Genomic DNA, 72,089 nt, shown 5'->3' on the forward strand with positions numbered 1-72,089 from the left:
TTGGGGTTTTTTTTAACTGTCTTTTCTGCAATAACTTTTTACAAATGTGAATACTCCTTTGGTTGCTTCCTGCAGCTGGCTATGAAAATATCAAAAGCAGCCTTCACCAAAGCCTCTTACCAAAAATAAAGATGTGTCACCTTTGCAACCTCTCTGTTCTTAAATCAGTTATTCTGTCACAGAAGGAGTTATTTCCCCTTTTCTCTGAAAAGAGGTATGGGAAATATTTTTCCTAGAATGAGCATAAATTCCAATTAAAATGTGCATTTTGATTTGTGCATATTTTGCATATGATAATGGAAACTATGAAAATAACAGCAAGAACTCACAACTAGTTCTGAACTTTCATATTCTGTTCAGGAATATCTCAAAGTAATGCCTGCAAACATATTTTTAAAGAAAAACTTTGAAAAAATGGACAGCCCTACTTCATGGAAAAAAATCTCTGTAATTTATGAGAAGTCATGAAGTCAGGCTAAAATCAAATCTAACTCTCTATATTTGTCATCTTCCAGTCTATTGCATCTATTGCTTTCTGATGGTACTAGTTAACGCTCTCTTTTACTATGACATCCTTCAGTCATAGGTACACATACTCCTTCACAGCTGCCCAACTTTTAAATCTTTTGAGGTGACTACTTCCTATACTATAAGGTAATGTCACTGTCCTTCATCAGTCCAAAATGAAAGCCACCATTGCTAGTTCAATAGATTGGTGCCATTTGAGTCCTCCTTGTCTTAGCCATAAATAGTTACCTTGCATATCAAATAGGTCAAGGGAACATGCAGTTTTCCTCCTAATTCAACTGTATTCCCTTTAACAGAAATGCTTACTTCTTCCAGATACACTCTCTACATCTAGATTAAGATCCTGGAATGAAAGCAAATGAAAACTGGCCTTTTATTTTTCTACAGACTTTGGTGAATTTCCCCCTACCTGTTACATTTTATTGAAATATAACTGCTGTCCTACACACTCAGGCAGGAGTAGTAGGTTCTTAATTAGTCCACTTACAAATACAAGTTATTTTATATAGATGGTATAAAAGTTTAGTGATGGTCACATGCAGGAGTAGGTTGCACAAAAACACACTGATGGCACCATGCTAGGCAACTGTTCAAAGAGAAAGTGCCAGAATTCACAAACTTGATGGAGGTCCTGTTACAATCTGTTAAACGTCACAGCTGTAATAGATTAATCTAAAACACTTGATTTCATTGGTCTGATTTTTAATACTGTACTTGAGGTTACAAATAAAATATAACTTTGATATTTAATTTATAAAGTTTTCACATTTCCATGTAAAAAGAGCTTTGTGGAGACAACAGTTTTTTCTTTAACTTCAATAAGATTCTAATTTTATAAGAGTAGAGAAATGTGTAAACACAAACATTCATCATTTTCTTTTGTAAATTTGTTGATACAAATACAATTTGCTATAAACATTTTGTTTGGTTTTGCTACACACAATTCTATGCTGGCATCACATACTACTTGATTAATCTTTCAGAGAGCGAAATTTATGCATTTTGCATTCTAACCCCCACTTTGTCCATTGCCAGCAGTGGACTTCATGTTCAGAGAATCAGACTCACAGTGTCAGCAATCTAAAATTAAACTTCAGTACAAGATTATAAACAATCACAAATGAATGCATCATTTTCATATCATAATCACCAGATGCTTCAAGGCCGTGATCCAAGCCAACCAAAATTGATGACAGTTTTCCCACTGACTGAGCTGGAATTCACCTACAGTTCCCAGTCATTACAGATTCTCGTTTTAGTTTTGCAATTTTATCAGTGTGGAGTTAAAAAGTGCGTAGCATCACAGCTTCAGCGTAAGAAGTAAAGCCTCTAAGTCTTTCTGGGCCTCTTTGTCCTGAAAGAAACAGACAATCATGCATCAACTTGGATAGGATAAATCCCTTCATTTGCCTAATACATGCCTACCCACATTTCTTCACTAACAGAAGACATAACACACAACTGTAACAGCCACAGAACGTACAAGATTGCACAGTAAGTCAATTTATCAGTGACTGCAAAAATAAAGTTTGAAGTGAAAACAAGAGCCAGATGGCAGTCCTCCCTTTACAGTTCTGTTAGAGCACTTAAAATGTTAGCCACAAGGAGCCCTCTCAGCAGACCAGTAAGCTTTTCAGTTTAGGCTGTAACTTTTATTGGTGTACTCTGCATGAAGCATGCCTTGCTTTCTACTTTATGTAATCTTGCAGCCCAACTGTGTGCAGTTTTTCTAAAGGTATTTCCATGATGATTACTCATTAGTTATCATGCAATTAGCAAGAAAATATTGGGAAATGTAATTTAATGACATAGGTTAGATTATGGTTTCAGTGCACACAGCCATAGCTACCTGTAACAACCACCACGGACTAACCACACCCTTGGTATCTTCCATACTGGTGTTTGTGGGCTCTGCCTATGCTCATGGCAGAGTGGAGCCAGTGGAGGAGCAAGAGGCAAGTAACCTGCTATGCTTAGAGCCAACACTATGTTATACCTTCTAGGACACAAGGGAAAGGCTCCTTTTAGGCCAGTGTGTAAATGCATAGTTTGCACAGGGCTTTAAAGCAAACCCAGTCCACAGACACTTTTGCAGGTAACCAGTGATGGAATTTTTGGCTGTCCCATGTATAATCTGTTCAGAAAGGGGTATATGCATGTAAATGTGTAATCACAGTACTAAAACTTCATTAGTCTACTTCTTTTTGAAATGTCACCTGGATATAATCCACTTACTTTACTTGCCATGACTAAACTTCGATTTTGCAAAATGCACCTTGGTTTAAAATTACATTTCTAAAAAAAGTCAGCACCTCATACCTCCAGGCTGGTATGGGTTCAAACGCCCAATACATGCACCCATGTTTACTCAGCAATGCAGGTCAGAAGCACTTGCACGTCACCAATGTTGTGCAAGTATTTCTAGTGTCAGAGACCAGTATTTCTTTCCCAGATAACACCACAGGCAATTCTGGAAGAAAATACTGTAGACAGTGAAGTAATCACTGAATTTCATGATCACTTCATTATCCAATCAACCAAAAAGCTGGAACAAAATACAGGACATTTTAAAATACATTTTACGGGTGAAGAAATTTCTGCTTCTCTTTATTTTGGTTAGTTGTCTGTAATGTCATGGAGGAATAGAGAAGAATATTGAGATGATAGAAACCATATGCCAGACATGTCAAACTACATTGTGTTATTGGTCTGGATGAAGGCATTAATACATTAGCTGGACACTTCTTTTGGAGTTGCTGCCTTGCTCCCACTGGCAACAACAGGCTAAACTATCTGCCTAATCATTTATCAGAGGCCTTAAAAAGCACACTCTGCAGAGCCAGTAAGCTCTTGCCAAAATACTTGAACAGAAGGAAATGTCACACTGAATTCAGCACCCTTTAAACTCCATGACACTACAGGCTGCCTGGAGCACCACTCTGTAGCTTTCAATAAAAATTGGGGAACTCAAAATTTGTATCAATATGTTGATTAATTCAGGGAAAATACACTCTTCTTGTATTGACTGCAGTCACTTTGTGAAGATCATGGTAAACTTTGTGAAACAAAAAAGTAAAAGGCCAGATACTGTGCCATGCTATTAAGGAAGCTTTAATGAGTTGCAAAGGACAAAAAAATATTGGGCAATCTTCCCTGACTCTTCCTCCGGGTTTAGGCAAAAAGAATGAAACAAACCCATGATTATTTTAAGAGCTAGTTAGAGAAGAAACTGCAAATGTGTAGTGTCCTACCTCTGGGATACCAATTCTGACAAGACTGTATCAGTAAAAGGAGGAATTATTATCGTTGCAAACTACTTAAGAAGACTCATTCACTGAGTCAGCAGCTTCCAGTCAATAGTAAAAACTCAGATGGCAAAAGCATTGAAAAAATTCAGTAATAGCATTAAAATCAAAGCTCAGAATGGTCAATGACGGGAAATATTATGTCATCTTTGGACAGACCAAGACGTGTGTCATACTAAAAGGAGAGAGAAGCCATAACTCTGGTCAGTATACCAGTCTCCAGTTTTAAGGATGCAAACTTCATTAATGCCCAAAAGCTTGACTGTTAATGGGAAGATAAAGCCATAAATGCTGTATTGGGTCAACTCTATTTCTCACTTAGAAAGCCCCAGGGCTTTCTGAAAATGAACAACGAGCTGGGGTTTGGTTTGGTTTTTTTTTTTTTTTGTTTGTGGGTTGTTTTTTGTTTGTTTGCTTGCTTCAGATGGGCAGGCTTTGATAATCCCTTTAGAGTACATCAGGGAAAAGAAATAAGAGGTGCATGAATGCAATAGATTTGTGTCAGTTCCATTTGCTCACCCCGAGGCTTAGTTCAGTGCCAACTGAATGCACAGCCATTTTCAACCTTGACTTTCTACTGTCAAGGCTGACATGTATTAAACACATCTTATCTCATTTTCAGAGCTGAATATGAGTTTAAAATGTTCTGCAAACAGCTACACAAAAGGTATCCAGATTACAGGGTCAGTGACGGTATTTTCCCCTCTTCCTATTTAGTTGCTTTTCTTTTATGTTTCATCCACAAGACATATGCACAGGAAGCAAAGACCTGGGAGGTCAGGGACTAAATAAGAGAAGAGGGGGAGTTGAAAACAAGAGCAAGATGGAAAAGAGAGGTGGTGGGGAAGTGGGAATGTTGGCTTAATTGGAGGTAGGCCACATTTTGACAGTTAATTTCTGCTGAAAAAAAAAATCTGACACACATAAATGTGCATGTAAAAATTAAATAGCAGTTAAAGCAGAGGCAGAAAGATAATGATTTTACCTTCCATTTCTGCTAATTACTTCCTTATGCGCTAAGCCTACTCAACCCAGGCACTGCACATGTGTGCACTTGTTGACAAAGTCCCAACTGTCAACAGAGAATGATACACCCCCATGACCACATGGTTACACCAGCCAACTATAACATAATTGTGTGCAACCACTGCCAAATCCCAAGCTGACATGTATCTTGTAGGGTTTCCTTGAAGTCAGCAGGGCTGCATGGTATATTAAATGAGCTGGGCTGCAAGGGTGGTCTAAAGCTGTATTCTGATATGCAGTAACAGCAATGAGGTGTTGGGTCACTCCTGCTTTTGGGTACAGCTGTGTCATTCCTTCACAGCTCCAGAAGGAATCCTGGACTGTAACAGAAGAGACTCTCAACTAGGCACAAGGATCATTAATTAGAGACTAATAGCTCTTGTGGACAATATAAATCATATGAAGCTATATGCTATCCCTTCTCAGGTTCATGACAGACTCTCACAGATGATGTGACTGTAGCAGATGTCGATTTACATACAACTGCATAATACTGTGTTACCCTTAGATATTTCAATAAAGCAATGCAATCAGCCACTTACCATAGAATCATAGAATGGTATCAACTGGAAAAGACCTCTAATATCATCAAGTACAAACATTTTCTAACTCTGCCAAGTCTGGTGCTAAACCATATTCTTTATGTGTCTTCTAAACACCTCAAGGGATGGTGATTCAATCACTTCCCTGGAGAGCCCATTCCATTGTTTCAGAATGCTTTCAGTGTAAAAGTTTCTTCTGACGTTCAATCTAAACCTCCCCTGGTGCAACCTGAGGACATTTCCTCTCATCACAGAATACATCCAGTTGGAAGAGACCTCAAGGATCATCCAGTCCAACCCTTGACCCAGCACTGAAGGGTCAACACTAAACCATTTTCCTAAGCACCAGGTCCACATGCTGCTTGAACACCTCCAGGAATGGTGACTACATCACTGCCTATTCCAATGTTTGATAACCCTTTCAGTGAAGAAATATTGCCTAAAATCTATACCACAGCTTGAAACCATTTGCTCTAGTCCTGTTGCTTGACACCAAGAAGAGGCTGACTACCTCCTCATTCCAACCTCCCTCCAGGCAGTTCTAGAGCGCAATAAGGTCTCCCTTCAGTCTCCTCTTCTCCAGACTGAACCACCCCAGCTTCTTCAGACACTCCTTGTAGGTCATGTTCCAGATGCTTCACCAGCTTTGCTGCCCTTCTCTGGACCCACTCCAGGACCTCAATGTCTTTCTTGTACCAAGGGACCCAAAACTGAACACAATACTCAAGGTGTGGCCTTACCAGTGCTGAGGGGACAATCACTTCCCTTGTCCTGTTTGTCACACTATTGCTGATACAGACGAGGATGCTGTTTGGCTTCTTGGCCACCTGGGCACACTGCTGGCTCATGTTCAACCAGCTATTGATCAACACCCCCAGGTCTTTCTCTGCTGGTCAGCTTTCCAGCCACACTTACAACCTTCTACACGACTGCTGTATGTCCCAAGTTAGGGCATTTTATGTTCTTCAAGATTTTAAGTACCTTCCTCAGGGAATGAACCATGACTTCTCAAGGCTTTTAACATCAAGGCAAGCACAGCTTTAAAATATGTAGTCGACAACAGTTCCACAATTTCTGAATATATTTCAGGTGAAGAAAAAACCCCACCCTTTCACACCCAGAAGACACTGAATAAACAGTTCAGCTAGTTTGAGGACTGCTGTTGAAAAACTACAAAATGGCAGAATTAATTTTGGAGTGATTGTCATGTAAAATTTTTATCCACTAGCTCTGTAATAACTTTAAAGACTACATGCCACCTGTAATCTTGTTTCCTTTTACTGTTGTACACAACATGGAGCTTTTGGGGTTCAGGACGTTCCTCTGTTCAGCTGTCACCATCATAACAAGACCTGCAGCCCTTCTTTCTGTGCAGTCATCACTAAAATGGCTTGAACAAAATCAATCTCAGTTACAGCCCCTTCAGAAAGATGCCTATCAAGGTTTTCCTTCACCCTGTATATTGACCCTGAGGCAACATATTTCAAACATCTGGAAGCTTGAATTCCTGTGGCCACTACAAAAATATGAAACCAACTGTGAACCTCTTCAATCTGTAATATACTACCACCTCTGTGAATGTGGGGATTGAAGGAAAAAATTAATCACTTTTGAGCCTGAATCCCAGCTTTCTGATAAAGAAAGAGTCACGCTCATTAAAACAAAACCTTGGGAGGCGGTAGGGTAGAGAGCAGACATGATAAAGGACATCTGTTGGTGACTGGTGTGGTGCAAATGTTTGAAATGCTTGACCAATGACCATTTAGATAAGTTTTGTGTAGCTGAAGTGGAAAAGTACTGCTAGAAACAGGCTTGCTTTCAACTTCTGCTAAGAGTATATAAGCTTTGTGTGTTCTTGCAATAAACAGATAATTTCTGAGCTATCTACAGGTGTTGTCAAGTCAATGTCAATATCTTGGGGGTCTGTGCCCTTAATATGCCACATGTGAACACTTCTCCCACTCTGCAAGCCAGAGGAGGAGATCACAGAATCACAGAAATGTTCAGGTTGGAAAAGACCTTTGGGATTACTAAGTCCAACTGATAACTCTATTTGACAAGGTTCACCCTTAAACCATATGCCCAAGCATCACATCCAAATGACCTTTAAAACTCATCCAGGGTTGGTCACTCAACCACCTCCCTGGGCAGCCCACTCCAATGCCTGACCACTCTTTCCACGAAAAATTTTTCCCTAATGTCCAGCCTAAACCTACCCAGTTGCAGCTTGAGGCCATTTCCTCTTGTTCTGTCACTAATTACCTGTGAGAACAGACCAGCACCAGCCTCTCCACAATGTCCTTTCAAGTCTCCCCTCAGCCTCCTCTTTTTTAAACTAAACAGTCCCAGATTCTTCAGTTGCTCTTCATAAGATTTATTCTCCAGGACCTTCAATCAGTTTCACTGCCCTCGTCTGCACTTGCTCCAGCACCTCCACATCTCTCTTGTATTGAGATGCCCAAAACTGAACACAATACTCAAGGTGTGGCCTCACCAGAGCTGAGTACAAGGGGACAATCACCTCCCTACTCCTGCTGGACACAGCATTTCTGATACAAGCCAGGATGCCATTGGCTTTCTTGGCCACCTGGGCACACTGCTTGCTCATATTCCACTGCTTGTCGATTAGAACCCCCCAGGTCTCTTTCTGCCAGACAGCTTTCCAGCCACACTGCCCCAAGCCTGTAGTGTTGCTTGGGGTTGTTGTGACACAAGTGCAGGACCTTGTTGAAGCCCATCCCATTAACATTGGCCCATTGATCCAATCTAGCCAAGTCCCTCTGTAGAGCCTCCCTACCCTGGTGCAGATCAACACTCCCACCTAACGTGGTGTCATCTGTGAACTTACTGATGACACATCCTATGTCTTCATCAAGGTCATCAATAAAGATGTTAAACAGGAGTGGTCCCAACACTGAGCCCTGAGGAACACCACTTGTGGCCATCTGCCATCTGGATTTAACTCCATTGACCACCACTGTTTGGGCCTGTTCACCCAGCCAGTGCTTTATCCAGCAGAGTGTGTGCTCATCCAAGTCATGAGCAGCCAGTTTGTCCACAAGAATTCTGTGGGGAACAGCGTCAAAGGCTTTTTAAAAGTCTACGTAGACAGTATCCACAGCCTTTCCCTCATCCAATAATTGGGTCATCTTTTCATCGGAGATCAGGTTCATCAGGCAGGATGAACACTCCATGCTTTGAGGAATCATCTGTTATCAGTCTTCCTGCACTAGGAACTGTGCTAAAACTGTGTTACCTTTGATACAATGTTGAAATGAATATGTTGTGATAAACTAATCCATTTAATCTTAAACATAATAAGCTCAATATTTATCAGGATAGATTCATCCTTATGTAGGAAACTACTACACTATAAAAAATATCTTCACCATTTTTTGGAATTGTTTTTGGAGGGAGAGTAAGAATAAGCAGACAATGCAAACAAACCTTTTGGCAAAAACTTCAAAAACATGCAAGACCAAATCAGTCTGATCACTAAGATACAGAAAAATAGGTGGTCTCAAATTCTTTTAGCAGCTCTTCTACAAATGTCTCACTTTTGCCAGCATTTTACAGTTTGAAATCTGATCTCATTCTTTAGAATGAGTTTTCAAAAGGCCTGTTCCATAAGCTTGCAGCACTCATATTCAGTGTAAACAGAATCACTAATTAAGGAAAAGTTTTGTGAAGCATATTCAAAAGACACTTTAATTTTGAGTTGGTGGTAGCTATTAGGAAATTCTTGTTTAACTCCACAAACAGTATTAGTGGGAAAACAATAGCCTAGAATTCAAAATTAACACAAATCTGAATACTTCCATTATTTTGTAATTGAAACACCATGGACTTTCCATGGCATTTGGAGAGCAAATGTGCATAAAATCTAAAGGATGTAATATCCTCCGAAATTGACATTTTGCATTGAGCTGAGAAAGAAAATGTTCTGTTTGAGAAAACAAAAACACTTTTTAAAGGTTAACTTTTTTTCTCCTCAAAATCTTACTTAGGACAGATTACCAGAGCGGCTTCAAATGAAATGTGTTGGAAATACTCCCACAAGGTCTACTATTTATGTCCAGTGTATGGTGGCTGGAGCAGGCATTTCTTGGAAAGCCCGTTGCAGGAAAATCAAGATATATAAATGGTCTGTTGTAACAGGAACAATTGATGGTTGTTAAGTTTATACTCAGCCTTCTTTTCCATTCCTCTGTAACTCCCATTCTTTTCCTTCCAGAAAACATTGAAAATATGAATTAATGACCAGGGAGATCCAATTATGGTGACATAAAAAAGAAGTAAGAAAATCTTACAGGCATTTCTCCTCAGCAGTTGCATTCTTGTGTAAAAATTCAAATATTGCTCCTGCCCATTATTAGATTTGCCTCCCCCTCCACATATGCCATTTTTCAGAGTTTCAAATGCCACTAAGGCTGAAGGCAGAGTCTTTAACTAAAGTCTCTATTTCCTGTCATTCTACACCTGTAACAAATGAATGCCATAAAGATGTATCTCTGTAACATCTAAATCTCTCTCACTTGTTAATTTCGAGTCTGAACTGCCTTCACTTGTAATTGCTGGGAAGAAGGGAGTGGTTTTGAAATTATGGTTTCTTTTTGAAAAATAATTTTGTAAAATACATTCTCAGCTTCAGGGAAATTATCATCTGTATTTTAAGTACGACTTCCAGGAACTCTCAGTGTAAATTCATTTACTTCTAATTTTTCCTGCTTTGCTGCCTTCAGCTCTTCCAAGACTACATTTTTTGTAATGTAACTCCTGCTTTTTAGATTCATTTTCCACGAATATCAGAGACCAGAACTTTGAAATGTTAATCTCTGCTAGTCTGTTAATCCCTTTTTGGTGATCTCACTGCTCCTACAAGCATGGAGTTCATTCTCACGCCCGTGCTCATCTCCAGATACAAGAAAAATTTTCTTTACTAATTTACTTATAATTCTACACTGAGACATTAATTTTCTACAAGTTCCAATCACAGTTTTCCCCTGAAATTTAAAAAAAGTAATTTTCCATCACAGTAGTACACCACATCTGGTTTCGACAGCCCTTCATGTAGTCACACTCACCAAAGCTTTGAGCACACTACAAAGTAGTGAGTTTCAGTAAGGGTAATGCTACATCTACTAGATAAACAGAGCTGTTATGCACTTTACAATAACTCACAGCAGCCTTGAACATTCACTGAAGAAGTGAATTTTTCCCAGGACTCTGAGATTATCCACCTGGATAGCAACCAGAGAAAAGCAGGACAATTTAATGTTCCATGCACCTCCAGCAGTGAAGTACCACTCTACAGCATGACAGTATTTATGGCCAAGGAAGGACCATATGATTCAATGGAGTTTTTTGTTTAGAGAGATTAAACAGAAAGGTCTCTAAAGTAGTACTGCAACATTAGTTTGGTTTTCCAGATGTAATTTGCACCAAACCTCCTGTATTTCCTTTCAAAAAAACAAACCAAAACCCAACAAAACAAAAAAAACCCACCAAAACAATGACAACAACAACAAAAAGACTAATTGGTAAAAAACATGCCAAACTTTTTACAAACTGGTATTAGGACTTACAGGAGTCAAATCAGAACTTCTCTCTCCTTTTATGATTTCTTAGGTATCCGTTTTTAGGTTCATGATAGGGTTAAAACTGGACATTTCATTTTTTTTTTCTTTAACAAGCATTATCTCTGTTTGGAAGCCCCTCTACCCCTTGAATTAAAAACATACTCCTTAAGTGCTAGAATATGAACAGAAAGAATACTTGGATATGATACAACATTCAGACAAAAATCATCTCACTTAATTTGAAATGTTACATGAAATGAACCCCAGACAAAGTATCAAAGAAATGTCCTGAGTTAGACCAGCTGAGAATTTGACCTGAGGATTAAAATGAGCTATAGGCTGTTTTACTAATGCTGAGTACCTCTGGTTCCCACTGAAGTCACTGGAAACTGTGGATGCTCAGAAGCAATAAAAAATAAATCATTGTCTACTATTATTTTTCATACTTATGCTGCAGAATGATTTGTATCATGAAATACTATGTATTTCCTCAGTATGGCACCTTTCCAGCAGTTTGGTCTCTTGGTCTGCTCTTGATTTTATGCCTTTATGCATACACGTGTTTCTCAGCAGAAGCCAACATTTAAAAACAATAAAGGAATTTCCCTGCCTGATGGGAGAAAAGTCACATGAGAAACTTTGATTATACTTGGGAATGATGGCTTTTGCCTGACTGTGACAACATACTACCCGCTGACAACCTCAAGATCCTGTGCTGTAGCAAACTCAGACTTCAGCTGTCTTCCTGTGTTTTCTTTTTCAGACCATGAACCCTGTCTTTTCAGGGCTGTAGTCAATTCAGGCACTTCACCAGCATGCATTTATTACTGTCTCCCCAATGCCTCTCTAGTCTGTTTATTGCAGTCTTTTCCCTCTCTTAAACTAACCTGACTAAACATTACTCTTAGGTACAGTTCCAAGCCCTGAACCACTTCAGTTCCAACAGGTTGCCCTCAAAAATCAGTAACACTCTTTCTCTAACACAATAACCAAAACAATATGTAATATTTTAATTCAGATGGGAGCTGAGGCAACAGTTAGCATAAGCATAGTTTGTGTTCCAGATCTCCATTCTACAGTAACTCTTTTCAGCATGTAGTTGGTTTTACCTTGGGCTGACTGCCTTTTTCTTTTTTTTAATTGAATTACACACTATTGCCCCAATGCCATATTTTCCTGGACTTTTTTTTTTTAATACTTAGCTCAAAAAAACATCACAAGTAAACAAGACAAAGCAGGTGAATCTGTGATATCTATAGAACTAGTCAAAACAGAAGAGGGCATAACTTCTTGTCCTCTTCAAAGGGACACTGAAAATTTGGGGGGCCCATTTGCTGCACTTTTTTGTTCACAAACCAGTATCATTCTTACTCTCACCACCTGCCGGATTGCCAGAATATACCAACCCACCCATCAGACTGCTCCAAAATTCTGCTTTCATCTCAGTGTCCCCACTCTTTTTCAAGTCTGCTGGTACTTCAGAAATGTGAAGGGGACCATGGATTATGCCACTCCAGGTGGTCCAGCATACACTGAAGTCCAGTTGGTGTTTAGACTGGTTACACTGAACTTTAGAGGCAGGATTCCCCGCTCATTAACTGCATAGTCTAGAAGTCAAATGTATCAGGTACACATCTTATACACACATTTTACATCTAGCCTCTCAGCCATCAGGGGACAGAGAGCCAGGATGGAGCATATGGTTAAATATCTCTCTCTCCACCAAGAGACAGCAACTATCTCTCAGTAATTACCTTTGGTCACCAAAATTTAGTCCAGCTATTGTTAGCAAAGGTGAACCCCAGTCTATGCCATCTCTATGGTTTTTCAAGGAGTCTTTTTGAATATATGAGTGACTTCCACTTTACGAAACACAGGCAGTCTTCTGCCCACCAGAAGTTTCTGTGATGTTTGTTTGCAAATTTTACCATATAGCTTAAGAGTTCATAGCAAGATTATATGGCCTGTAGTGATCCGAATACAGGAAAATTAAAAAGTTCCCCAGTATAGTCAGTGCAGATATATACTAAACAGGCTGAGTTCAGTTCAATTGTGCAGTCTCTCCCTTGCATCGTTGGCACTACCAAATAACGGGTAATTTATAATAGTCTTTCCTATGTTCTGTAATAGGCAAGCTGAAGGTACATTTCAACAGTAAGTAAAGAATAAAGCTGAGTTAAGAGATTATTAATGTCGTATCTGTATCTATATATATTTGAAGAAACACTTAGCTTAAGCAATGACTGCTTAATTTATGATTGGTGCATACTATAACTCGGGCCAAAAATAAAGGCCACCCAGGAGCAGCTGATGATGAGGCATGCAGCAGTCTTTCTTCTCAGCAGGAACACTTGACATAAATATGTTAGTGCTCCACACACAATATTTATTGTCAATCAAGTTACAGAGCTATTTAACGTTTGGGGTTTTTTTTCCTTGACTTCAAAGAATGGGATATTAGTCTCTGGAATCACCTCTCTCTCTCCCTACCACATCTGCTGTGCTCAAAGGGGGTCCCTTCGGCTGACAAAGCTCAGGTTTTAACTTGTCACTAGGATGGTAAGACATTTCCAGTCATAGGTTGGTAATTATGGAACTTGCTTTTACACAAGATCAGACAGCGTGAACCTTCTTGCCACAACTTGGTTTATGTTTAAGAAATTAAGTAACTTAAAATCTCTCAAGTATCTCTAGAAATGTTGTATCCACATACTAAAAAGACTCAAAAGGACCTAAAAAGGAGTATAATATCTCTTGGAATAAACTACATTCCAGCAGATGTAACTGGAAGAACTGTACTTCCTTAACTGTACTGTGGTTGAAGACAAAGACAATTCTGAGTAACTCATCTACTTCTGCTATGGCTACTTCATTGCCCTGGAGGCCTTGACAAGAATCATCAATCAGAGACTTTCAGGAGGAGAGACAGAGACTGGAGGACAAAAATTCAGAATGCTTTCAACTGAGAAAAGGTAGGTCTGTGGCAAAATTTCAGCACACCTGAAGTGATACACTCAACTGTTCATGCTTAAGACAGTCTAATGAAATGGAATGAATTACAAAGAGTGCAGTTCAAATTCTGACAGCCTCTCTGACACTGATGAGTCCCTGACAGTTCCACAAACAAAATTTTTTCAAGGCTATTGATGCAGACAACTGTAATGAGCCAGCCCAGCGTAAAGGAAGAAGAAAACATCTGCATTCAAAAGGAAAAAGTGAAACTTTATGTTATTACTGATAGTGCAATAACGGGTGCCAAAGACAAGACAGCAGTCACAAGAGAACAAGTTCTTACTCTCAACACCCACCTCATTAGTAACTGAGAGAATTGACAGTGCAGAATCACAGTACTTCAGTGCATTGTTTTTCTGGCCAAGATCTTTATAGCACTGAGAAGAAAAAGACATTTTGTTTCCAATCAGACCAGTGTAAGAATACCAGAGTCTACAAATTGTTAATTTTAAAATAACTTGATTACCTTTGCCAAATAAACATAATTGCATTTGGAATACCCTGGATGCATTTCTTCTGCCTGATAATAAAAAAAAAAAGAAAGAAAAGAGATATAAAACTTGAATAATGAGAGTTATGTGTTCTGCATAACATTTTTAGTAATGCACTAAGCTTCCTCAAACATCAGACTGAGTTGTCCCCTACTGTATGCACCACAATCTGTTTAGCACATTAGAAAAATTATTTTTAAATAAATAAATCAAAACCCCAATAAAACTCAAAACTAAACCAGGCACATGAAGTACCGAACACAAAAGTGCTCTGTACTGCTTGCTCTCCTTTCTCCCCAAGTACTTGGTAAAGATATCAGTTGAATCCACAGAATATTGGTTTCATTCACTTACATAGTGAGTTGGAAGATACTGCTTTCTTTAGATTACTAATATTTATTTCCTCATCAAAGAAATAACAAGCCACTGATCATTTGCAGTTCATGCAACAGATAATGAACTGTATTAATCAACTTTATAATTATTTTTCTTTTACAGACTGGTATCTTCTGGCTCTGAGTTCACAATTCAGGTCACTAAAGAAGTTGAAGGATTGTCTTTCTATTAAAACATATTAAGGATATAGAAGCTTGAAAGATGAACAAAAACCTTACTAGTTACTTACTAACCAAGAAGCAGTTTTAATCAATAAAAAGCTTTTGGGAGAGAAAAATTACATCAGTGAAATTTATAGTAGTTGTAATCCTTGGACTGAAACAATGTTGCTTTCACCACAATTGTGTATTATCAAACATTTGAAAATGAAATCCTAATAGTTGTATTTTAGACAGCAATTTATATTGCAGAAGATGACTTAAAACCACAGTTAGTCTGCAGCCCACCACAAAATGTCCTGAGGCTAAAGTGAACATGTCAAAGTATTTCTACCACCTTTCAATTCTGACCTTAAAGAAAAAATGTCTTAAACTGGGATGACAGTAATGTATTGTACTATCCAAAATGCAGGAGATAATTCCATCTTTAAACAGAGTCAGATCACAAAAAACAAGCGCTTTTGATAGGAAAGAAAATATGTTTGTCCAATTCCTTTGAAAAACTGTCTGAAAAGAATTGTAATAATGGAATTTTATGTCTTGTATAAACTCTTTACCTGACTGAATTCTTTTCAGCTCCAGAAGTAGAAATTACTCATATAAAAGACACTGAAAGAAAGGCTTGTTCTATTTATGTGGTTTTCTTCTCATAACTTTGCACTTGAGTGTCCAGATGAGGGACCTATATGAGAGTTTTCTTTTCTGCTTCACTACCTTGTTTCAGCCACAGCCAAGCTCCATGTGGCCTTTCACACAACTGCCACCCCTGCTTACACTTGCAGGATGGGAAGGAGAAATTGGGAGCAAAATGCAAAACCCCATAGGTTGAGATAAGGAGAATTTAATAGAACAAAACACAGAATGAAAGGATGACTGGAATAAGAACTATATATATATTATATTATATATGTGTGTGTCAAACAAGTACTATAAAATATGACACACTCAACCCAGTTGACACTTTTTCTCATGCTAGACAATTGCTGCCCTGTGCTATCCCCCTACTTTAATAGTGGGCATGTTTATGGCATGGATTATAGCTGGCTTAGTTGGCTAGCCTGGCACAGCCCTCCCAGCTTCTTGCGAAGAAAAGTAATGCTATGCTAGCTGAACCCAGGACAGCCCATCTCCACAAACGGGAAAGACTTCTACTGAAATTCAATGAATAAAGCTTTGGATCAGGAAAAGGGAAGTGACACAATATTGAAGTTTCCTTGCATCTGTTAATCCTCCTGCAGAAACAGGCAAATCATGTATTATTGTTAAGGTTAATTTGTTTCAGTGACATATATGTATATCCATCTCACATTAAATCCAGTAACTATTAACCATGGCAAGACATTGAAAAACTCCCTGAAACTATGGAAACAGAAGGAAGGTGCTAGCCACTCATTCCTCCATACTAATTTTAAGATAGAAAAGAAAATACATTTGAATACAGACCTCTGTCATATTTAGGAAAGTCCTGGATTTATGGCTACTGAACATGACCTGTTGAGCACACATTTTAACAACAGTCACATAGCAGCTGGTGAACAATCCTACAGGAAAACCTTTGGCTAGGATTTACCTTAAGGAAATTCTGCAATGCTTCTTCTACTGTTGAAGTTGGTGGAGTCCCAAAGAGAGCAGCAGCTACTTTCTTTTCAATCCAAGACAATTGAGCTACCTATAATTAAAACATAAAAATATAAAGTCTTTAGGGTTCTTCTCAGTTTTGGAGTAAATACTCTCCTGTACCACTGAACTACTTAAGTAGGTTGCTGTTTTGCGAAAGAACCTGTAAAGGAGTGTTTTATACTATCAGTTTGTCAGCTCAAAGCACAGCCTTCTGGATTTTAAATTCTGTTTATAGAAAAATGTACGCTTTGAGAAACACATGACAAAACACCAACATCATTGCTATGAGATTATTCCAGTGAACCAAGGTTAAAGTTTCCTAAAATCTTGCCATTTTTTAAAACCTAAGATTAGAAATAGTGCTTTAAACCCCTAAACTTTTTCACAAGGCAGCTTAGCCTGATAGTCCATGTACTTTTCAACATCATGAAAAGCTGTTGCTACAGTCAAAATGTGAATGCTTTTGGTACTTGTAAAACAAGCTCATTTACTACACAGAAGCTGGTGACATCCACTGTTTAGAAAGAGGCTTCATTTTTTCCTCCTCAAACCTGACAAATATAACTTGCCACAGAACGTACACGATTTCTTCCCTTATGTATACTGACATTTGACAGAAGCTGCTTTGGTTATTGCCATACGGTATTTGGCTCCATTTCCTAATCTGGTGAAACACACCTCACACCACTAATGAAAGACGGAGCTGCTAAAAAATGCAATGTGAGACTGGAGCCTGTTTAACTGGAGAAGCGAAGCTACCTCACTCCAGACATCTGTGAAGTCAGAACTTCATTCTTTTATATCAGCATCTGAAGCACAGCACTGACAGATCCTGTCATTGAATACAGCTGACTTTAAAAATTGTAAAAAACAAAATTCTGTGTTTTCCTAGTAATTTCTGGCCTGATCTGTGCAGAGACAACATAGAGAAAGGATATACACAAGTGAAGAAGAGCCTCTCACTGGAGACCTGGAGGTGAAACATGAATCACACAGGTGCTTGTGACAACCCTTCTTTTTCAGAAGGAGCTGGAGTTCAAAAAACAGAGTTGATCCTTGAACTCAAGCCTGTCTTACTGCTGTAAAAATGAAAATACTTTTGGATAGCTTTAAGTTATTCCCACCTCATTCCCTGGCTTCCCTGTCTCTTCAGGGCTGTTTCTGCCCACCACAACCCCTCCAGCTAAATCCAGCAATTACCCAGTAAACGTCAGTAATTATGGTAAAATACATCCACAATACACTATCCAGAGATAACTCTCTCTTTTGAACAGACATCAAGCTCAATGTATTTCTTGTTGCAAACTGTTCTAAAAATACCATTGCAAAGATTGAAAGTACAGGCCAGGACATAGCAGAAAAATGCACAGGACCACGTTTTCTTATCCTGTCCCAGTCACTCTAGGAGCAACATTGCTTGGAGACAGAAGACATCCTGGTCAAGTCTTGATGGTTTGGCAGGGTCCAATGCCTTATTTGATTTGATAAATGCTGTTCATAAGTCTTTGGTACAAACCCAATTAATTATTACACTTTAGATAGAACCAATATTAAGAAAATAAAGGCATATTTCATTCTGTCTACAACACATATCCCACTCTTAACCCTCTTCTACAGGAATAAAGAAGTTTTTACAAAAGCTCTCCAGCAATCCCAGAGTTCTTATTCAACAGGATGCTTCTCCTCTCTGCACTGTAGTGCTTTCACACTATTTTACAAACTGCAGCAAGCTGGTTAAAACTTCATATTGTATGTATGTATACAATTCCTTCACGCACTTCATTTCCCTAGCTACTCCATAGTTTCTAAGACATGTTCTGCAAGAGATACTAAAAGGATTTTTGCAAATGTATTGTTTTCTTGACATCAGTCTACTGATGTTCTCTACTCTTTTGGAAGAGGAAGGAACTTTGTATATTTGTAGGTCCATCACATCAAGATAGAGCTAGCTTACTAAAGCAAGGAAGAGAGGGAGGGAAAAAAAATGTATATGTTTACACCCTTCTCTGAAAGACCATCCAACACCCTGGGATGCACATGCAGTGAAAAGGTAAAATTCCCACACGCTTCCTGTTACGCAATAGTGAAGAAACGGAATTGCAGTTTTTCCATGTGGAGCCATCATTACCTATCAAAAAACAAGTTCTTCCTGGCAGTCATTTTATTTTCTTACAAGATTTAATTAGAACGGATTTACTGAGGTTTTAGTTCTTATTTTGTCTGGCTTGGGTGTTGTTTTGCACTATTCAAACTTTGAAAAGCACAAACATATATGCACTTGGCTGTTTTTCTATCAAAAGCCCCACCAACCTAAAACAATGTTTTAATGTGAAATACGTATTTGCACAACAGTGAGTTTTCTTTAAATGTGTGCTGGCTCCAGCATTATAGTTTGTGACTACTACACAGATAGTCTGGGAGATCTGTGATGTTTTGAGCAGTCAGATTTATACGCCACTGGCTTGATGGATTCACTGCAGCTAACTCTAGCCATCCAGAAAAAAAGTGCCTAGTTTAAATGATTTTTTCAGGTTCCCTCCATGGTCAGTACAGAAAGAGGCATTTCCATTAAACAATTCCTCTTCACCTACGTTATCCTGGGATGAACATTTCTCTGTCTTCTTTCTTTCCTTCAACTACAAAAGACACATAGCAAATTATATCTTGCAGAGGGATTAAAAAAAAGTGAGCTTAACTACACCCCACCTGAGTCAGTCTGCACCTCTCTATGACTAAGGTGAGATAAATGGGAAAAAACCCCAGACCTGTTTTATGCAAGAAACAAAACTGAATCCTGGAGCAGTAATGATGAACTGTAAATTATACCCTTCCCTTGATGACACAAAAGCAGAGTCTTTAATTTGAAATAACTTTATTAGAGAAAATCTTATGCCATCTTCAGTGAAATGGAAACATTGTTCCTACTATACCGACTAACTTAATTAAGCATTCTCTGTGTGTGAGCCAGCACAGGCAACAGAAACTCTGGTGAAGCATGCTCTATGTAGTGGAAATTTGACTTTCACAGTCAAGGCTCTTCCAAATAGTGCAAAGCATATCTGGAGGTCTATATAAAATCAAGTACAAAGAGACTGTTAACTGTCGTCAACTTCAGTGGGACCATGATTTCATTTAATCCATCTTCCAAGAATGGTATAGGACAGCAGAAAAGTAATAAGAAAAACAGCTACTGCAGCAAGTAATAGCTACAAGAAGATTAAAGAATGAAGATTGTCTGTACCCTGCAGATGGTATCCAAACCTTAAGTGAGTTTTGATTTTTTTAGGTCTCCCAAACCCTGACATCAGTTCTCACCAGCAGCTGAAAATTCATAAGAGCATTGCAAGGAACACTGTGTTTCCACAGAATATCAAGATCAAACATACTGGGTCACTCAAGGAACATCGCTCCCCAACTGCCAAACATGAGAGCTAGTCCCACTTGCTCAAGAGCAAAAAGCAGGGGACTGAGGGATCACCAGTCAACTCCTGAACTTCCCTAGGGCTGGAGAGGAGTCGGTCACCGTGACAGCCTGGCCTCTTGCCAAGGAGAGGAAGCCATTCTTCATTTTCTCAAAGCTAGGAAAGATGCTTCTTTCAAACAATCTCTTCTATAGCTCTATCAAGCAACAAGCTCCCACCCATTTATTCTGCCCAAATCTCAGTACTAATACTGGAGATGGAAGAAGGTCACCCACAGAGTTGGACTGCAGCTGACCATAAAGTTCACACCCAGCACGGTTCTGTTAGGACTCTTGCTCCTCTGAAGATTGAAGCAAAAATGTGGTTCTCCCCTAAAAACCGGTAAAAGGGATTTCCTAACATCCCTTTTTCTTCCTTCGCCTAAGATCAGCAAAAGTCTCACATGAACTAAAATTGTTTGGGTTTTTGGTGGTTTTTCGTTCGTTTTGTTTTTGAGATGCAAACCCTGCTCATGGACTCTTTTCAAATTCCAGGATGTTGGTACAGGATCACAGGATGTTAAGGGTTGGAAGTGACCTCTGGAGACCTTCAGAGCAGGATGTGGTGAATGAAGCCTATGACCCAAGGCTATATCCTTAAAGTGGTGGGACATGGCCTACGTGTTCAGCTGGAACCCCCTCTCCCCTCTGGAGTGTGGGGGGGAAGGCTGGGCGCCACTCTGTCTGAGTAGACCATCTCCTGGGTCATTTGGGACAATGGCACTCCGACGACATGCCCATTGCCCTTTGTTCACAAGTTATGTTCACATTATATTTGGGTGAAACACCAGTTCATTGGTCAATTGCTCTGTTTAACAAGGATGCTCACTGGACCAGTGTCCGTGCGGCAAATGTTAAATAGGGGTTGTCTTGGTAAACTCGTGTTCCGTGCCCGGTATCCGTGTTCAGTGCTCCGTGTTAATACCCGCGTGTGTTCCCGTGTGCGTGCCCGTGTTTGCCTCGTGCCTTCTGCCGCCGAGAGATCCGCCTTGCCCAGGACTCGAACCGTTAGCGTTCCAGTGCATTGCCGCAGGTCGCCGCTTCTGCCCAAAGGACCGGCACCCTCCCCAGCCGATCTCCATAAGATGGCGGAAAGGGTCGCTCCAGCTTCGCAGAGGAGCCACTTTTGGTCGTATCCTGCGGCCGCATCGACAAGGGTTTTCCCCTGGAGCGGCAAGCTTGTTTACACAGCCCAATGGTGAACTGACTTGCAAAGCCTCCGGGAATCACCGGTAATCTTCCAGGACCCTTTGTTCCAAGAGAAGCCCTACCACGCGGCCCGGCACCACGCTGGCCGGCGCCATTTGTATCACGTTATTACGATACATCCGTGCTACGATTTCCGGGACTATAAACAGTATCAAGAAAAGAACCTCGAGAACTTTCTTCAGTTAGTCAGTAAACTGAACATTTTCTTCATGGAGTTTCTGTGGCAGTTTATGCAAACTGTCTGGTTGTGGGCTTGCCGATTCCCGACAAGCACTCACCCCCTCTTCTCTCTCTACCTCACTCCAATTTCACTTTCTAAACATATAGATTTCCTCAAACTATTCAAAGTGCCTGTCTATATACATTCTGCAGAGTTGATTCTTTCCGACTGAATACTAGAACCTGTAAATACCAATTATATATCACATGTAATATAGTGTTAATAAATATTTATTAGACCTTTATAAATATCTCCGCCGCTTATTTTCGGTGAGAATTTACACTTCATAACACAGGAGCATATAATCTAGTGCAGGAACACATCCAGACTGATCTTGAAAGTCTCCAGAGAAGACTCTACAACCTCTCCACAGAGCCTGTCCCAGTGCTCTGTGACCCTTACTGTAAAGAAGTTCTTCCTCATGTTGAGGTGCAACTTCCTGTGCTGTAGTTTACATTCAATACCTCTTGTCCTATCACAGGGCACAAGTGAGAAGAGGCTGTCTCCTCCTTTTTGACACTCAGCCCTCATATAGTTATATACATTTATTAGATCCCCTCTCAGTCTTCTCCTATCCAGACTAAAAACCCGCAGGTCTCTCAGCCTTTCCACATAAGGTGTGTGCTCCAGTCCATTAATCATCCTTGTAGCCCTCCTTTGGACTTTCTCCCTGTCTCTCTTGAACTGGGGATCCCGAAACTGGATGCAATATTCCAGGTGGGGCCTCACCAGGGCAGAGTAGAGGGGAAGGAGAACCTCCTTCAATCTGCTGGACACATTTTTCTTAATGCACTCCAGGATACCATTTGCCCTCTTGGCTACAATGGCACATTGCTGTCCCAAGGATAATTTGCTGTCCACCAGGACTCCTAGGTCCTTCTCCATGGGGCTGCTCTCTTGCAGATCACATCCTAACCTGTACTGGTGCAGTTCATTATTCATCCCCAGATGCAGGACTCTGCACTTATCCTTGTTGAACCTCATTAGGTTCCTCTTTGCCCAGCTCTCCAGTCTGTCCAGGTTTCGCTGAATGGCCACACAGCCTTCAGGTGTATCAGCCAAGCCTCCCAGTTTGTATTGTCAGCAAACTTGATGAGAAGATACTTTGTCCCCTTATCAATGTCATTGATGTTGAACAGGACTGGACCCAGCACTGATCCCTTGTTACAGCTCTCTCCACTAGTTACAGCTCTCCACCTAGACTTGGCACCATTGATCACCACTCTTTGCACTCGATTGCGTAACCAGTTCCTAATCCTAATCCACTGTCTGTTCTTCTATCTCACACCTCCTGAGCTTACACACAAGGATGTTATGGGAGACAGTGCAAAAGCCTTGCTAAGGTCAAGGTAGGCTACATCCACTGGTCTCTCTGCATCTACCCATTCAGTTACAACACTGGAGAATCCTATCAGATTAGTCAAGCATCATTTCCTCTTGGTAAATCCATACTGAATACTCCTGATCACCTTATTCTCTTCCATGTGCGTAGAAATGACCTCCAGAATGAGCCGCTCCATCATTTTTCCAGGGATGGAGGTGAGGCTCACTAGTCTATAGTTTCCTGGAACCTCTTTCCTGCCCTTTTTCAAGATTGGAGTGACACTGGCTTTCCTCCAGTCGCAAGGCACCTCTCTTGTTTGCCAGGTACCAAGAAAACTAAACCACTTGGACTGAAAATTCAGCCAGAGTTGACCTGCTGCTCTAAATGATTTCCTCTTCCAATGTTTCCTTTTTAATAGCTCATTGAAGACAGATCACACAGTTGTCTTCCATACAGGAGAATTATCACACTGATCCAGCTTCAGTAAATTATTAATGGCACCTGTTTAAATATCCCCAAAGACATTCTTTTTTCAATTCCTTTTTGTTTGTTTGTTTCTGTAGAATACATTAATGCAGAATCGTATTAAATAATTTTGCAATGTTTTGACTTCTGGAAGAGGTTAAGTAACCAGACAGCAATTTTAAAATTCTAACATCTTAAAACACAAATACTCTCTTTCTTGGCTATTGAGGAGCCAGGACAGTCTGTACAGGCATTGAGGCATATATACAACTTGAATTCCTGGGCTTTTCACTTTCCAGTAAGGGGAGGACTTACAGGACACACAGACAAAGGAACTGGGTCAATTAGTTCCCAGATGTAACCCAAACAGATCCTGAGATACATCAGAGATTAATTTGATGCATAGCATGTAACTTGCTGTGATGAAGAGATTATTAATTTATGAATTATAAAATATGAATTATGAAAATTAATTATTAATTTAAAGAAATTATGTATAACCAATTAATCACTAGATTCTAATGCACGGTTGTGAAAACATATCCCATAACTCGTTTAGTATATACAATTTGACCCAATTAGAATATTTACAGAATTAATTTCTAATTAAGGGAACAAAGGGTGCAGTTCCACTGCTCGTCCACCAGATGACGACTCGAAAAGACGCTTGGTGGCTGCAACTATATATAGAGACATTTACAATGCTGTCAAGAGGCAATTCAAGCTGGAGTATCACAGGGCTAGGTGCAGGTGCTTTGAACTGAACATTAGTGAGTGTTGCACACATGAAAAGATACATTGTTTCTTTGTCTTCCACTCCCCCTTCCAGTCCACCAAGCCTAGGGGATAAGCCAAGGGGAGCCATCTTCCTAGCTCTTTCTCTTGCTCCTGCCCCTCACCTGCTGCTTCTGCTGCTCCTGCAGCAGTGTTCAGTTCTGGGCCCCACAGTTCAAGAAAGATGTTGAGTTGCTTGAATGCGTCCAGAGAAGGGCAACATGGCTGGGGAGGGGTCTGGGGCACAGCCCTGTGAGGTGAGGCTCAGGGAGCTGGGGGTGTTTAGCCTGGAGAAGAGGAGGCTCAGGGGAGACCTTATGGCTCTCTACAACTACCTGAAGGGAGGTTGTAGCCAGGTGGGGGTTGGTCTCTTCTCCCAGGCAACCAGCAATAGAACAAGAGGACACAGTCTCAAGCTGTTCAGGGGGAAGTTTGGGCTGGAGGTTAGGAAGAAATTCTTCACAGAAAGAGAGATTGGTCATTGGAACGGGCTGCCCAGGGAGGTGGTGGAACACATTCCTGGAAGTGTTTAAAATAAGCCCGAGTGAGGCATTCAGTGCCTCAGTTGATTAGAAGGTGTTGGGTGATAGGTTGGATGTGATGATCTCTGAGGTCTTTTCCAACCTGGTTGATTCTGTCATTCTGTTTGTAGCGAAATAAGCTGTGGGGTTATGCTGGCTGGCTGCTGTCTGTCTGCCTGGGCCTGGGCGGGGAAGGCTCCCAGGGGCTGAGGCTGTGGCTGAGTCGCTGGCAGGCTACGGGGAGGCTTTCCTCCAGACAGTGACTTTCTTCCTCCTCCCGCCTCTGCGGGAGGAGTGAAGCTTTCTTGCAATCAGTGGCTTCCCCTGGCAGGATGGTCCCACAGTGCAACTGCGGTGGCTGAGGGCTGGCAGGATCAGCGTGGCTCCCTGAACAGAGTCGCATAGCAAGGCCGGGTCCTTCAGCACTGGCCCTCGCAGTGGGGCGAGGCGATGGTTGGGTCGGCTGTCTCCAATCCTGGAGACAGGCTCCAGGGAAGGCATGCGGCTATGCAGAGTGGCAGTTCCCCTTGGCTCAAAGTGATCTAACAATGCCAATTCTCGGCAACTGCTTCCCATTTAAGGTTACAGTGCAGTCCTTGGCTTGAACTCAAGGGAGAGGGCGTCTCTCTCTCTCTCTCTCGGTCTGACTGTAAGTCACCCTGACAGCACAGGGCTGTGGAGCAACGATGGTGGGGCTCCGTTTGTCTCCCATGAACAGTGGGGTCACGCAGGGCACGTGGCTGCTTGGTCAGCTGCTTATAGCTGTAGCAGATGTTGGACTGCGGGGCTTGGGCTAGGCCCTCCCCCTCTGAGCTAAAGCTTACCCTCGGGGTTCCAGGCCTCCTCAAGATGCAACTGGACTTATGACGCTGGCTTTCGTAGCTTCAGCAAAGGGATCTCCTTTGCAGGTTCCTCAGGCAGGTCGGGGTGCTGGCTTCTCCGTGTTGCAGAGGCTGCTAGTATGTTTGCACGTGGAAGTGAGAAGACTTACAGGCAATGAGCTTAAGCACTGTGAGCTTACAATGTTCAAGCAAAGCAAGAGAAATCAAAAGGAGAGAGCAACTTGTAAACAAGGGGTAATACTTTTAAGTTTCTTGAGGCTGGATCTGGCCAATGGGCATACTTATCAACAACCTGCTTTAGCCTATAGAAAGTGTGCAGATTGAATTATGCCCTTAAATGGAAGAAGCATGAGCATGCCATGCGATGGGTGCATGTAGTTGTTTACCCCTTATGGAGACAGGTTGGCGCCTGGGCCTTTGTCCCGCACTCCAGAAAGGAGGGTGGAAGGGGGGAACATGCCCAAACATGTTGGGACAAGTTTGCCGGTATTTGGGGGCATAACTCTGGGCATAGGGTGCCTTCACTACACTTGCAGAAAGAAAATCCCAAAACATCTAATTTTTAACACCACACTAACATTTACCAGAGGATATGATCCAGCTTAATTGCCCCATGTTAGTCCTGTAATAGCACATAGTCATCTTAACTAGTTATGTACTTTGTTTTAAAAACTATTCTAAACATTAAAACACTTAATGAACCCACAAACACACTATTATAAAGGGTTACCACATAATGGCACAAAAAAACTCTAAGGAAAGAAAACTAATTCCTATACTCAGTGATACAGATCAACTCACTTCCAACAAGTATTTCTTGCTGATTGGAAGAGCAAGGTAGTTTCCACTTTTCCTTAACAAAAACAAAAATGAAACTTCACAGACTCTAAACACTACCTATATTAAATCATATGAATTAACTCAAACATATACTTAAAATATGAAATCTTCCCTAAAAGATATGTCCTTAACATATGGTTTTGTCACAGAAGGCAGAGAAGATAAAGTTTCATCCATCATCAAAACATTTTAAATGAAAATTATTTTTCTGCAGTTATTATTCTTTAGAACAGATGTTTTAAGGTACCTTCATTACAATTATATGACAATCATTTCTTACTAATGTTATAACTAAAGCTACCATGGAAGAAAATCACCACTATGTAGAAGTTGTCAGTTCTTGAAAAAAGAAATATTAAAACAACAATTTGCAAGGTTTTACAGTTATCCATTATTAGTGGTGTCCAATCATGTTTGCTCAATGCATAAATAAATCAGGTTTTTAACCCTAATCACCACTGCAAAACACATTAGAGCTATGTGTGGCTTCTTGTATACACAGCAGGTCTCACTGGCAAAGCTTTGCCCATTTTGACATCTATGAAACAATTGGTGAAAATCTTGCCTACTTGACTGTGATACCAGAAGTAATTTTCTAACAAAGTGGAGGCAACAGACACATCAGAACAGAATCTTCCTCTTTTGTATAGCTCTGCTGGCTTTGTAATGCTAAGAAAAATAAGAAACAGCAAAAATTTATTTCTAAACAATGTAGCACACAACTGTCACTGGCTCTGCGTCAGAGACAAAACCCTAATGCTGCCAGGCACAAAAAAACAGTTCATCCCTACTGCTGGAAGGTGCTATGATCAGCTTTTGATCTGGCCCAGTGAGAACAACTGCTGATTAAGAAACCTGACATTGCCATACCATTGGTCTTTGCAAAGGATTGTACTACAATGAAGAAGGTGAGAAAGGGCAGTCAAAGCCAAATTCTGGCAAAACCCCACAAGCCAAACAGCTTTTACTAGTACAGCATGCAGTCTCTGGAAACAGATTTCACCCTTCAATAAATCTTCTGTTTGCCTGTGCAAAACTCTATTCAACTGACTTTGTGAAAATGAATTGGAATCCTGAATTAAAATGCTCTGAGCATCCCTTTTTACAGTCTGTTATACTTTTTTTTCCCCTCCACTTTGTCAGCCGAAAACACAGTGCTAAAGACAGTAATAAGATGAATGAGAAATGTCTGACTATACTAGGAAGACTTAAGTACATCAGGTTTCCCAAAACTCTTACCAAATCTTGGAAAGTATCAAACAGTGGTGACCTTTTTCAACAGTGCTTTAGTAAAAGACTATGTGATTTATACCAGACCTCTGGAAGCAAAAATCACTGTGGCCAATCCTAACTTGACCCCAAAGTCAGCTAGGCTAAATGTGAAAACAAATCTTCTTTCCTCAGTGTGGTAAAGGCTGCATATGCCCAGAATTAGGCCCCAAATATTGCCAATACATGTCCCTACACGTTTTGCTCAACCCCCCTTTCCCCTCCTTCTGGAGTGGGCACTCAGCACAGAGCTGAGGGGAAAAAAACGGTCAGGCACCAACAAGCCAGGGCAAACAACCCAACCTGCCTTGTTTGGGGTAAACAAGATCATGCACCCACCTTATGGGATGCTTGTGCTGTGCTTGTGCTTCTTCCAAGTATGGGCATATTCTGACCACAGAGCTTTGCCATTGGCTAATGATGTGCTGACCAAGTGTTTGACTATCAGCTAAACCCAAGCCTCGAGCAAATTATAAATATTACCCAAATTGTAAACAACTCACTCTTGCTCTTTTGCTTCTGCACTTGCTCCTTTCATGTGCTCTGCCCCCGTGCACATGTTCTGCCTTTGCCTGCAGTCTGGAGAGAAGCCTTGCTACCTAGGAAGTGGCCTCATGTCTCAGTTTACCGAAGAACCAGCAAAGAGTCCTTCACATAAACTGCACTGAAACTACAGCCAGCTTAGTGTCGTACCCCAGTCCTGCCGGTAGGAAGAAGCTGCCTAACCACACCCTGAAAGGTCAGAGCCCTGTTGGCCAAGACCAGGAAGAATTACGACCTTGCCTGAGTTATGAGAGAATCTATGCCCCTGTCAGCTGGGGAGAACTTGCCTGAGTTCCTTTCAGCAGTTCTAACCACATCTGCTGCAAGCACAAAAGCTGCAGACCTGTGAGCCAAAGTGCACCCACTGCTTAGAAATGCCAGAACCATGCCTAGCCCTTCCTGTGCTGGCTGCTAAGTTGCGGGAGAAGGAGCTGCACATCACTCCACACCTGAGAGTCAAGTGCCAGGGCGATCCTGAGTACCATCTGTGCCCTGCCAGGACCATGTGTGAGTGTCCCAGACCGCTCACTCATTTCAGAGCTGAGCCAGGAAAAGCCACTCTGTGCCACACCCTCCCCCCCATCACTCACTGGGAGGGGAACTGCTCCCCCACAGCATCCTGCAGACTCTGCAGACTCTGCAGGACTGCCAGCACTGGGAATCACCTGAGAGCCTGTTTCAGGTGAACCAGCCTCCAGTGCACCCCGGTGGAGTCCACACCGCACCCCTGTAGCAGCGGGAGAAAGCTGCCTCACCCATGTCAAGAAGGGACTGCCCCTGGGAGCCAACCACAGCCTGCCAAGCCCCTCGAGCCTCAGCAGCGACCAGCTTAGCAACAAGCCTTCACCATTGAAACTATATCTTTTTCAGTGTTCACAGGTATAACACCAGTTTTGGTTCTGTTTAAAATCCCTGCACTTTAGCCCACGTGGTATTGTAACCTGTGGTTTATAATGCAGCAGCCCAGAATGCCCTGAGGCATAATTCGTGAGTAAAAATTGGTTTAAGTCCCTTTGAAAGGTTCCTCTAATTGTATGTACCTTGATCGCTAGCCTCACCACTGTATTCAGCTTGCAGGTGTCTTGCCAATTCAATCCCTGATGGACAAGCAGCAAATTGCACCCTAGTTCTTACTGAATAACTGTTTTTCTAATTTGGTTCAAAATTGTTAAACTGTGCCAGTTTCTGGAGAGTACACCCACGACTGTACACTAGAATTTGCATATATGTATATATATATACACTGTTAAAATACTATTACTAATTTTTGATATTAATATTACTTAATATTATTATTATTAATGTTTCATAATCTTATTAATAACCATGACAGTCATCCTTTTTTCTTTTCTAATTTCCTCACACAGGACAACACAGCCTTCCCCGCTTCAATCACAGTTAGACTACACAGAAAAAAGCAGAGGGCCAAAAGGAGCATTATCTTTATCACTCCATCTACAGGTACCAATATAGAGAAGTGATAAATAAACTTTGAAAAAAAAAATAGGATAGCACCCTACCATAATCCCTACTCCAAAGAAGTATTTGGAACCAATGTCACAGCTGTCAGTCTACATGTGGGGTAATTATCACAGCATTATGGTCTGCAGTTTAGGAGCAAAGAATTTTTCAAGTCTCCCTCACACTCATATGACCATCCACATCACATGAACAGCCAAAATCTGTATCAGTAAATCAACACAGAAATCTACTCATACAGTCTGCTAAAACTAATGAGGATATCACCAATTTCACTGAGCTAGGATTAAGATCTAGGTTCCATAGCAGAACCTGAAAGTATGCAAATGACAGTAAGTTTTTAAAAGCTGACAGCCCCATAAGTTAAAACAAAATGTTATTCAAGCCTATACTTGCATTTATTTGTACTATGAAAATCTGTACTGTTTCAGGTCAGAGATTCACAGATTGCATCAGGCTACAAGGGACCCTCAAAGGTTATCTTGTCCAACCCCTCTGCAGTCAGCAGGGACACCTCCAACTAGATCAGGGTACCAAGGGCCACAATGAGTCTGATCTTCAATGTCTCCAGGGATGGGGCATCAACCACATCCCTGGGCAACCTGTTCCAGTATTTTACCACTCACATTACTATCTCATCATGACAGTCACAGAAGGCAAGAATTAAAAAAAAAAAAAAAATCATTTAATCAACCCTTACTAAAGCAAATGCTAATCTATGGCTTTGATGTTCATTATGGAAGTCCTGCATAGATGCTGCAAATGTTAAATGTGACCTTATATGATATAGTGCAACAAACTACATGTATTAGTCAGGAAGTGGTGATTGTCACTGAAATGAAACAACAGTTAAGAAAAAAAACCCAGTGCAATATGAATGCAGTGGGGTATATTGAGATGATATGTACAGTTTCCAAAAGAAATAGCTCAAATGAGAAATACGCCATGAGAAAACATCTGGGAGTGTATGACAGAAATGGAAGCTGCAGTCAGCTGTTGGACACAGTACAGTATAAGTGCCTAAGAAATGACTGGTGAGAGAAAGAAGCTCTTCAAAGGCAGGACAGTAAGCACAGAACAGAACAAACTTCAGCAACTCACTTTTGCATAGCTAATGCTGATATTCAAGAATACAGTGTGAAAAGCAAAATAAAAAGCTCTTTGGAAAAGTTGGTGTCATTCCTTATTCAAATCAACTTGCTGAGAGCTGCTTACTGGAAGTTAAAAAATATGACCTGAAAAACTGTTGAAAGATTATTTTGCATTAAGTCTTGTTGCAGATAAGGACAAAGCCAAAGGTTATAAAGTATCAGAGCAACTTTACAGTTTGCAGGCACTTCATAGTGACTAGCACTAGAACTAGATGGAGGAAAAGGACAAAACTGTAATTCATTGCACATTAGCAGTTATTACTTTTAGAAGCCTCCAAGTGATCTTTTACAGCATAGACCATGCAAGAACATTTTCTTTTGGCAAGATTCTTCACAGCACTAAAGATAACGCCATAAGGATAGCCATCTAAGCCATCAAAGATTAAGAATAAAGCAACTTTTATATTACAAGCACAAGCAACATTTTCCTAAAAGTATAAAAATTTTTAAAAAAAATTAAAAATCAAGAGTTAAGCTTGCAAAACAATTGTTTTAGTTTTTCATATACGATTACTTATCACTATGTCATTTACACAGTACTTAAAAGCACCTGTTGTGTTGGCAAATCACAAAATTTTATCTCTTGAAAAACTTCTTGGTGAATTATAAATTTTTATACCTAGATCTTCACTGTGACATTCTCCCAGAATTTACCAAGCTGATATGGCAGTCTTCCTGACTCAGACAATCTCACAACATGTAAGTATCTTTAACTTCAGTTATGGATGAAAAATAAAGTTACCAAAAGGTCCAAGGTCATCCAGAAAGTTTGTGCCAGAATAAATAACCGAAATCAAGGTTTACAACACCAGAAATCACCCTTGCTCCCTTCTAATTATCAATTACTTACATCTTATTCTTTGATTCAATGTGCATTATCATTTTTCTATATATTCAATTCATACAGTAGATGAAAAAACAACCATCCAACCAAACCAAAACAAAACCAACTTACTGAATAGCACCATCTTCCGTTTAGGTAATATAAAAAAGGATCTTCAGGCTTAAGTTCAATTGCTTTGTCTAGGTGCTCCTATTAGAAAAAAAATCATCGTCACTTTAGATATTTGTTTGGCAAGTATGTTTACATTCAAAGAAGTTTATTGCATATCATAAACAAATTCAGAAAGCCTCCTCTGCTGCAATTTATTTTTAACATCCAAAAAATATTTTAACAAGCAAACCCCTTCTTCTTAGAGGGAAACCATGAACAAAATTATTCAGCAATTTTGCACACAATGCAAGAAGGTTTAAAAGTAACAAAACAGCTTCAAAGTTCAATCAAAGAACTCAAGATCTTTTGTCTAAAAAAGGCAACAACTTAAATTAAATTAATTTACAGTTAGCTTTAGGAAACTGTCACACACCAAATCAGCGAGAAAGCAATCATTCTCTTTCTTTGAAGGATCTTACATGCCAGCCACCATCGAAGCATAGTGCCTTCCACCTGGAAATGTGACTGCCCCAGTGAAGTGGTACAACATAACAAATTGTTACTATAATGCGAAATTCAGAAAATATCATTCTGTTTACACTGAAAACATAAAATTTACAAAGCATTTAATGAGGTGTTTCTTTCAAACCACTTCCATTACACATCATGGGCATCTTTATTTCACTCTCTAACTGATTAAAGAAAGGCTTATTGCGCAACCTCAGTTTGAAGAAAAATGAACTATTTCACCTCTAACTACTATTTGCCTCTCAAAATAAATTGCACGTCTAAAGTTCTTTTTTTTCCTCCCAAATAGCTGTTTTTCTAATTAAGCCAGTCACTAAAAAAACTGTTACATAGATATAACAGCCTATTATTCATCATTTTGTCCACTAACTCTTCAGACAGAAGGTATGTTTTCATGCTATTATTTTTCCAAATCCTATCATTTCCAAAAGATTCATGCCAATTTCAGTAATTACTTCTGAAGAGGAAAACCTCCCTGAAAAAGTTATGGCCAACACTGGGGCGGGGCGGATCCTTTTAAACTGAATCCTTAAGCAACTGCAGTGCTTGGTTGTCATTTTCACTTTGTTCCCAGCTTGTTCCACTGCTCTGGGCTTAGCTCACTTGGCACAGCTCAGATGTAATTAATGCTCTCTCATAGGAAAGCTCTGCGACACTCCAAGCTCTAACACAGACATGATGTGATAGAGACCCATCCCAGACACTCCCTTGGAAGTGTCTGCTGCCTCTAACTGACACCTAGAAAGTAGGGAACTCAGCTCAGAGGGCAAGGGATGGAAAGCACCTAAGCAATGGCAAGGACAAGGAGGGAGACAGAACATGTAACACAAAGTGCTAACCAAAAAACACAATTACCTTTGAAAGGACAGTGTTAAGTACTTAATGGTGGTATGAAGAACAATTGCAGAACTGTGTTAGTTCATCCCTTAATATTTCATATGTTTTCATTTTCTAAACACAACTGTTACTCCCCTTTACTCCAACCTCTGACTGCAAAACAAAACTGAAATCTTAATTGCTGTTTCCCAGAATCCTACCTCAGTTCTTATATTTTGTAAGTATATCCTCTAGTTGCATACATAAAACCAACTTCTTCACTTTAACATCAGCACCAAATTAGGCCTGTGAGACTGAATTACTGCGTTGAAAAAAAAAAAAAAAAGCTGTCTTAGGCACTGTATAAGGAAATAGTTTAAAGGAATAGCTTATAAAAAACCAACCCAAAACCCTACAAAAACATACCTTAAAGAGATAACCATTCCTGATTTTGTTTTGTACACTTTCAAACTGAGACATATAGCCACACATAATTGCAAACCTGAGAGGGGAAAAGAAAAACACACACACATACTTTTCATGATTTAAATTAACCTTTGAAGAAAATTACAAAATATTTCAATACCTAATTCACAGATTAACACCTGGTTTTCTTCCATCTTGGCTGGGTAGAGGTTTGGCATGAACTGTACATTATTCAGGAGCAGATAAATGAAAAAAAAAAAAAACAAATAATGGAAACAAGTTTAAATGGCACTGTTTGGTCTGTCAGTGAAGCAAAAAAACCCAGGGATCTCTCTTACAAAATGTCTACTGTGACACTTCCAGACTCTTTCCAGCATTGACAGCAGTTTAACTGGACACGTTGTGCTTGCATTGTAATGCACTGGGAATGTCTGGCAGTGCACTGTCACAGTGCCTCACCCAGGAAGGCAAATCCTTTGGGCATGCTTGGCTGGAAGCTATACAGACCTCAAAAATCATCCAGAGTTGCCCTCTACCCTTCTGAAGCACCCCAGAGTGCTCTGGCACCTCCAACATTCCTTTAATATGTTTTAAATTATTTAAAAACTTACACACATATTCTGCTCTAATATGATCACCACTGCTATTACTAATTGCCTATCGCTAAGATTATTATAACTACTATTATTAAGTGGGGATACTGACAGTGATAAAAGAAATGTGAGCTAATTTCTATTAAAAATTTGCATTGTTAAGCAGGTATAACTGAAAATATTTTCAGAGTTCTCTACTGATAAAGGTTCAGATTTCCCAACCAACAGTATTGTCTTAGTGACACTCTACCTAGACTTCTGTTGCTCTTTACTTGTTATATCAACAGCTGTGAAATATAGTATGCATAAGGAAACTCTTGCATATATGATGATTGTACTTTCCTTGGACAAATTTTCATTGGTATTAAGACAACTTTGGATTTCTGTATGAAACTACCAGAATCACCACAGATATATATATTTAAGCAGCAGTATCAAATTAAAACAAAAAATTAATCCTAAAAGAGGGAAAGCACAGTGAAGTCCAGAGGAAAACATGATAGTTATGCATGAAACTTACCAAGTCAGTTTAGTAACAGACCTGCAATTTGTATGGTGCACACAGTTTTTAAGCATTACTAAAGCTCAGCTTTCTTGAATTTCTGTATGTAATGTAATTGCTCAAGCTCCAGTGAATCCTCATTAAAATAACACTAACCTAACCAAATAAATTATTTTATTGCTTACAGTTATATCTAATGGTTTTAAGTTAGCAATATCCATGCTACAGATTGTTGCATTTTTAGTCAGTAAGTGTTCCCAGGTAAGGCATATGAGTCAGCATAATAACAGTAGTTGAATTTGTAAGGGCTCCAGACAGACTGTCAAACACTGTTGAGCAGGATGTATGTTGTGACCAATGTGCACTGAACAAAATCCAGCTAATGGCACCACTACTTCTGACAGTTAAAGCTGCAGTGGGAGCACATTTCATATGGGAACCGGCTACAACAGAGGGAAAAAGCAAGGGGTGGGGGTCAGGAAAGTTCAGGTCTTAAGAAAGAGGGGAAAGGTACTGAAAAACTTTGTTAGGCTTAAGTAACTCAGGCTACATTTCCCCTATTCCGTTCACTCATTAAGTGCTAATCAGATAAACTCAGCATACCATAGCTAAACGGATTGCAGCTACAAAAGAAAACAATGAAAAGCGAACAAGCTAATCCAGCATCTTGCAGTATTTCCCAGTCTGTGCGTGACAAGAAATAGGGCCTTAGTTTAAACCAGTTCAAAGAAAAACTTCTACTTACAGCTAAAATCTCTGGGAAGGGAAGTCCCAGTTAAACTTTCAATGAATGAAAAACAAGTCAACATACTAACTTTAAATACTTTGGGTTTTTTTTCTCCCCTCAAATTGAAAATAAGAATGTCTTTCATGTACTAGCATGGGGTTTTTTCTATTTTATACTTTTGAACTGAGCGAGGCAAGGAATTGGCATAAACCAAGTATTTATTTATTTATTTTTATTTTAACATCCTATGGCATTTTAGATATTAATTTCATTTCTAATAAACGGGCGGAGGGTTTTTTTTTCAGAAAAGATTTTTAGTTGTTTTAAATTATTTTCAAAAAGTTAAAAAAACAAGGCAAATGTTATTTTCAGTGATGGAAAGAGTAATATTAAGAAGATGGCCACAGAAAACGAGGAAGGAACTAACTAGAAATGCTTCCAGCAGGTTCTTGTCATTCAACCCCAAACCACCTATGCAGATTTAGGGCCCAGCCTCCGGCAGAGCCAGCAGCCCGAGGCAGGAGCGTGGGTACCGTGGAGCAACAGCCAAGCTCCCCGCAACTGTTCTCGCCGCTGCCACCTGCCCCATCTCGTGGTGACATTCGGCCACAGCAGGCAGCCTCTGGGTCTGGGTCCTCTACTGTTTCCAGATCATCACCTTGCACGCTATTATAAAAATTATGGAGGGGAAACGACTTTTTTCTTTTTTAATCACACAAGAATGTGCCAATATCCACTGCAACGGGTAACATGCACGTGTCTTGTATTAGAGCAAGAGATACTGGTTTTCCTCACAATCAGCGCTTGCCTTCTGCCCTTTGAACATCAAGACTAAAATACCATTTTACAGTATCTTCCCAGAGAAAAATAGTTATACCATATAAATGCTGCAAGGAAGTGACCTAACTACTGAGCTAACGCTACTCCTGGGTAATGTAAAAAGCTAGCCACAGGTGCGCTCCTCTAAATAAACATGATGATCGTAACCTCACTGAGACAGACACAGTACTTCTGTTAACATAAAAAGTGTTATTTCCAGGTGGAAGAAAAGTTACTGAAATCAGTGTAGAAGCAGAGAGATTAATTATCCACAAATAACACTCCTTTTTTGAGCACAAACACAATCAAACTAACTCAGCAATAAGTCAGGTGCCATGTCCCTTTGCTACAATATCACTGAAAATGCGTTACAAGAAACTACAGCTGATAGAGATGGATGCCAAGTGCCTACCTGTCCCTCACATAGAGGGGTCCAGAGCAAGGTGAATTAACATCTTCCCTTCTGGTGTTCCAGGATTGTATTGTATGTACTCTAACAAGATAAAACTATAAGGGATGTAACTTACCTGCTGCTAAAGAAAGAACAGCAGGTTGATCCAGCAAGTTGTATCAAGCATGTTCACAAGCAATCTGAATTTTAATGCCAAAAATGCAAAGAGATGCTACCAACACTTAGATTTTGGCAACCCAGCCTATCCCATATGAGGCAGATGTACAGAAAAGATACAAAACCTCAAATCAAGATTAGGTCATATTATGACACTCAACTACAGCCTGTTTTATATTTTTTTCTGGATATATTTCACTGGGCCATAATCAGAAATAACACTGATCTTTCCAGGCTTCTTTCTATTTATATCCCCTTCCATGTATACCAACTCCAAAAAAAGGTCTTATTTTACACAGACTTCAGAAATGTGTGGGTACAGGGCTTACATTTAGAAGTGCAGGTCCACCTTTTAGCAGCTTAGTATCAACAAGGTTATTTTTTTTTTATTGTAATTGGAATGACTTTGTGAACAGGAGAGTTTGTGATATTTAGTAATAACAAATAATTTAATTCACCTCTTTCATACCTATTTTCCACTCCCTCCTCTTCACCTGAAACATTTGAGTGTGAGGTAGTACCAGTAAAGGCTAATGTGTGTGGGTTACAAGAGGATGGAGCACCTCTCCTACGGAGACAGGCTGAGAGAGTTGGGGTTGTTCAGTTTGGAGAGGAGAAGGCTCTGAGGAGACCCTGTTGTGGCCTTCTTGTATCTGAATGGGGCCTACAAGAAAGCTGGTGAGGGACTTTTTAGGATGCCAGGCAGTGACAGGATTAGGGGGAATGGATCCAAGCTAGAGGAGGGTAGATTTACATTAGACGTTAGGAAGAAGTTCTTCACAATAAGGGTGGTGAGACACTGGAACGGGTTGCCCAAAGAGGTGATCAAAAAATTCCAGGGATGGGGCTCTGGGCAACCTGATCTAGGTGGAAAGTGTCCCTGTCCATGGCAGGTGGCTTGGAACTAGATGATTCTTGAAGTCCCTTTCAACCCTGACAATTCTGTAATTATGTGAAAAGAAAGCTCATTTCCATTCCAGTTCCAAATGCACTCCTGCATCTCCCCATCTCGGTACAGCTCAGAATCCTGTGCATCCCATTTTATTTCTTAGCCATTGACTCCCTCACTCACCAGTTTCATGCATTTATGTATTCTGACAGTTTCTGCAATGCAGCCAGACCCTCAAGCTGTCTTTTTAATCTGACTTCAATGAGATATCAACTCCTATGTAGGGAGATTTTGAATTACTGTTTATGATCCTTGTTGCATTACTCTTCGAGACATCACTGTTTTGTGTACATAAAATTATGTCATTTTTCTACCACGGTATTTCATCTATAAAAATACTAAGTTTCATGGAAAACTATAGTATCAGCTTGATATCACCTTCCTCGTAGTGGCGAGGATATGGCAGCAGTGGCTAAGAATGTGAAAGACAGCCAACATACAAAGTAAAATGCACCAAGGTGCAAAGTGTTTAGCTGGGGTTTTGGTTACGGCCATTTTTTTTTTTTGTTGTTGTTGTTTGGGTTTTATTTTATTTTTTTCTTATTCTTGGATACAACTGTGTCTACATTGTAGAAATTGGCAGAAATACAGCTTTCATATTAAAAATTCACCAGAGCACTGAAGCTGAGCTCCTGGCAAATCTCATATGTGGCAGATATTTGCATAGGTAACACATACAAAAACATGAGAAACAAATGCATATTTTGGTTTAAAAAACAAAAAAACACAAACCAAACAAAACACAACATGAAAGTAAGGACATTTAAGAATCCAGGCTTAATAATTTATTGCAACACATACAATATACCAAAACAAGGGAAAATGGTGTCATAAATGCATATTCATAGAAGTTTACCACTGGAACATGTGGATGCCACATTCTCTGTTTGTGATGCTGTGAAACCCACAACTGTCTTAAAATATTGTGTGGCAGAAATTTAACTTTTATTTTTATAACAGACATTTTCAGTTGTGCAGATAAATGCAGATACATTACTAAAGAAATTAGCAAGACATAACCTTTGCAAATGTTGAAGCAGAGTGAAATAGCTTTCAGAGATAAATTATTCTTTAACAGAAACGTAATAGGGAGCACTAGGTTGTCAGAATTATTTCCTCTGCAACCATTCTGGCAAAAATCTTGTAGTAAATAGATATTTTCACATTTCAAACCTACCCTTGCACTTGCAGGAAGATGATGCAGTGTTTCACCAATGCAGTGCTATTTCAAAAACCTTTTCCTGCAGATGTATCATACTCCTCCTCACAGGCTGGGCTACAGACCTGAGGTCAGTCCCTTGTGAAGGGCTACTGTCATGCAAGTGCCAACATCTGCTGCCTCTCTTTGGTGGAGAGGAAAAGTGCTCACAGAGAAGAAAGATCAACAGATAGAGAACTTGGAGAAGGGGCCAGAAATGCCCTGAGGCACCACAACAACGTTTCTGAATTGAAATACTCCGCTGACCTGTCCAAAGAAAAAAAAAAGACCAAAAAACCAACAACCCAACCTTCCACTAGAACATGATTTCTTTTCTGGTGTGCACAAAGTGACTTTTATGAAATCTGATCACTACCCCCAGCAACCAGACAGTCCCTAATGCATGCCCTTTCACCACTGTATCATTTAAATGGTCTAACCAGAAATACAGAAGAAACTACACATCCCTCTCACCCACTTACTACAGAACAAGTTCCAGCTTTTCAGAAATACTTTATGCTATGAGGACAGGTTGAGGGAGCTGGGGTTATTCCTGGAGAAGACTCGGGGAAGGGGATCTTATATCTGCCTTCCAACACCTGGAAGGGAGCCTACAGGAAAGCTGGAGAGGGACTTTTCATAAGGGTGTGAAGTGACAGGACTAGGGGGAATGGTTTCAATCTGAGGGAGAGTAGGATTAGACTGGATTTTAGGAAGAAGTTCTTCAGTACGAGGGTGGTAAGATTCTGGAATAGGTTGCCCGGAGTGGTTGTGGTTCCCTGCTCCCTGGAGGTGTTTAAGGCCGGATTGGGTGACACCTTGTGCAAACAAGTCTACTTGAGAGGTGTTCCTGGCAGGGAGTTTTGGAGTAGATGATCTCTGAGGCCCCTTCCAACCTGGGCCATTCTATGACTCTATGAATTTGCCTTTCTGTAATTTAAATTCCAGATTATGTTTAAAAAGTAATTTACAGATTATTGACTAAATGTAAGCATAATTAACAGCAAAGATTACTGTAATTTTTTTTTTTGTGTTCTTATGAATCAAACACAGGGCAAATAATTACTAACCTGAAACTTTTTTTATACTAACTTATGACTGAAAGTATATCTGCACAAGGCTTCAACTCCTGAAAAGACTGTATGACAGAAACAGATGCTTGTAGTTTGTAAATTATCTGTCTCTTCTAAGTCTAAATAAGAGATAATTAAGAGCAGAAGGTTACATGTGTTTAGTTAGAAACATGGTAAGGATTTAATTTAAAAAGTTGTCAGTTGTATGAAAATATTGTGCAACTCATTCTGCAATTTTAAAGAGTTTTGTTTCACTAGAGAATTATTTTTATGCTACCGCACCCCAGATTATCTGACAAATTATCTCTTACAATTCTGCTACTGAAAATAACTGACATGTTCACTTTTTTTTGTGGGAAGTTTGTATAAAATCCCTTTGCCTGTACATGTCACCTAATATAAAAGTCCTTTTTCCATACAAGCTATGTTTTTCCTGCTTCCATGTAGCTCCACACATTTATCAAAATAACCAAGTTATATGGGTTTAAGGACTTGAGTTTATCAGGCTGGGTTGTAATAGCTCTAAATCTTAAAAGCTAATCCATCGATTGAACTTCAGGCAAAACTTAAACCCTGGGCTTGTGAAACTTTTTTCTGTACTTCCAAGTAACCCACATACACACGGTAGAGAAACGCCTTGGGGGCAGCTGTGGTGCAGAGGGAGTCTTCACTTAAAATTAGTAGGTTTTCACTTGGTAACCTCAAACTAAATGAGACAGGACTCCTATTAATAGGTAAATTCTACAGAGTAACCCAAACTTAGCAGCAGCACCATTTGTTTATGGAAAACAAACCAAAGCCCAGTGCAAAGAATGATGTAAGTAAATGTCATGAACACTGGCCACGTGCACTGATCTTTTTGTCCTTTGCAAAGCTTCTAACAAGTCCTCCTCAGCAGAAAAGGAGGTGTGGGGCTCCAGCAACAGCAGAGTTCTGAACCTCTTCCAAATGCATGAAGAAAAACACAGCAACAAAGTCCCCACAAACATAAAACCCTCATTTGTTTTGCAAAAGAACTTACAAGCGATTGTTTAGTTTTAAATAAAAGCACTATTAAGGTGCCACTGCATTTTGTGTTCTCTACAATTGTAAAGTTGTAAAGTGATGCCCTCCAAAGCCACCATAGCACTGAATAGTTCATGTAGCACTTTCAGTTAAAAGCTGCGTGATAAAAGATGCTCCACAGTCCAAGAGGAGCTGTGAGGATTCACCTCACAGCTATCACTTGGGAATCACTGACCCACAAAAAGATTTTAATTGAGGCTCGGAAAAAACAAGACCTGCAACTGGCTGATGCCAACTTTTGCATGTGAGTTCCTTCAGAACTTGAACAACTGACACCAGCTGAACAAAGCAACTTAAAATATTTACTCTGCCTTGCTTTAGGGTGGTCATACAAACAGTAAAAGGTTACAGCTATGTTTTGCCTTTCCAGTGTTTCTTTTTACTTCAGTTTTACTTCATCATTCAAGAAATCTGAAGGGTTTTGATCTCATTTGCAACTAAGTATGATCACATGTTTTCAAAAATCTGGCTTCAGATATGAAAATTATTCACAGCTGCAGAAGTTCATTACTAAAACCAACTGACTACTTCAAGATATTTTGCTCTGTTCTTTCTGCATATGAATAGTAGTTATGTGTCAGTATTCTGATCCACAAGTTGGCCAGTTTTATTATTGATATATCTTGAGATACAGTTTTATTACAAAAAGGTGATCCACTAAGAAGATATTGGCTTTTTTCTTTTTTGTTCTTAACAGAAGTAAATATGAAAAGACAAGACAACAGAACTCTAGGCCTATACTAGCAAGAGTTTGCTCCTGAGACTTTTCCACTACATTCTCCTGGGGAAGACAAAAGATACAATTCTATTTTCCAGACAGCTTATAGTAGTTCCATAAAACAGGAAAAAAACTGTTCTGGAAAACAGATGTTTTTGGCCAGTATAATTCCATCTACTCCAGGGTTTTATCAGAACAATTTTGTCTGTCAGGGTGTGACAAAAACACTTATATGGTAAACAGAGTTTTGAAGCAGCAGGCATAAGGTTCCAAAAGAAACTTCCAGAGAGGTCTACAGCCATAATACTTGCTTGACAGGTAGTGTGTATTTCTGATGAAGAAAATTAAACCATAAAAAAGTGCAATACTACAAAAAATTATATAGAAGAATTATTAAGAGACGATATTCAAAAGCACAGCAGTAAATGACCCTTTTAGATGCAGAGGAAAGGCAGGAAGTAGTTTTAAAGACTAATTCAGCTCCAGTGAGGTGTTCCCTAGTGACATAGAAATCCAAATGTAATTGACTCTAGAAGTGAAAGCAAGACCACAGGATTAAGCTAGGGTTATGGGATGGGTGTTAAAGATATAGATATACCAGAACTGGATGAAATATTTAAAGACATATCAGAAATGCTAAATACTAACTGAATTGCAACTTCACAAAATACATAGGAGGCAATAAAATGTTCTATAAACACAGCAGAAGGAAAAGAAACATAACTGAAAGTACAGAACAATCAGCAATGAGAAAATCAGGACAAAAGATTAAACTAACAAAGGTGAATTCAATTTCTTCTTCAATTACACTACTACCCCTCAAGGATTAACTGTAAGTAGAGAACAAGGAACAGGATCAGGAAAAAGAACAGGCCTATCATTTAATCCTAGTTCATTTAGTAAGATATTAAGTAAGACAGTTTAATAGAACATCAGAAATAATGTATGAGTGAACAGTATAGATAGCAGCTACACCAAACAAGTTAAAACTTCAGTTGTGTTGATAGCAAATACCAAAACCCCTCAGAAATAATGAAGCACAGATTAGTAAAATATCAACCAAAACTTTCCTCAGTAAAGATCAGAAATCCAGCTTCCTCATAAGCACCTAATACAGAATGATAACATTACATGAAAAATGAGAAATCTGTCTAAAAATAGATGGGCTTATCTTACACAGGCTGAGATTATTTACCTTACACATCTTAAGAAAATTTTATGCAGGCAGTTGGATGAAAAGGAAGGATTTTGGTCTGAGACAGCACTGTTTTCACACTGAGTTTGCATTCATGCTGAGCTTCTCATCTGTGTATCTAATCTCTTATTACAGTCAATGAAGAAAGTTTTCAGTTCAAAGGATCCCTACCTGGATACAGATGTCTACAGCCACTGGAGATGTTGTAGAGTTTCCCACCACTTCCAGCTGCTAGCCTAAAAGGGTACAGACCCCCAAGGGTCCTGTGTCATATATGCCATGAAATGCAAATATCCTAGTGCATCAAATGGCACACATTGCATATCAATTCTCCACCCCCTCTAAGTCCCTCACTTACATATAGCTGCATATAATCGAGACAGCACATTTAAGTGTCAGTCTGGAGCTGGGTACTGTCCTTTATCTCTGAATTTAGGTAAAACTGGTAGATCATTCTTGTTTACGTGACTCTATGATTTTTGTATAAATATTTGTTATTTTTTTTCTTTTAAGTTTTGGGTTCTGTCTTAAGTATGTATTTTATATTACTTTTACGTATTATTTCTTCATGCCTTAATTGTACTGCATACACAGTCTTATCCATTTATCATTTTAGGTAACATTCTGTTTGTGTACAACTTTGAAAGCACAGTTTCTACAGGGAGGATTCCATTAAGTCTTATTTCCCATTCAAGGAGATTAACATGTAAAGCAACATTTAGATAAACTGGATAAATTTACATTAGCCAGACTTGAACAATCCAGATCTGATATATAGCTGACTACCAGAATCTCCTGGGTAGAGCAGACAGTCTCAGCAGAAAAGAAAAAGGCAAACATAATTGCTATCAAAAAAAAAAAAAAAAAAAAAAAGAGGGGGGAAAGAAAGGAGAGAGGTTACAGGGAAATCAGCATAACCTGACAACATCCCAGGGTAAATTATTCTGTAAGTGCAGAAGCTTATAAACTAGCTAACAAACACTTCGTTGTGAACCAACATAATCAAACAAATTATTTTCTACCAAGACAAATGAGTCTGGAATATTAGAGGATTGCAGCAAGTGGGATATAACTTGACCCTTCTGTGGTCTATCCTACCTGATGTTCCTCAAAAGCTAACCATGGAACGATCATTTAGAACAAATCACCTGTAGAGATGGTTGCAGAACCAGCTGGGTTCATGTGAACCTGAGCACCATCACAGATGTTCCACAAAGTTTTGTATTGGGTTCATTATCTTTCAGTAATTCCATCAGTGAAGTCAATGATTTCAAAAAACCCACAAAACGACAAAACACTTTTGAAAGTAAAACTGTAATCTGGGAGGGGATGTGAGCCTTTACAAACATAAAGGGCATTAATAAACCTGACAAATGGTTCAAAATGAACATGAATTCAAAGAAATGTGTATAGTACCTCTACCCAGGAACTAAAAAGAAATACACAGTTACAAAACAAGTCCATCTGGTTAAGCAGAAGCATAAAAGGATCTTCTACTGTGACCACAGACTGAACAGCAGTTGGCAGCCTACATAAAAACACACACATGTCTGTCTGGAGCATGTAAATCCATTCTGCTCAGTATTCAGAGCCTCAGTTAAGAGTAGCGTAATCAGTATGGGACATCACACTTTAAAAGTTATGCATAAGTCAGAAAGACTTCAGAAACAAGCATCAGGTAAAATACTTAGGAAAAAACCTGTAGTGCCCATGTACACACCAATAGAAAGCTACCAGTTTAGCAGTAACCCTGACAACTCACCTGCAACTCAGATACAAAAAGGATGAAAACTGGAAACCATACAGAAATCCATTGCCTGTTACAAGAAGAAGTAGCTTGCAAATTTTAAGACTGTCCTCTTAAATATCTCAAACAGGTTCTTTTAAGCTTACCTCTGCAATATCTCCATACACTCCTAATACTTCCCTTGCTAGATATGCCTGCCAGTACAGGATCTCACATCTGAAGCTCAGCAGACTACTTACATTTCCCTGAACATGCAAACTTTGGTCAATACAGTTTCTGCTATTGAAATTGTATTTATACTAGGGGATTTTGTTAGTCTTGTGGGCTGAGGGGAAAGGGATGGACAGAGGGGCAGGACTTGTGCTTGTATGTGATTTTGTGGTCGTTCATACATGTAACTCTAACTAAGAGGGGTAGGCAACAGTAGAAATGGCTAAAAAATTGCTTTCAGCAGGTGTTCAAGCACAGGGCTTCAAATCATCTTGCACTGAGGACTGAAGCTCAGACCTCTTCTGTTAGTTTTGCTGGCATTATGGCAACCTCTAGCTGATAGGAATTAAACAGATGGGAAGGACCAAAAGAAAAGGCTCTTGTCTTAAACCACCACATTATAGCCAGCTAGGGTCTAGGCTTCACCTCCAGGGAGGCATCATCACTACTTCCAAGACATGGGAAAGAGTAAATGCAAACCTGTCTGAGACAGTGAACCTTAGTCAAGATTCCCACCACGTATGACTTCTAGCACCCCATTGTTACAAAGCAGTTGTTTGGATTCCTAGTTGTTATAAGGAGCAGGAAACAAACAAACAAACAAAACAATCACAGAAATATGGCAATGCAGGCAGGAACAGTGTAGAACAATAACACAGCTATCTTTGAAGATTTGGAAAGAAAGATCAAGCCAGAGACTCACCTAATTAAATGAAAACATTTGCGTCTAATGAAGTATCTAAACTTGAGCTAGCTGACATGTGCTCCCTTTGTTTGCAATGGAGATGTTGTCAACTGAACCCCAGGAGAAATTAATCTCACTCTAATGCAGATGAGCAAAATGCAATTGGGTGAACTGCACTCCAGAAGTGACTACTTCTTTTTAGATTGTGAAGGGAGCCTGGGATAAAAGACTTGCTTTAGATATGTAAGGGTTAATGTGTAATGACAAAATTAATGAAGAACATAGAAACCAAAACGGGAAGGGAAAATTAGAAAAGAAATTATGAGCTCAGTAAAATTGGCTAATAAAACAGTAAGGTGAAGAATTATCATCTACAACTCAGCAGAATTATTTTTCATCTGATAATGATTCAATAAAAAATCACATTTGCAAAGAGTTTGTTAATCCTGGCAAGGGCTAAAAACTTCATTCAAGTTTCAAGCTTGGAGGAAAATGGTATGATAAAGTGAAAATTGAGAAACTAAATGAAACTTTTGTAGCCTTCTTACTGTCCATTTTTAATTAACAGACTTTAGATTATTACAAGAAAGGATAAAATATAAGGCCAAAATACATTATTTTGCAAAGTGTTGAAAAGGAACCTAAATGGAAAACTATGGTTTCTCTGAGCAATAATATACTGGTGTAAGCACACACTCTCTTCTACGTTTCATGGCATGTACTGAAGTACAGTTACGGAGTCACTTTACATGCTATAGTAAATGGTTCACAAAACACTTCAATGTATTTTTTAGCTGACATTGATGATAATTGAGTTCTGTAGAACTATGAGAAGATATTAATTAATAATTTATTAAATTTATGTCAAATTGCAGCATGACAAATGTAACTATTTAGAGCCAAAGACAGATGGGATTTTTTGTTGGATATGATAAATACGCAGAAGTTTGCAAAAATGCACGCTTTCTCAGACTTACCACTGGTGACTCTCAGCACTCTTGGCATCCAGCTGAACAGCCTTTTCAGCCTTAATCTTTCCTGTAAAGAGAATGCAATATATTAAAGAATTTATTGTACAGATTTTAGGCTACTCCCAAGAACAAAGCAAGCCAATATACTTGAGCTGCAAAAAGAAGAAATTGCTTCCTGTTCTTATAAACATTTAGATGGACAATGTAACATCCTGACTTTACACCTTTTACATACCCATACATACATATATCATAGATTCAGAGAATACTTTGAGTTGGAAGTGACATCAAAGATCATCTAGTTCCAACTTCCTCACCATAGGAGGTGACACCTTTCACTAGCTCAGGTTGCTCAAAGCCCTGTCCAGTCTGGCCTCAAATATTTCTAGTGAAGGGGCATCCACAACCTCTCTGGGAAACCTGCTCCAGTGTCTCACCACCCTCTCAGTGAAGTTCTTCCTCACATCTAATCTAAATCTATCCACTTTCAGGTTAAAGCCACTACCCCTCATTCTGTCACTACATGTCCTTGTAAGAAGTCCCTCTCCAGCTTTCCCATATGCCTCTTTTAGGTACTGGAAGGCTGCTAGAAGGACTCCCTGGACCTTTCTCTCCTCCAGGCTGAACAACCTCAACTCGCTCAGTCTGTCCCTGTAGGGTAGGTGTTCCAGCCCTCTGATCATCCTCATGGCTCTGGTCCATACCTGGTTCATGTCCGTCTCCTGTTTGGTGGCCCCAGAGCTTAATCCACTACTCCAGGCAGAATCTCACCAGACCAGAGCAGAGGGTAAGAATCACATATAAATATGTGCATATATATATAGGTGCGATTTTAGTATTTTCTCTTAAAATCCAGTTCAGGGGCAGTGAAATTAGGGAAGCATCAGACTGGACTGTCAAAGGAGGGCATGTTGTCTGTAAGATTGAAGACCTTTAAAAGCAGGTTAAAGAAGCACCTGTCAGAAGGACCAGCAAAGCTGTTTCCTGCTTTGGGTACAGGAATGAACTAGCTGAAGCTTCTTTCCAATACAAAGACTTCCATTACATTCCACTTTTAACTGAATAAAGATGACAGTAGGTGATTTGATCAAAACCATGGTTGCAGTAAGAAGTTCAGATGCGATGCTTGTTTGCAAAGTCTCAGCTGTAACCAATTACGACACACTGACATTTCTGTATTGCAAGTTAACTTCATAAAAACAAAGAACAGCATACATGGTTCTCCAACCCAGCAGAATGAAAAACCACAAAACTACTGCCAGCTTCCCCACGGTCTCCATCCCTCTGCACTACTTCCAAAAACTGAGATGAAAAAGGCTGTTGCCACCCACCACTTCAGGAGAATGAGCCAAACTAGGATGGCTACTCAACACCTAAGTCCCTATTTCATTCCATCATTCTTTATCTCCCCATCTTAACATTATGCCATTATCTTTCATCAGCTGAGGTTACCTGTAGTCATGGATAAAAGCAAAGGATCAAACAACAGAGTTTACTGTTTTAATTTAGCTTGTGTCATAATGCTCACTGCGCTGTGTCATTTCCAAATCCAGAAGCCAAGTTGCTACTAAAGCAAAGACGCCATCAATTCCATAGCTAAGACAGTGAAGTGTTTTGATGAGAAAATGATAGGGACTAGGACCTTGGATAAGCTGAGTTGGGCTATGGAATATGTAATGACAGCATAAATGCATGACACTGCCTTTAAGGATGACAAAGGATAGCCAAAATTTATTTGTCAGTGATATTGTCACTGCTGACGGAACAAGAAGTAGAAAACAGGAAAAGAGTCACAAAAGACAAAATAATCTGAACTTTGAATACACTTATAAAACATGGCCTTGGTGCAGCAGAAAAGGGAAGAAGCAATTAAGAAACAAAGGAGAGACAGAAGTATGAAGGCAAAAAGGACTACTCTAAGAACAGTGCATTAGTTGGAAGAGATGCAGGTTTTATTGTAATAAAGAGAAGCCCAAAACAAAAAGGCAGATGCAACCTGTACCTCTACCCAACATGTATTTAGACAGTGAAAGAAAGGGCAGTACTTTTAAAAGCAACAGTGATGTGAAGAAAAAAATCAGAACCTTTTTGAGGTTAAGCTGTCAAACAAGACACATAGGAAGAGAAGGCTGGAAGCAGCATTGTCACACACGCTTCTGTTTCTGGTCAACAGTTTTTCTAGATTCACAAAGTTTCATCCCCATCATCACCACAAAAGAAGCTGCTGGTATATAAGAGTGGTCCTTTCCCACAGTAGAGCAAAAAAAACAAACCTTGACATTTTTTAATTTCTCTCACTCTCCCAAAGATGTAATTAAGAAACCATGCTGGCAGCACCTGTCTTCTTTCACATTCTGCATCCCTCTGATTATCAACAAAATACAGAATTTTAAGGCACCATTCAGAGTCAACAGTCATCAACTGTGACCAACAATACTTAGCCTTCATTGACTGTGGATCTCTCCTATGAGGAAAGAATGGACTAAAGTTGTATGCTCTGGCAGTTCATTGCACAAAACATTATTGTGGTACAAATGCTCCCATTAGAAATCCTTGGATTGGAAAACTTAACCAAAGCTCAAAGCATGTTTCACTATGTTCAGATGGTATTCTATATAAACATTTTTCCTCTGCTTACCATCACTAACATACTTCCTCTTCTCCTCAGAATCAGTAGTCATCTCAAACAGATCCCCATAAGCACGTGCAAGCCTCCAAAGGAAGTCCACACAGTTTTCATACTGAAAGCATAAGAGAGCTGGTAATTTAAATCACATTCTGATGAGTTTAATATTTTCCTTTCATAATGCTAAAAGCAAGTTATCAGATCACATAAATCTTTGGCTATTTTGCATCTTTCTATACTACTACTACTAGTTTATGTGAGAACCAGATGATAACTTTCTCATGTCCAAAGGAGAATACAGCTTTCAGAAATACCTGGGACTAATTAGAGAGGTTTTATTTCAGAAAGGATTTTTAATTGTTTTTAATTAAAAAAAAAAAAAAAAGTAATCCAGTCAAGCATAAGCCCCTGAATGATGTGATGTTTGTTTTCTTTAAGAATGCCCTAAGGACCACACTCAATCACAATCAGTGCCTCATCTACCTTCCTGGGTATTTCAATATGTAAATGAAAATACAATGAGAACTACAGTTTGCCAGATCAGAAGAAACTGATACATTGACGTTAAGCACTGCACACCAAACCACCTTGAAATTTTATCTGGAGTTACCTATATGCAAGGTAAAGTCAAGGGAAACATTCACATGAAGTATCTACAGAAGCACATAAGGAGACTATGGCTCATAGTCTGATTTCTTGAGAACGCTTGGTCTGGTTGTTACTTAATTCCATCTGACCTTCTCACACAGACCATTCCAAACCCAGCAGAAGTATCATTTCCATAGAAAAATGCCCACGATACTTCTTTGTTGCATGCAAGAATACACACATCAAACCAAGCCTCGAAGTTATTGTGCCTGGATGGGATATATAATAATAAAACATATATGCCCACCCAAAAAGACTATTGACACCACCTTTAAGTATTGCAAAGTATAAGTTAATAACAACATAACATTAAATTTACCCATTAATACCTTGTCATCTTTCTCAATCAGCAATCTGAATCCCTCCTTTTTATCATCCTCTGAACCCTTGTGCAAGTTGTCTACCCGCTGTAAAAAATTAAGTAATTCTTCTTCTTCTTCTTCTGATTTCACAGCAGCATCAGATGATTTCATACATTCCTTTTCTTCCTCAGAGTCTCCTTCAGAATCAGTATGAGCTGTAAGGTAACTGAAATCACAGAAAACAATAACCATCTTTCAGAAAAATTTTGGTAAAGCACTGTTAAATTCAATTGCAAAAATTTCAGAGCACAATTTCTCCCAGTTTTCCAGCCTTAAAGGATTTTTTTATTCATGGCATTAAGCTTATTATGACTATAATTAAATTTTTATCTTCAAAGGGACAGTACAATCATATTCCAAACATAATAGGCAAGTAATTACACTGTCCTGCTGCCTAATACTGCATTTAAAAAAAAAATGCAGATACATATTAAAAACACATGTATCCTTGCGTTTCAAATTCAGAACAATTTAAATCATTAATGTGCATTAAGACTTGCTCTGTCACCCTGAATAAGCCTCTTCAACTCTTTACCTTATTTCCCCTATTTCCTGAAATGGGAATGAGCTTACTAACAAAAATATAAGTGCTATAAGAATCACTTATACAATGTTTTCTAAACATTTCTAAGATCTAAATATAAGCAATAATACCCTTGTTACAAGTTGCTTTACTTATTTCTTTTGATCACTCAGAGCTATTTGAAACTGAGAAAGTGCTTTTATTAATTCATTATACACAAGTACTGAGTACTTGTCATGGACGAAGAAATATTTACGATAGCCACAAATACCACGCAGAGATAAACATGTGGCCTGACTGTCCAAAATGCTGAACATACATTAGGATACTTCAGTTTCATATGGGAGCAGCTGAATGGCATTAAAGTCCTGTTCACTTATGCACTAAAAATGGAGAGAAAAGCCTCATCTTCTGCATTTCAACTTTTATAAGTATTGTTCTCATGAGAAATAATAGTGTAAAAGTATTAGCTATTAGCTTCAGAGACTTTTTTTTTAATGACAACTATGAGCAGAAAAAGCATGAAATGTACTATTCACATTAAGAAAAAAAAAAAGTAGGCCATGGCAGTTGAAATATATAAATCCATTTTTTTTCCCAGAAATATAACATGTACAGTACATTAGCAGTATAAATGGAAGTTAATAATCATGGCCTTTAATATTGTGGTTTCAATATGTTGCTTTCAGAAGTGACCAGAGCTAAACCACAAGCAGATACTCTTATAATCTGTAAATGAACAAGTACAACTGCTTATCAAGCTACAGAAGTGGTAGATGTAGCACAACAGTTTAACTTCAAAATTAACCCAGTAATATGTGAAAGATGAGTCAAAAATATATTTGAATAAAACAATGCATATATAAACCAGCTGTAAGCCTCCAAACTGAAAACCAACACACAGCAGAGCAGACATGGGAATCTTTACACAGACCTCTTTTACATAATCCTGATGATGCTGAAGTTGATGACACATCCTGTGTTGTATCTGCAGAGTCTTTATTTGTATGTCACTAAACATTTTATAGTTACTGTTACTCTGAAATGGGTGCAGAACTGCATCATACATAGGCTGTATCTGTAAGACGCATTAAATATTACTTTCTTTCGACAAACAAGGCATGTTTTTCCATTTTGCTTCTGATTACATTCATTTTCTTACTAGCTCTCTGATCCTTTCATATCTGAAATATTTTCAGCATGACAATATAATATTTTAAGAAGGCAATACAGATTTAAAAAAAACCAAACAGCTAGGCTTTTCCTAATAACTTGAGTAAGATGTACTTTACTAATTCAAACAAGCCTGTTTTACTACATGATAGGAAGTCCTACCACCTATTAAGGACAAAATAAGAGTGCAACAGATATTATTGATACAAAAACAGGGTAAGTGGAGCTTGATAACTGACTTGAACAAAGCAAGTAGTGGGCTTATATATCTACTTATTCTAAGAAAAGCATGTTATGAAAAGCAGTAGTATATTAAAAAAAATTAAAAATCAGTACTAACACAAACAGAAACAGGGATTCTTTCTAACAGTTTTAAAACCTCCAACTGTCTAAAGGCTGATTACAGTAATCCAAAAGGGAAATTAACAAAAATATGAAGAGGCTTGCTTTACAAATAATTCATATAACAGCAATGATATCCCAAATTTTACTTGGTATTTTCTTGTGAGCGATTTTATCAGATGACAGATAGAAAAGTGAGTATTTACATTACAATGTGACCAAACACACTGACCAACATTTGAGAAAATTGAAGAAATTTTAAAATGGTGACAGTAATTTTTATTACTTTATTACCAATATATTTTATTTAAGAGAGAAGAAACAGTGATAAGAATGTAAGGAGCAATGATCAACCAACTGGACTCAGTGAATCACAAAGAACCGTTCAAAGTTCAAAGAACAAGTGAAAACTGTCCTGGAGGCTCACCATACTGTGGCTAAACTGTTCAGCAAATCCAGGCACATAGTACTGGATTACCAAAAAAACCCAAAGAGATACATAGGATAAACCACCACAATGTCATAAACTCACTTTGCTGGTTCAAAAACTGTGTTGGATTGCCTGCAAATTGGCAGACACTGGGCCTAACCATGTAACATCTGTTTACAACACCCCATCTGTTGTCTCCCTGCCAACTTCAAAAAAATCACAAGATGACACAAACACCACCTCATCTGCTCCAGTTAACTCAACAGAATGTTGATTATATGTCACAGACTGGTCTGGATCAAATTTGCACTGTATGACCCAGCAGAGTGTGTATCCCTCAGTAAAGATAACCGGCCTTCAAGGAAAAGTTTGGCCAATCAGGTTCTTAGGTCAGCTGAGAGTTGCACTGAAAACAAATGAGCAGTGACGTGAAGAAATTGTAAGTGAAGCGATACTCAGAAGCATGCAAGGGAAATGTTTCTCCTTGCTGAATATGAGAACTACTTCAACGGAAAGATATAGATAAAACATCTGTAGGATAAGAATTTACACTGCAGTGAATCATTCTGGTGACTGATACCAAATGTAATTCTAAAAGGTTGGATGCCAGGCAACTAGTGCCAAACATGACAGTGTTCATCACTGCTTCATCAGGAAGGAAACAGCTTTAACAGCACAAAGAAACGAATTAGGTGACACTTTCCATCCCAGGTAATCATCTAGACACAATTTACTGTATTTCTAAGCGAAAGAGTGCTTGTTACACATTCTCAGATGTTAAAGATCAGGGTTTTCACTAGTAACTGATGGAAACTGAAACAATTTATTAAGAATGTAATGTAGAAAAGCATAGATTAGAAACTGTAGGCTCTTTAGCATTCAATGTCTTGTCCATTCAGTGCACCTTCCATACAGGTTACCCATTATTATATAAAATATCTCAATTATTAAAAAGCATATGATAATTTTCCACTTACAGAAATATGTAAATTTTGAAAGGCAAAATAGAAAGCTTCTTTTCCCAATGTTTTGAATACCAACAGTGACATTGAGGAATATGACCAGAGCAGATCAAAGAAGTAAGAACCATATCAGAGCTTGCCAGCTTCAATTATCCCACAAAAAAACCAGGTAGTATTAAAAGCTTTTCTAAAAGAAGTTTACAAATTTGAAACTAGCATAGTCATCAATCACAAGTCCATATAACTCTTAAGATTACTTTATCTGTCAGTCCCCAGCATCTATCCATTTGCCAGGTAAAACCAGAAGTGCTTAACACAAGCAAAATCCTATCTTCTAGATGAGAATACTGCTGAGGCAGTGAAATGTGTTGCATGTACTTTAGACAGAATACAGAAAGTGAAAATACATTTTGTCTGTCACAAAGAGAAAAACAATCTTTCTATGATTGTATGAAAAAAATCCATACTAACATCATCTCTCACAGCAAACTCTCACAGAACATGCACCACTGTCATTAAAGTTACAGAAGACCTCAGCTATATATGTTGCAAAAGATTAGGATTAACAACGTTTCCATTTGGCAGAGAAAAAAATACAAAAAGTAAATTATTTAAATCAAATAAAATTATCTTACTTTTAGAGAAAATATACAAAACAATCGCATCAAGTATAAGGTATTTGTAGGGAAAAAAAACCTCTTTGCAAAAGGGATTTAAAAAACAGCATTTGAAAAGCACATACCCAAATGACTAACACTATCTATAACCTTGAATTATCTTCCTTCCTTCTGACAGTACACAAATACTTGTCAGAGAAGGCTTCTCTTAAGGACACGTTCAAAGCTCTTGCACACTATAATCACTTATATTGGATCACCTCATCAGCTTCTTCATCACACAGAATAACCTGAACAGACAAGTTTCCTTGGCCAGTTCTTAAACAGCAACACATCTCTCCTGACCAGAAAACAAGATCTTCTCAACTGCTAAGTGTAGAATAAACCCTGTATTGCGACTGTAAAACTGATTATTTGCAAACTAGTCCCTCAGACTTAATCTACATCTCCAAATATTTTATGCATAACATATAAAGTCCTCTACAAACCAATTAACAGATAGAAGTGTCTAAGAATGTAATAGAATTGAAACATTTCTATACCATATGAAGGAGAAATGTCTGAACATCCCTGCTAACCCTGAATACTTAAAATAAAGGACTGGTTCATAGCATAACTGACAGGTCTCAAAATACGGTATCAAAATATAGCCTTGTGAAGCGTGTGGGCTGGGATGTAACAAGAAATTCTGCCCACAGAAACTGAAAATAAATTTGGAGAAACTCTTAAAAAAATAGAATTCCATTCATTATTAAATGCAGAATGCTGCTGTCTCCAGAATATTACAGTTAATAAATGTATCTTTAAAGGAAAAAAGTGACTAAGTGACTTAAGGCAGGCAACTTACAGACTTAATACTGCCTACCCAGGCACGTACAACACACGGAGAAGATGGTTCAAAAAAATCAGTTGCTATAAACATACCCTATACTAAATCACATATCAGAATATCATCAGATTATATCAAAACAATGCTGTCATTACCAGAGAGTAATATCATCACCATTTTTACATTACTACTAGAGGGTACATTGAGCAACATACAAAAAAACCAAAAATACAGTCCTTTTCCTGGACACCAGGTACATCTGTACATCAGCATGTTACTCAGCTCAGGTGTAGAAAAGACCTAATTAGCCACAATGGGATTACAAGGTGTGATAAAAACTAGGAACTTTCTATCTTACTGAGTCAGTACTCTGAATCCCTCATGATTATTTTGCAGTCACCATAAAGTGTATACAATTTCAAATAAACAAACATACTACCACTTGTACACCTGTTGCATTTGGACAGAACTTTCAGTGTATGTAATACCTTTAGGCAGAACACTAATAACTCCTCTTTAAGACCCACAGAAGACAGTTTATCATGAAAAGCACAAGAGCATGTACATGGTTTGAACAAACTCTGTCAGACACAGGAGACAAGACTGCATTCTTATTAAAAGGACTTTTAAAATTACACCATCGTTCTGAACTTTGCCTTTTATTGCATAGTTATGTAGCAATACTGTATCAGATTGTAACCAAACGCACCCTTAAATACCTGTATTATGCTTGGCATTAATCCAACTTCAGCTATAGTGTGCTCAGAGTTTTCTCTGAATTAGAAGTACTAATTTGAATTTTTCTGGTTTTCCTTGAATATAAAGAAATATAAAATGCACATGGAACTTTAAAAGGGCTCTTGTTTACAATACAAAGTTTCACAGAGGTAATCATGCAGTTTACACTGCATGTGTACTGTAGTACATGCAAAATATTATTGACTCACCCTCCTTCACTTTCCGCCTCCTCAGAGCTGGTAGTTTCTGTTGCAGCAGAAGTTGCTTCACCTTTTCTCCGCTTAGCTGCTCTGTGTGATGGGCTGACCCTCTGAACGTCTCCCTTTCCTTGAAGCTCATTTCGAACAAGCTCTTCAAGCTTTGGAACAGCTTCTTTCAGAAATGTCACCTCTTTTTTCAGTTCATCCACACTGACTAGCAAGTCATTCAATTTTTCCAGAATCTGCAGCTGCCTTCCATGTAAAACCATTACTGCTCCTTGCTCATTAGGAACTTCATCTTGCAAGCCCACCGAATTAAGCCTGTTACCTACATCTAGGAACGCAGGTATATGCACAGCTGCACTGGGTTTTCGGATCTTACGGTACCAAATCAGCATCAGGCTTACTCCAGCAGTCCCTGCCATTATGCCCAGTATTAATCCTTTATTTTCAAAGGGAGACATTTCTGCACTCTCCTAAAATAGTGAGACAATAACTGGAGTTAAGGGTGTTTATCCTAGTCTACCCAAATAACTTCGCTTTGAAGTCACGCAAGTATAAGGCTAGAACACCGGCACACGCTGCAGACACAAAGTTACAGCACAACTCTAGCAGATTCTGCAGTAAAGGGCTATGGGCGATGACAGCAAAATCCAGACGCCTGTGGGGCTGGAAGGGACTGGGGGTGATGAGCGGCACACACTGCTGCACCGGTACGCCCGGGACCACTAGCCTTCGCTTTTAACCTTCTCCACATCTTGGGATTTTTATCGCTTTAAAGCGAGAAACTCAGTAACCGGATTTTCCGCAGCTTCAGAGCGGCAGAAATTCAGCTGTCAGGCCGTGACGCAGCCCACGCCACTCGGAGGGGTACTTCCCCGCCACCCCGACCCCATGCGCCGAAGGGCTGCCGGAGCTCTGTGGTTACCTCCCCGCGGGAGACCGCCCTCCCGCAGCCCGCCCAAACCCTGGCTGCCCCGGCAGGGGTCGCCGCCGGCAGCACCAGCCCTGGACCCCGCGCCGCCCCCATTACGTACCGGCGGGCCGGTCCGGGAGCAGGAGAGAGTCCGGCCCAGGTGCGGCACCCCACGGCCCCGCAGCTCTCCCGCCGCGGCACTGGGGGCGGTGGCGGGGCCGCCCCGGGACGGCGATACCCGGATCAAGGGGGACGGGCCTCCGCCGCAGCCGCTGGCCGGGCAGCACTGCCCTGTGAAGGAGGGCTGTGGGCTGGGCCATCCCTGTCTGTGTTCTGCTGGCCTTGTTGTCGCCCTGTAACCCTAGCAGCCCTAGAACGGGCAGGCGAGCGGCCCTCTGGGCTGGCCGCGGCCTCCAGCTCTAAGCTCGAAGGGGCCGCAGTGCTGGAGATCTCGCCGGGCGGTGCTGTTGGGAGGGCGCGGGCTGCACCTGCTTTAGACGCGGCTCGAATACCCTGTTCAAGTGAAAATTCATCCGTTTAGTTGCTTCTATTCAGTCTGTTGGCTACTTGTTTTCACTATAACTTAACCTTTGCTACTCCTAGGCCCTAGAGAAACTGTATTTGCACTACAACTGAAGCTGACCAATCTCGGAGAACCCCTACCCGGTTGGCAGGAGGAGAGCAGTCCTGGCACAAAAGCTTCAGTTTTAGCCATCTAAGGGTCCAAAGCTGATCTCTCTGAAGTGCATAATATATTGCCCAAAGTCATGGAGGAATTTGGGTTTGACAGGGTGTGGGAGGTATTACTATTTCTGTATCCCATCTGAGACATAACTTTTACCAATGATGGAAGACCCGTCTTTCTCCTTTATGACAGTATTTCTGGATCTGACTCCTGTGCCTCCTGTTTCTGGTTCTCAATGGAAGAAGGATCATCACAGAAAACCTGCTGTGCCCATGTGTCTTCCTGAAGGTTTATGGAGGGTTCTGTTGTGGGGACTCAAGGAAACCATTATGGAAACCATTGTATCTGTGCAATGAAAGAACCTGCTCTTCAACAGCTGGAATTTTCTTCAGCCATACCACTCAGAAACAATGGAACACAATGTAGTTCTTAAAAAAATACTAATTGCCTTTAAAAATTGAACAAAATGCTGTTAAATTATTCAAACAAGTATTAAGAATTAAAGAATTAGTGCAAATTAGAAAATGTAAATCAGTCTAGTGTCTGTTTTCAAAGACTTCATTTAAAGTACCTACAGCTGCTAACTGCTTCGCCTTAAAGAACCTGAGGATCAAACTAGCCTTTGGTGAGATCAAACTACAACCTGAGAGAAAGTAAAATCTTGTTAAAATGGGAAAACGAGTACTGTTTCAGTATTCTATAGTTTTCCTAGTTAAAAAAAAAAAAAAGCACAGTGTATAATCTGTTCATATGTTTATAATTTGAGATTTTTTTTAACCGAGGATGGAAATTTCTTCCATTTCATGGAAACTTTACTAAAATTATTTTTTAAAGGAAATTTCACTGTAAGTAATTGGATTATGTAATCCACTGGATTTTAAAATGGAACAAGACTACATAAATATCCATGATGGTGTTTCAAACGTTCAGAAACACTGTGAAAAACTTGTTAGAGAACCTTTATTCCCCAGGGAACTATAGACCAGCCAGTCTCACCTCTGTGCCTGGTAAGATCATAGAGCAGATCCTCATGGAGGCACTGCTGAGACAGAAGAATAATGAAGAGCTGATTAGGTACAATCAGCACGGGTTCACCAAGGACAAATCCTGCCTGACAAACCTGGTGGCTTTCTATGAAAAGGTCACAACATTAAAAGATGAAGGTCGAGCAACTGATGTCATTTACCTGGACCTGAGCAAAGCCTTCGACACTGTCCCGCACCACATCCTGGTCTCCAAGCTGGTGCAGTCTAGGTTTGATGGATGGACCTTTCAGTTGTTAAAAAACTGGCTTGACGGCCGCAACCAAAGCCGCACCCACACCATGTCCAGGTGGAGGCCAGTGACAAGTGGAGTCCCTCAGGGATCAGTCCTGGGACCAGTCTTGTTCAACATCTTTGTTGGCTACATGGACAGTGGCATTGAGTGCACCCTCAGCAAGTTTGCTGATGACACCAAGCTGCGTGGTGCAGCAGACACACTGGAGGGAAGGGATCCATCCAGAGGGACCTGGACAGGCTGGAGAGGTGGGCCCATGCCAACCTCATGAGGTTCAAGAAGACCAAGTGCAAGGTCCTACATCTGGGTCGGGGCAATCCCAAGCACAAATACAGGCTGGGCAGTGACTGGCTGGAGAGCAGTCCTGAAGAAAAGGACTTGAGAGTGCTGGTGGATGAGCTCAACGTGAGCCACCAGTGTGCACTCGCAGCCTAGAAAGCCAATGAGATCCTGGGCTGCATCAAGAGAAGTGTGGCCAGCAGGTCGAGGGAGGTGATTCTCCCCCTCTACTCAGCTCTGGTGAGACCCCACCTGGAGTACTGCATCCAGTTCTGGAGCCCCTGTTACAAGAGGGATATGCACATGCTGGAACATGTCCAGGGAAGGGCCATGAGGATGATCAGAGGGCTGGAGCACCTCTCCTGTGAGGACAGACTGAGAGAGTTGGGGCTGTTCAGTCTGGAGAAGAGAAGGCTCTGAGGTGACCTTATTGTGGCCTTCCACTATCTTATGGGGGCCTACAAGAAAGCTGGGGAGGGACTTTTTAGGATGTCAGCTAGTGATAGGACTAGGGGGAATGGAGCAAAACTAGAAGTGGATCGATTCAGATTGGATGTTAGGAAGAAGTTTTATACCATGAAGGTGGTGAGAGCCTGGAACAGGTTGCCCAGGGAGGTGGTAGAAGCTTCATCCCTGGAGGTTTTTAAGGCCAGGCTGGATGTGGCTCTGAGCAACCTGATCTAGTGTGAGGTGTCCCTGCCCATGGCAGGGGGGCTGGAAATAGATGATCCTTGAGGTCCCTTCCAACCCTAACAATTGTATGATTCTATGATTCTATAATTCTATTTTCTCTTTTCAATACCATCTATTTTTCTATAAGCCAATTAAAACAGGAAAATCTTTTGAAAAGAGAACTGCAGGGCAAACACAGCAAAAAGCTGAAACAAAAGATTATGGATACAAAAAACTAAGCAAGTTTTTTCAAAGATTTTCCAAAGTAGGTGTCTCAGGCTACAGGCCTTAGACAAGTGGGCATTGTTTTCAAAAATAATGGCCCAGGAGAACTGCTGTCTCCAGTTTCCTGGGTATGTTGCAACTATGAAAATTGGGGCACCTGCCTGGTCCTGAACTCCTTATTTGCTTTTCACCTGTGGCCATGTTAGCCAGGGAGAGCAGTGTGGAGTTATTGCATGCATGTAAGAAAATTGCCAGAACACAGCAGCTTCCCAAACTAGGGTACTTAATGTGAATTTACCTAGATTTGATATAATTAAAGTGGCCTAAATCTGACATATGTTCTAAAAAAATAATTAAAAAAATAGAAAAGTAATGATCTTACACATGTAAATTTTTTCCTAGTTCAAAAGAAACTTTTTATCTGAGGTTATAAAAAATATGCAAGTCCAGACTATCATCTGTTAGAAAATGATTAGCTCGATTTATTTTTAGTATTTTTGGTGTATTTTTAGCCTCACTTCTTAAGAAGACAAAGCTTGTGTCCTTCTGTCACGTAATAATACCATAACACCTTCTCCCCCCAGTGGCTCCTGAACCTATAGCTTAATTTCAGCCCATTTTTACAGAAGAAAGATGTCAAGATACAGAAATTCCAACAAGTTTCATGAAGGTCAGCAGCCTAGGACCATAAGACACTATGAACATTCTGCCTCACTTCACCCCCTAGCTTCAGGAAAATGTTTGGGGACGAGCTCTGCACACCAGAGCTGCAACACTGACACTCCTGCATAGGGTGCTAGTCTTCTTACAGCACTATGTCAAACCATGCCACACATTTTAACTGATCTTTTGGGAAATTTTCAACTTGAGTGGTATTTTTTGGTCATATTAGAAAAGTTAGCTTATTAATGAGCAATTGTGTTCAGTGGATGAGAGAACTATCGCATTGTAAGCAACTGATGCCTGGTGTCCTGTTTCCAGCCAAGATGTAGCTTAATTTACTGGTGATTTTGTTTCATATGGAAGACATTTTACAATTTTTTTTACAATTTTATTTTACAACTGACATCACATTCCTTAGCTGTAATTCTTCTGTAAATTTTCTTTTGTGGTATGCTGTTCTTTCTGAAACGACCCCCAACAAGAGATTAATCTACTGCTGGTAACAAATACAGAAGCTTTAAATACGTTAGCAACAGTTCATACTTATTACTACAGCAGTTGTCTTGTAAGCATAAAATCAACCTTGTTAATAAATCACCAGATATTGTGAAAACTTAAATACCTTTGACCAGACTTGCAGCCAGCCTGCTGGAAGTCCTACTCTTCTGTCAAGTTGTATTGAATTCTCCTGAATCTCTTGCTGTAAAAATAAAAGAAATTTTATCTTACCTCAAAGGCAAAAACATTCATAGTCAGAGTTGTCAATATTCTCTGCTGCTCTTGCCCTAAACAATTGTGCTGTGCCTTTAATGAAAAAATAATAAATTGGAGTTTAAAAGGGGATGGGTAATAGCACACTGATCTTTTCTGTTTTCTTCACATAGAGATACACTGCTTAGGGTAGTTCCTAGAGACGAGTTACTGTAACTGCCGCTGCCTTTGTCTCTGTGTGCGTGCATCTGTAACTGTACCTCATCATCCTCTCCAGCATTTTTGCATCTTTGGCTAATCTCAGTCAAATTCAGCAGAGAAATTAGCTTATGACAAGTTTCTTTGATTTAGTTTATATATTAAAGGAGAAAGCCCTGAATTAGTACCTTTACGATGGGGAAGATTGCTCGCTGTTTGTTGCACAACTGAGAATCCATACAGGAGAAACACATTTTGCAAGGACAGAAAAAAACTAAAGCACAGCTTACATTGTATTAGATGTGAGAAAACTGATCTACAAGTATAACCTGATAGGAAACCTGGCTTCATCAACTGCACATACAACCATTTCTTTATTTATTTATTGTGTTAATAGGATCCATTGCTGCAATTTCAGCTGCGTACAAACGGTCACTGATGTCATGTCGTCTTATAAAAAGATGTACACACTGTTCCTGCTTCTTGGTGTTTGTCTTCATCTCACCAGAAATCTCAAGGACTTTATCAAAATATATTTATGCAAGTGATGTTAATTTTTTTAGGCCAAGGTACAGGATTCAATTTCCTTGATGTAAGAGATAAGAGTTGGCAGTCCCAAGGAGTTTGTGTATGTTGTGTTGGCAACAAGAATAAACACTCAAGGCTACATTAGACGTAATTCCACAGCACTGCCTGATTCCTTCACAAACAAAAGTGGTCCTGGGAGTGCCTGGATATACTCCAAATGAAAAATATATGAATAGTCATAAAAAACATATCAGTATGTGTGTACAAATGTGTATTTTACCTATATAGATATATTCCTTAGGAGTCAGAAGCCAAAATACTCGAACTATTTATAAGTGTGGGGGGGAAGGGTACATATCATTCCACATCAGCCCATGTATTTTCTTCTATTTAACGAAAAGTGTCTTTTTTTTTGGTTTTCAGCTTCTCTAGCAATATGCTACTTTAGAATATATTGAAGCATTTTAAAGAGTTTTACCTATTTTACCTGCAGTAAATATTGCATAATAATATGTGACCCCAGGATATCTTCAGTTTCACATTAAAAAAAAACCTTCATCCAGGTGATGTAGTGTGTTCTTCCATCGTTTCTGCCCCTGTTCAGTGCTAGCACTTCTGAGCTTATAAAAAATTTCCCTTCTGATTTTAACTTTCCATTTAGGCCACCAAGGATGTGTGTATGTTAGCAAGTAGTAGGGATGACAGGTGTGCATCTGTAGGCAAAACAGTTGGTGCTGAAGTTATGACATCCACGCTGTGCCCCAGATTAACTTTTGACTAGCACCAGTCTGATCACAGGGTTGTGCTTCTGCAATGGATCTTCCCAATGTGCAACTCTTATGCCCCAAGCCTAGTCCATGGGGTGAAGCAAGGCTTGCCAATCTGGGATCATCAGGAGACTTGATTTAGAAGTGCACACACACCTAACCCAGCCCAAACCATTACTCTGTACATATATATTGACACTAGAAGGGGTTGTGCATTGGTTGTGGGTTACACAATTTTTCAGGCAGGGCAGAGTAAATTCAGGTCAGGAGGTCACTTCACTTCAGCAGTTATTGTGCACTGGCAAAGGGGTTCCTCCTTCACCGTTGGATCATTTTTGGATGAAGACAATTGATAAGTACAGCAAAAAGCATGAGGAAAAGTGGTGAAACTAGGAGAGTTAAGAAAAAGCAAAAAGAAACTCCCTAATAAGTTATAAGAATTTTGCTACATACAGTAACAAAACTGGATTTCTACTGTATTCAATGCATACACATGTATGCAGACACACAAACATATTTATATACACAGCATTTTAGTTTCACGATTGTTTCAGTCTCCTTTGTCAGCTGGAAGAAGATCTGTTAAAGTAATATATAAACCTAGATTTTATTATTTTAATTACTGTTTGCACCCAGTCCTGATGTTTAAGAAGCTTTTTATCTGATTTTGAGCTGCAAATTCCTGAAGACTAAAATTTAAATAAACCAGGCAACCTCTATGGATTTTGGTGAGATGAGTTTGCAAGCTTCTTGCTCATTCACAGTTCTAGTGCTGCTACCTTATGGCAAAAAAAGGCTCTTGTAAAATATCCAAGAATGGTAATGATGGCCCTGAAAAAAAAAATTAAAAATTGGTGGGTTTGTGTTTGTTGGGTTTTTTTGTTTGTTTGTGGGTTTGTTTGTTGTTGTTATTGGTTTGGTTTGTGTTTTGTTTTGTTTTAATTTAGAAATATTTCACTCAGCCTGTATTTCTGTGATTAAACCAGTAGGGTATATGCGTGGTCCAGATTGCGATTTGGGCTCTTTGCCTAGGTTTTTTAACTGTATTTTAGCAGAAGTAACAAAAATTTCAGTACACTCTGGAGTATCAGCAGTACTGCTGTCTGTGAAACAACCAAAAATGTTTCTTCTATTGTCACTTCTTATAGGTGTTATTTAAAACTACTGTGCAGTCACAGAATATGCAGTTTCAAAAATCCAAATCTAGTGAACAGCTAGAAAAGCATCTCAGGAAACATTACACCAGTTCTTTTAAAGAGGCAGATTTTTGGCCAGACTAGTTGTTTCAGAAGCATTTTCATTCTTGTGTGAATTTATATTAAAACTGAAATACCTGTTATTTCTGAGAACAACAGAGTAAGATTCCAACACCTGAAACATCTTTCTTGGTTTGTTTTCCACTTTTCAAGTGCACATGCAAACACAGATTTGCATGTCACTAGGCACATAAAATACTTAATACATTTCTCTTGCATACTTACATAATCCACGTTAGCAAGTTACTAAGCAGTTTTTCAAGATCATCCATATTCATAAAGGAGGTAAGTTGTGTTTTACTCAAGCCTTGGACTGGCAAAGTGGGATGTAAGCAAATTAAATACCTAGAAAAATCAAAGGCAGAAATAAATGAATGTGTCCCAGAGCTGGCAAAACTAAAAATAATATCAAAGCAATTTGATTAAATTGCTTTAATTTAAATGAGATTGTGTCTGACACTTTTTTAATAGAATGGAAGTGTAAAGGTTGATTTGCTCTTACAAAGTTATTTCAAACGCCAGGAAATTGCAAAATAAGGTATATCTTCCAGATGCAAAACAATCCTTTTTGACACTATTTTTTTTTAAAGTCTATTGATCTGCATTCCTCACATAACTGAAAGTCCTACCGAGCAAGAAGCTTGAAGTAAGCATAGAATCTGGCACTAGACTTGGAATGAGTCTGATACACATCAAGGGTTGCTCTGAAGAGCCAACAGTGCATAAGGCAGAAAATTAAATAGTTAAGGCATCGATTTTACTAATTTGCATCAGATCCTGATTCAATGTGCTTATTTTTAAACTTGCTGAAATGTTCTCCCAAATGCAAGTGCAAATGGGATTTGTAAACATGTGGAATAGGTAATGTTTGATCTCAGATCAACTTTCTACTCGTTTGTGTTAGGCTGAAGACTAATGCTGGATAATAACATTTAAATCGTCCTTGATGGCCTGGTGGTCTTCTATGAAAGGGTCACAACATTAATAAATGAGGGGTGAGCAACTGATGTCGTTTACCTGGACCTGAGCAAAGCCTTTGACACTGTCCCGCACCACATCCTGGTCTCCAAACTGGTGAAACATGGGTTTGATGGGTGGACCATGAGATGGATAAAAAACTGGCTTGATGGCCACACCCAAAGAGTGGCTGTCAATGGCTCCATGTCCCAGTGGAGGCCAGTGACAAGTGGAGTTCCTCAGGGATCAGTCCTGGGAATAGTCTTCTTCAACATCTTTGTTGGTGACATGGACAGTCGCATTGAGTGCACCCTCAGAAAGTGTGCTGACGACACCAAGCTGTGTGGTGCAGCAGACACGCTGGAGGGAAGGGATGCCATCCAGAGGGACCTGGACAGGCTGGAGATGTGGGCACAAGCCAACCTCATGAGGTTCAACAAGACCCCACCTGGAGTACTGCATCCAGTTCTGGAGCCCCTGTTACAAGAGGGATCTGGACATGCTGGAACATGTCCAGGGAAGGGCCACGAGGATGATCAGAGGGCTGGAGCACCTCTCCTGTGAGGACAGACTGAAAGAGTTGGGGCTGTTCAGTCTGGAGAAGAGAAGGCTCTGAGGTGACCTTACTGTGGCCTTCCAGTATCTGAAGGGGGCCTACAAGAAAGCTGGGGAGGGACTTTTTAGGGTATCAGGTAGTGACAGGACTAGGGGGAATGGAACAAAGCTGGAAGTGGGGAGATTCAGACTGGACATAAGGAAGAAGTTCTTCACCACGAGAGTGGTGAGAGCCTGGAACAGGTTGCCCAGGGAGGTGGTTGAGGCCCCATCCCTGGAGGTGTTTAAGGCCAGGCTGGATGTGGCTCTGGGCAACTTGATCTAGTGTGAGGTGTCCCTGTCCATGGCAGGGGGGTTGGAACTAAATGATCATTGTGGTCTGACCTATTCTGTGATTATATGACATTTTTATTAGAAACGGCATCATGCCAATATTAAGTGTCATGATGCAATTATGCCTTTGGGCCATGATGTATGGAACTGCTGATGAGGGCTAGCATATGGCACCTTGGAAGGCAAGTTGAGGCTGTGCAGCAATGAGCAGCACCATCCTAGGAAAGTCAGGGAATGAGTCAGGTACTGGTTTCTTCCAAGGCATTGCATGAATCAAATGATACCCAATAACCAGCTTTGTTTTTCCCTGTCCCTGACAGAGAACCTCTTGCTGGGGCAGTTTGAGGCACAGGTGGTCCACATGACTTCTCCAAGGCCACACACGGTGTTAGCGATGACAGCTGTCTCACAACCACACCACACCTGCCATTTGCTACTGTCTCTCCACCTCAAACTTTGCACCACCAAAACGTACAACAGACACTTCCTGCCCAGTGGTGCAGGTTCCAGAGATTCGGGTCTGGCTGGTGAGCAGAGCAGGAGGCTGCTACGCACATGCCGTGGGGGGAGGCAAGAGGGAGGGGTACCCGTGCTAAAGCACGGACTTGGCAGAAAAGCAAATTGGTGCATGCTCACCATAAGCAAGCACAGCCTAGAAACTAGAACTATCAGAGGAGCTGAACTGCAAAAGTGCCTTAAAATGAAGTGTGAAATGCAGCTACCTGATGTTCACAGGGGGTGTGACACCGGTGAGAGCACAGGCGGTAATGTGCCTCCCTGCCAGAGCAGGGGACCAAAGCTCGCAGCTCCCAATGCCTTTCCAGCTCTACACCACGTATTGTGCCCTACATGATACCATGTGTGCCTTCAGGGCAGGAGGAGCACGCAGCCCTCCGTAGCTGCCCAGGTGCCGCAGTCTCTCCCCATACACAACAAGATATCGGAAATACTCTAGGCCCGAGCAGGGCTTCACCCTCCTCTCACTGACATGGCCGCAAGGCCGCTTAGAAGCGACATCGTTTATTGTGACCCGAGAGAAATCTCCCTCCCGCTGGGGGATACCTGAGGACGCGGCCGGGCCGCAACAGCTCCACTGGGTGGCGCGCGAGCACCGCTGCGCAACGGCCGCAGGGCTGGGGCAGCGCGGGGAGGGCAGCGGGAGACCGCGGCGGGAGCGGCGACGGCGGGGCCGGCCCCGCGAATCAGCTGCCGCTAGCCTGCGAGCCGCCCGGGCGGAGGTTGTCCTGAGGCTTGGGGTCACTCAGAGGCCTGGACGCTTTTCTGGAGGTTCGTTGCGGCTGCCGCCGAGTCAGGCGCGGGCAGCCCTTCTCTGCGGCGCCACCTTAATAAACCCGCGTCGGTGCGGATGGATGGGGCTCGGCTCTTCTGGGGGCGAGAAAGGCCGGTGATGTCCCTGGAAACGAGCCTGTTTATAGTGAAGGAAAAGTCCACGTACGCATCCTATCCCTAGTGTTCCTCACTTGTCCGGGTGTTTTGCTATGCATTTTGCGGCGCTAAACGACGGTGGCGACGTGCTTCGAGTCCTGGTGCCCCGGCGACGAACAGGAAGCCTCCCACCAGAGTTGCCTCGTGTGAGATCCCTGGTCAGACCCGGCGGGACTGGTCTGAGATACTAATTTTGCTGGTTTGTAGCCAGCTGCAGGTCTGGCTGTGAAATATTCGACACCCGCCCTGTGGGCAGCGGTGGCAGCCATGGTGTCCAGCGGTGGAGAGAGATGAGGTTCAGGTAGTAGCCGCTGGTTACTTCGAGAGTTCCTTTGCTGGAGCTAGGAGCTTTGTCTTTTGGCCTCAGGAGATTGAGATACAAACAAACGGCCATGAGTCTTAACAAAGCAGAGGTAAGGAAAGAGAGAAGACAGATGGGCTGAAGTCTAGGATAAAAGGAAAGGGAAGAGGAAAGAATGGACCGTCAGTGGGAAACAAAGGTGCTTGGACAACAGCTTGCGCCATCCAAATGAGGTGCTTTTACACCCTCCCATGCACCAAGTTCAGTATTTACTAGGTCATGCAATGACTTGGTTGAGACCACTTTTTTGTTGACTTAGTTTTCTGCCAGACTGGTGGGTTGAATCAGCTCAAAGTTAAAATCGGTGTGAGAAAAAAAGGCAGGAGCACATGGGCAAGAGATGCAGGAAAAAGATGACTGACTTGACTCGTCTCATGGAAGTGCACTTTGAGAGTGCACCACTACTTGGGACTGTTGTAGCAGAAGGATACAAATGGAGAAAGACGGCGCTTAACTGCTTGTATCCTGTGCCTGTATCAGCATGAAAATAAGAGATACCACAGGACTAGTTCAGTGAGCAGCAGAAATCTTGGGGGTATTTATTCTTGTTTCTAGTGTAAATCAGAAGATGCGTATTTCTCGTGGTATGACTGTAAGTTGGTCATTTCTGAGAAAGATTCAGGTCAGAGTGTTGTGTCCTTTGTGTTTTTCTTGAAAACAAAGCAAAACAACAACAAACCCCCAAACTCCAAACAAACAAAAACCCAATAAACCAACCAAAAAAAACCAAAACCAAACATAACCCACCACAAAACAAACACCACCACCCCCCAAAAAACCCAACCCAAACCAAAACAACCCACCAAAAAACCCCACCCCAGCAAACAACAAAGATAAACAGAAGCAACAGAATAGATGCCCAGAAGTGGAGTAATCAGAAGTGAAAACTGGAGATAAAAGCAAGGGATCAAGAAATAAAGGAGAAGATCTGTAGTATTTTCAATGCCAAGAGAGTTTGCATCTGCAACAAAGATGACCGTGACCTGGATTCTTTCCTCCTGAATTTACGAGTAACCAGGGTACATAGGGGTAGGCTTTCTGTAACTTCTGTGGTGAGAAAGACCCTTTCAAGGGGATTGTCAAGTTGGACATCAGTAGTTGTCCATTTGCTTCAGGCTGCAGAGTGCCAAGTCTTGCTTTTATGTGCCTAGGATATATCGACCTCTGCCTATTGCAGGACATCCTTGTCATGGAAATTATTTGAGACAGATACTATATTATGTTATGTGGGAAACAAGCCCATGTGATCATCATTGTCTCGTTGGTCTTAAAAAGGATGACTTAGTTTCAACCTTTGGAAAAATGTCCTGCAATCTATTTTGAACTGAAACAGGAGAATGAGGGTAAAATCATGAAGCTGCTTATCTTGGCCATCTTCTCCCAAAGAGTTGTACTGAACAGCAGTGTGGTGCAACAAAGAAGCATGATCAACAGTTCTAAATAAACATAGGTTTCTGAGTGCATTTTTTCTTATCTGCATCTTTTATTTTTTTGTACTTTAATCTCTTTGGGGCAGTGGCAGTCTTTATCTGTGATAAAGACTACCACAATCAGTGTTTAACAGTAAAGGACAATAAAAATTAGCTCAAACCAAGCTGGAAAACAGCATCATTATGGTAATTTAGTTTAAAAAGTCAAGCTATTACTTAGATTCTAGCTCATTTTCTTTGTAGAATGTGCTTCTAAATACCTTGAGAAGGTGAAAAACATACATAAGCACAAGCTTCATATTTTCATCATGTTTAACATTTTAACATACTGAAAAAAATAGGATGTGGAGAGCTGTAGTTTAAAGAAATCACTTGATTTGTTGCTTAAACTGAGCCAGCAAAGCCACAGTAACACTTTAACAGTATCACTCATCAGGAGCAATGTCCCTAGCTCATTTTAAGAGCCCAGCTCCAGTGGCAGTATTTTTGGACCCGGTAATTTTAGTAGTTCTGCACACTTCAGATAGATGCCATTGTCTCTTGGCTAGAATTCATTTCAGTCAGCTAAGGGAACAAGTGCAAGTTATTAAACAATTGCATGTTTAATAAAGCACTTGTTTGGGGGGTAGGGTGGGGGGTAGAGGGAGTAGGGGGAGGAGACAGGCAGGAGAATTCACTTTACATTTAAAATCAAATAATATTGACCAGGACTAGGACTGTAATAGGGAGCAGAGATTTTTGTCAGAGGACTAGCATGGTGAAAAACTCCTTATTTAAACCTGGCAAGTCACATGCGCTATTTTGGCAGTCACACTAGAGTGAACAGACATATTTGATTCTGGAGGGAATATCTGGCATTTAAGACATGTATTTGTTGTTGGGTTGCAGCAGCAAGGACTTCTGTCCCTCCATAATACCAGGTTGTCCAGGGCTCTGCACCTTCCCTGTGCAAGGCTCTCTGGGCTCTTTTGGCTTTCTCATTTGGAACAGCAGTAATAGCACAGTGCTTAGCCAGCTGGAGTTTTCAAATAGAAAATTTATCCATTAGGAAATTAAAAACAAACAAAAATTGACAGATTTCTGAGCAGCACATTGGCTGTGACAGAAGCCAGGTGGGATCCCAAACTGCCTTCTTTCCCTGCATGTTTACTTGGCTTTATCTATGAGCAGCTCACATGCTTTCTGGGCTTCTTGACATCTGAACAGGGAAGCTACCACGGGACAGGGAGCCTGTGAACCTGAGAGCTGGGACCAGGATAAGCCTGTATTTTCACTGTAATCCCATTTGGACAGATGTTTTCCAGAAATGTGGAAGATAATTCCTGGTTCTCTAGGGCACCAATGAAGGAAAAAGCAGTTGATCATCTATTCCAGAGCACCTCAGGCAATGCCAGCATCTGGGCGGATACTATATTCCAGCCCAGAAGCAGCAGCAGGGATAAGGTGCTCCAAGGAAAAATGGGCATCCTCTCTTCCTTTTTTTGAGATGCAATTGCAGAAGGGACCCGTCAACTTTTAACCACTCCATCAGCTATATGGGGCTATGACTGCTGGGCTTTTCCTGTTCTGGCACTGAACATTTTCCATGGGGATACAGTTGAGGACATTTAACATAGACCAGTGAGTAAGGGGAAGAAACAGAGGTGATTCATAGATCTCCATTACTGTTTGCTGTCTGAGAAAGGCACTAGGGCACCCCAGCTCTTAGCTCAGCAATGCTTAGGCCCAATTTGAAACTCTCCTGTGTAACTGCTAGGCAGAATCTACAGGTTTTATGCAACCAGTAGAATGATCGACAACTCTTTGGCATTAGTATTTTTAGGGTCACATCTTGTCAGTGGCCATTCTTCAATATAGCTTTGAGGACATGTATTTCCTTTACAATAAATGCAACATAATAGATTAGCCAGACAACACATGGTGATTCCGCTTCTCTTAAGCGTGGGTTAGAAACTGTTCTGTAGTAAATTCAACTTAAGCTCAGAACACCCTCTGTCACCTAGATTTCAGCTCAAATCCTGAAGTCATTATTCAGGCCCTGATTAAACAATCTACACAAGCATAAATCTAACTAACATCATGGCTTGCTGAATTTAAGTCCCAAGTCTTGTTCAAGCAAACTGTTGAGGAAAACTGCAGCTTTTAATCTGTTATTTCAAGTCAGAATTCCTACATCTGTGAATAAAACTTATTATGACCTCTTCATACATTTTAATTCTCTTCAGTTTTTCACAGTTAACTGTAATTTATTTTCCCATTTCGAGTTATTTTCAGAAGAAAATAGAGCAAGACAGCCTTGTAAGACATCTGGTCAAGAGGCAGAATTAAACCTGTCACACCTAAGTGACTTGCCATAAAATAGTGAAAAACACATTAATCTTGCAATTGTTCCCTTTCAGGTTGTGAGATGAGAGGTGATTTTTCTAATACATTTTTAAAATACGTCTTCTGTACACAATACCAGAAGGTTAAACATATATTTTCTTCTGTGTAAGCAAGTCTAAGCTTCTGGCTGCAGTCCAGCAGACATTTTTCTTTGTCCGTTAAGGCAATCTCCTACACAGTTTACTGGGGAGGATGAAATTCCTCAAGCTGTGTTATAAACATTCATCACTAAAATGCTCCTAATAACAAGAACAGCAGACAAAATTTAAGCCAGCTCTGTACACTGGGTGCGCTTTACAGATGGAGATTTTAGAATCAGGAGTGGACCAGTAAAGCCAAAACCCAAATAAGTCACTGTGAAAAGATTAAAGAAGAAAATTTTCCATTGTTAAGAATTTTGAGGCTTGGTGAAAGGGAAAACCTGATTCCATCACTCCAAACATAAGAAAAAGTAATACTTAGATGTCAAAGGAGAGAGTCTGAGAAAGGATCTTTTTTCCTCTTTTGAAAAGTCTT

General features: G+C 40.1%; 1 protein-coding gene across 1 annotated transcript; it reads right to left on the bottom strand.

Annotated features, from left to right (window-relative positions):
• Positions 1 to 12,483: 12,483 nt before the first annotated feature.
• Positions 12,484 to 56,413, bottom strand: RMDN2 (regulator of microtubule dynamics 2). The gene is made up of 10 exons (XM_054396948.1): positions 55,938 to 56,413; positions 50,082 to 50,280; positions 49,117 to 49,219; positions 46,485 to 46,545; positions 33,459 to 33,534; positions 31,710 to 31,787; positions 16,608 to 16,706; positions 14,459 to 14,512; positions 14,276 to 14,369; positions 12,484 to 12,587 (listed from the first exon to the last, which is right to left on the bottom strand). Exons 1-10 carry the CDS (start codon positions 56,390 to 56,392, stop codon positions 12,484 to 12,486), a joined length of 1,323 nt encoding a protein of 440 aa, XP_054252923.1. The 5' UTR covers positions 56,393 to 56,413.
• Positions 56,414 to 72,089: the final 15,676 nt, after the last annotated feature.

This window comes from Indicator indicator, chromosome 2 (assembly GCF_027791375.1).
Source record: "Indicator indicator isolate 239-I01 chromosome 2, UM_Iind_1.1, whole genome shotgun sequence".
NCBI lineage: Eukaryota > Metazoa > Chordata > Aves > Piciformes > Indicatoridae > Indicator > Indicator indicator.

What these genes read in the sequence shown, in the direction of transcription:
- RMDN2 (XM_054396948.1), bottom strand. Translation starts at nt 56,392, where the DNA reads ATGTCTCCCTTTGAAAATAAAGGATTAATACTGGGCATAATGGCAGGG. An exon ending in GAGGAAGTATGTTAGTGATG is followed by an intron (nt 46,546 to 49,116) that starts GTAAGCAGAGGA and finishes TTCTCTTTACAG; the next exon opens with GAAAGATTAAGGCTGAAAAG. An exon ending in AGTGCTGAGAGTCACCAGTG is followed by an intron (nt 33,535 to 46,484) that starts GTAAGTCTGAGA and finishes TTCCCCTCTCAG; the next exon opens with GTTTGCAATTATGTGTGGCT.